The 72,089-nt window shown below is 39.7% G+C and overlaps 1 protein-coding gene across 2 annotated transcripts; it reads right to left on the bottom strand.

The window, feature by feature from the left end:
- Nucleotides 1-22,067: 22,067 nt before the first annotated feature.
- On the bottom strand, nt 22,068-71,960 carry LOC121673263 (potassium channel subfamily K member 13-like). Of its 2 annotated transcripts, XM_042046426.1 has the most exons (3): nt 71,521-71,669; nt 37,950-38,026; nt 22,068-23,594 (listed from the first exon to the last, which is right to left on the bottom strand). In XM_042046426.1, the coding sequence occupies exons 1-3, from the start codon at nt 71,571-71,573 to the stop codon at nt 22,702-22,704; spliced, it is 1,023 nt and encodes a 340-aa protein (XP_041902360.1). In that variant the 5' UTR covers nt 71,574-71,669; the 3' UTR covers nt 22,068-22,701. The 2 variants fall into 2 exon arrangements, with proteins under 2 accessions (XP_041902360.1, XP_041902359.1); XM_042046425.1 differs by lacking the exon at nt 37,950-38,026 and having other exon boundaries at nt 71,521-71,960.
- Nucleotides 71,961-72,089: the final 129 nt, after the last annotated feature.

Genomic DNA, 72,089 nt, shown 5'->3' with positions numbered 1-72,089 from the left:
AGACATGGTTCACCATCAAAATGCAGTAAAAGACACTTGGTATAATTCCATATTTTCACCAGCAAAGAGGTCAGAGTTAATACACTGTGAAGTGTTCTGCACACTATTGATATTACATGCACAGTCCTTGTGCAGTATTAACTTGGCAATCCAAAACCGTACTAGGATACTGTTATGTAATCTCCTCTAATTTAAAGATATTTGAGTAGGTTCCAAACCCCTAAGTTTAGGGAATCCAGTTACATAAAATATTAGCTGTTTTTGAAGCCACAGGGAGAAAAGTTAGGCTAAATTTTTTTTCCATTTTATCAGTAAGCTACTTGTGAGGCTTTGCAATCATTGACCTGACCTAATCATCTAATTGCTGTAATCACTCCTGACATCTGATACACACATTTTCTTGTATTGAAAGAAAAGTATAAAATAATGGTGTTAGAATTATTTCTGAAATGCAAGTCTGTCCTGTTTGAGCAACTGCTACCTTTACTCTCTGCAAGACAGAAAGCCTCATGATGCTCTTTCCAGAGAACTTGGGGTGAGGGAACCACAGCTCAATCCCTCCCAATGCTTCTGGCCTCAGGTCATATCTGCTTCTGCCACACACTCCGCAGAAATATCCTGTGACACCTGTAGCACTCCTCCCAGAGCTTGCCCTACACTGCAGAGCTCCTGATTGTGACTGGCACACAGCAAAGACAGTTTGGGAACCCCTGGTGTAAAATTAAGAAGTCCAGAGTAACAGCCTGTAACACTGATGATGCTCAGTAACACTTCTCACTTATGATTTTGCCTAAACTATGACACACTGCGAACATGGGACTAAGTTTTAATGAACAAGTGCCAAAAACTCCCCCGTCCCACGTGTTAAAACTGGAAAGCTGAAGCGATCAGCAATGACTATACAGTTGCTGGGGCTCAAGGAAACAACATTGAATGTCTTTCCCAAGGACTGTCATAGGAGCTTGAATCCTTCTTGTTTGACTTAACATTAGTCATCTGCTGATTTCATTACCCATGAACAAAACCTGGAACTGTGTGTCTTGTTGGAGTAGTTATATAAGGAGACTTTATAGCACAGAACAAATAATGCTGAACTGCAAGTATTTTTACAAAGAACTTTTTAGACCAAGAGCCAAAACTGAGAAAACTTGCTTGAAACCAGGTACTGATGGCAGACTGACCCAGCACACCAGTGTTGCGAGTGTCTGTGCCTGACACAATTTCCAAAGCTGTGGTACCTTGGAGTGTCTCACACTACAGTGTCAGCCTTTCAGCCCCTAAATTACCCACACAGTGTGTATGTGTGCACACACTTCTGTACTTCTTGACAATGCTCAGAAGCTACCTATTTTGGTTTTTTATTACTCCAGGGTAACACCAAAGACAACAAAATTACCTTAGCTCTTGTTCTGTAGCAGGTTACATACAGGTTGCTCCAGGAGCAATAAATACCTTCACATCCCTCTAAGTGGGTCACCTGCACCCTTTTTCTGTATGTGGAAGAATGTCCTACTGTTACTCAATGTATGGCTGTGCCATACAGCTTTGTGATGAAAATTTTTTTTAAAACTTTCAGGCTGAAGGTTTTGCAGGTTCAAATCCTGTTATCCTCAGATTGCATGTGACCCTCGCTGCTAATCAGTGCACTGTAGGCACTGTTCCCAGCCATAAAGGAGGATCCTTCTTTCTCTTCTCAAATACTGTGGTGGCATTTGTCATCAGGAAACCTGACATGAGGAAGTGTATAAACAACAAAATCAAGTTCCAGCTTTCCTTAGCCACTTGCAAGATTACATCAATAAGTATATTGACGATTGATGTACACATGAATCTAATGGTTTCATGCCCACCAAGCTATTAATTTTAGGCCTAAGCTGGGACAGAATGGGAACATGCAGGAAAGACTGTTTCAAAGCAATAAATCTGTCCTTTGGATGAAGGGTATGCATCTATTACACTATGAGAAGTCAGAAAGCAGTAACTGAAATACACAGTAGTGTCAGATACCTTAAAATGAAACTATTAATATTTGAGTCAGAGTTCATAAAACTTAGGTAGTTTTTTTAAAATGAAGGATGCCTTAGAAGAAGACAATGAAATATCTTTGTTCTTTCACTACTGCTGCTATCAATTATTAAGTAGTATCCATATGCCATTTTGCCTTACTTTGTTACCAGCTTGGGAAAGTGTTTAGCTGAAAGGGATATAGGTGTTTACATAGGTGTAATAGAAAACCATTTATTAGAAATGAAAAATGTCTTTTCCCTGTAAAATTGGAAGAATGAATAAACGGGAAAATCAGTAAGGCTTTCCTAGCTCAGTGAAAACATGATATTATGTGAGTGAAGATGGGTGAAGATGGTTTAGTGCTTAAGGTCTTGGAGAGCTTTGATCAGGAACCTTTTTCACAGAAACATCCCAGCTTTAGGAGCACAGGCCTTATTCTGCACTGTACTTTGTGTAGGTGTTAAAATGTTCCACTCAACCCATGAAACTCTGACACAAGGTTTACACAGAACAAAGTAAGATAGTAACATCCATCTGAACATGAAAATTTGATATTAGATGGGACAATACTCTAAGCAATATATGCTGTACTGTTCCTGGACATAAGAAACATCCTAAGTGAAACACATTAAAGAGATGGCTCCCAGATAAGCAAATTATTTCATAATTATCGATTAATAGAATTCAGTCACTCTTCTCTAAGGCACCTTGCACTGGTTACTGCCAGACACAGATCTGATACACCATTTATCTGTATTCCAGTATTGTATTCTTCTCTCCCCATAAAGATAAAATAAAGTCCTAGCCGTTTATTCTGGAATTTTTTTTAGGGGGGTGAGTATATAAAATGAGACAAGGAGTTGGAGAATTTATGGTTTTGAAGTTTTTGTTTCAAGAACTTCCTACCACCTGTTAACTTCAAATGCCTTACAATTATAATATAAATAGTTTAACTACACTTCAGGGAATTAAAAAAAATTATCACCACATGCAAAAAATTTCCACCATTAAAGGCATTGGAAACTGGATTTTAAGTAGAGCAGAAGAAAATGGTGGTAACATTTTCCTGTGCAAGTCTTGACATTCTTTAAAATACAGAAAGGCATTATTTTAAGAGAGACTGACATGACAACAGATTTTGAAGCCAGACATGCGTCTGTTGGAGCTGGATGGGATCATCATGCCCAGGATGCCTTTATACAGCTTAATTGAGTAACAACAGAAGCAAAGCTATGACAGGCACCAGCACTAACTGCACAAGCCTGCCAGAAAACTTTAATATTAACTCTTGCATCTAGGGCATGCCACAATATTTATACTGAAATTGTCATTCAGTCTCACTTGGCGGAGTGGGAAGGGGGCTGCTACAGTGACCATCGTCACAGAACTGATAGCAGACCTAGGAATCAGTGAACTGCAGCCCTTTAAGCATGATTCCATCATGTCCAGTAGTGAATGAAAGAAAAGACAAAGCACAGACAAAATGTAAATCAGCTTTTTTTCACCTTTCAGTAACTAGCTGAAGAACAATTCACAAAGAAGTGGTGGTTCTAGAAGATCAGGGGCCTGAGATGTCCCATCTGTTGGAGCATCACCTAATTTCCAGAAGCCAGGCTACTCTAGGGTCAACATTTTTCTCCCTTTTTTTATTGCAGCTGTATTAAATCTTAATATTTGTATAGAATATTTGAACAGTCACAGTGCAATAGCCTGGCCTTTTAGGCAACCTAGCAGGTGAAATACCAGGTTTTCATGCCCCATTCATGGGGAAGTAAGTTGTCTGTATATGAAAAATGGGTCATCAGCAATATACTCCCTGAGAGAACAAAGAAATAAATTTGAACACTTGGGGTACAAATGCAATGTGAAGCTAGACCTCTTTCAAGAACCATAAATTGCAACCATAGGAACTATAAACCACTATCAAGGCTAGCAGTAAGAAGTTTGGTATTTTTTATTACTTACTTGTGACCATTTGGTCAACATCTGATTTTTATAACTAAGACAATTTAAATGGTACTTTTTTTTCCTTGTCAGTGTACTGTTCTGTTAAGCTTGCATTATCTGAGAAGATAATTAAGGGAAAAAGTAAGTATCAAGCCCTAGATCACTGCGACACCAGGAGCTGGCTCTGAGCAGGGACAGGATCAGGAAGAGCATTCCCACTCAGAAGGAGGCGTGTGGGCGGAGCACAAACACAGCAGCAGAAGTCCCCAGGTGGGCCATGAAGCTGGTGGGGCTGAAGGCTACGAATGACAAATGCGGGCAGCAGAACACAAATTAGAGGCGGGAATATGACATTTCAGTCTGGCATAGCAGCCTCCTAGTTCATACAGGGAGAGATATAGAAAGCATTGGGACCGTGTTGAGAATAGAGCTGGACTAGAGGGCTGCTGCAGACACGGTCTGTAGTTGGCAAGGCCAGGAAAGGTTTGAAATGTTGGCACAAGTATGGAACAGTTGAAGAAGAGATGGCACACCTTCCGATTGGAACAAACTGGAATTGAAGCAGTCAGCTGCTGCTGTTTGATCACAGCAGAAAAAAGGTGTCTCCAGCTGACATCACAGAAGAAATATTATTGATCAGTAAATGAGACCTTCAAACTTGTAGTTCCAAGTTGCCTGGGTTAACCATAGACAATCTAGCACTCGCCACCATAACTCAGCTGCCTCTATATGAATGCATATTTGAAGATCCAGTTACTTAATGGAATATCCGTAAGGAAGAGAGAAGCAGCAGTTTCCTTCTGAAGTGTTTATCTGAGGAGCGGAGAACACAAATGAGTGACTAAGAGATGAAATTACCACTCTCCCCTTGTGAGTTCCATTTTGTATTTATCAGAGCCAAGCTGCTCTCTGAAGGCTGAAAGTACCCTTGTATGTTTTTCTCTAGACTCGGATAATTTTCCCCATGAAAATACTCAGTTGAGCCACTTGAGATTGATGAGATGTCTGAGTCTTGTCAGGAAGAGATGTAGCTGCTGTAATTGGTGAACAGAAATTGCAGGGTCTTACTTTGATAAGCAAAGACAGTCCAGGCTGTTGGGGAGAAAAATAATTTCTATAGCTCATTGGCTTTGAATTTTCCTTGTTTCACATTCAGAAGAGGTGTCCTGACAAGGCCTAGGGATGTTTCACCAGTCCCTGTCTTTGCCACAACATTTGCACTAGTATAATGATTAGCACAGGGCCACTTGGCTGTTTCAAATTCTGATCCTTGCAGACATGACCTTTAATTTTAGTGTCTTAGAAGCATTTTCCTCTTCTCTCTCCACAACCCTACACCCACAACCTTTTCTAGCATTCCTACCCACATCCCATATTCAGTATGTCTGCTAGAAGTGGAGTTTGATTTAATTTCTCTCAGGTGGATCAGTTTGTTGGCTTGAATGATTCCCTACCAAAGAGGACCACAAGTCACTCCAGAGAAACACCATTATGATGCAAATGCAAAGCACTTAACACACTTTATCCAAGTGTGGATGTAACTCATTACTGCCCATGGTTAAATTCAGTTCCTCACTCCCTGAGAGGAGTGAGGTAAAGTGGTAAAGATCCAATATTCTCAGAATTCTGAGATTCATTTATCAAGATAATACCTAGTGGCAACAAAAGAGAAATGTCTTAAAAGCCCCAGAGAACCAGCTGCACTGTGGTGCTGTTTAAAGCAGGTGCTAGTCTAAACACACTTGCAAGAAGCAGAATACCTGCAAATAAACTTAAAGCTTTGTGACATATTCTCAGAATATTAGAACTATTATAAATCAAAGCTGTTTTTAAAAAATGTGTAGTTGAAGTCATGCTGCATTAGGGATAATTGTGTACAAAAAGTGTGTGATTATACACTTAATGGCCAGATGCCGTTCTTTTAATACTCTTTCGGTATTGGAAACCATATTTGAACTTGCTATTATATTTTTGCTGCAAGTGGAATTGTTCGACTTGTGCTATATTGCTAGAGCTGGAGCAAAGTTACCTCCTATTGCTCGAGCAAAAGGTGAGTGCCAGATGACTGTGACATGCATGGTGATGAGCACAAAGTTCTGGGTGGACACGGATTTGTAAAACAGGTAAGTGACAGTGTCATCACTTTTCCTACTACAGATACTTCTGTTACTTCTATCTTCAGGAGTTGAAATTATAAAGTAATTTTAAGTAGTTTTGCCATCAAACTTGTCTGCTACCAAATCATTAAGAGGTAAAGAATTCTCAAAGTTGGGAAGAGAGATACATAGCAGTAAAACCAGTGGATGAGTGAAAAAAAAGATTATGCACAGTGAACATATTAAAATTTGTTTAGAGCTGATATAAAGTACACATACACATGCAAGAGACATAATCATGCAATTTTCAAATGCAGTTTAGCTGAATATGTCTCTGAGACGTATCTCAATTATTCCTCTTGCACAGTCTGGTGTATGAGCTTATACTGGAGACTTCAGTTCAGCCTCATTTCCTACAATATGAGAAACCTTACATAGTGCTGCTGTTTAATCTATTTAGTATTATTCTCTTAAGATTTGGCTACCATCCCAGGAAAAGCACATAGATAAGGGAAAAATTTGCAAAATAAGGGTGAAGCCTTGGAGGAGTTAGTTCAAATAAGCTAAATGGGATTGTTTTCTGCAGAAATCTTAGAAAATCCAGTTGCATAAATCCAAGGAATTTTAACATATAGAAATTGTTTTTACTGTAGGTATGATAGTACCACTTGTAAATAAATCCACTGCTAGTTGTTAAATTAGCTGTCTGGATAACAATAGCAATGAAAACACAACCCATAAACACATTATCAGATTGCCTGTATATAGGGCAGTTGCATAGACAGAATCCCTAGGCAATTTGTGTTCTGGTTCTTGGCTCACAATAAAACCCAGACTGACAGACCTTTACTCTGATGTTTTCCCTACTGCAGTCATTCCTGAAGCTTCTTACCCAAACATACTCCAGATCTCCTCAGTGTTGTTCCTTTTACAGTGACTTTCATCTGGAGGGCAAGGAAAGAAAATCCATATTTTTGAACTTTGTGCATATAGACTTGAAAAGATGTGCACTCCAAAATGGCACAGACATTAAATGGCAACTCCAAAGAAAAGTGCTAAACTTCTGTCTAAGGCAAAAGACTTGAGGTAAAATCCCGTAACAAAATCCCAACTTTTTCTTGTAGCTGTTCCCAGAGAAGACAGAATGAAGTATTCTGTATTTTCTGCAAATAAAGAATGGAAAGGAGAAACATGTTTCCTTGTTCTTTTTGAGGTCATATGTCCCATCAGAAATTCCATTTAAACAGGCTACAAGAACCCTGGTGTAATAATCAGGGGAAAATGGAACCTTCAATCATCTTCTTTTCAATCAAACATTTTAATTTGGAAGCAGAAGACTGAAGTATAGGAATATATGGAAACTCATTCTGCTCCTGGATATCAGATAACTAATTCATAAGGGTGCCACATCTGCTATATGCAGGGGGAAGAGGGAGTGTCATAAAGGCAGAGGAAATTAAGTAGCAAATTTCCATGAGTGTCCTCAGATTTCTATCAATCTACATATGTAGTCTTCCTCTGAGCACAGCTTCTGACGTTCAGATCAAAAATAATGGTCAAGAAATGTAAATGAGACTACTTGCATTTATTTTCATCAGCAACAAGTGGTTTTAAATTATCATAGTGTCACTGATGTGCTATGAAAACCTCTGAGACAATCAGGAAGTAACAGGAAGTAATCAGTAAAATGTGGGAGTCTAAAAAGTAAAAAAGAGGACAATTTTAGCAGGGAGTGTGTGAAAATTGACATGAAGCACAATTCTCCCCTCAGATGCTCTCAGTATTGGTATAAAAAGTATCTTATCAAAAGTTTGTTTAATCTACTTGACTACCCCTCAGAGTAGGAATAAGGCTTTCAGGCATGATTAGAGTAACCATACCAACTAGAAAACATACAAACCGAACAAAAAAAATCCAAAATCTGCCTCACTATTTCATTTGGACTTTATTAATAAGCACTGAGAGAAATCAGTCACTCAATAAATGTCAGAAGTAACACTTTGAGTAGAAAAAAAAAAAATGGCAGAACTTGGGATTATTGCATTGGAAGACTTAGATTCTTAGAACCCAAAGACTGAAAAAACCCCCAACAAAAGAGGTTGCCGACTAAAGGAATGTAAGTTAGAATGCAAACAAATGAAGAGTACAAAAACCATAGCATAGCTTCTTCTGTTCTCTTCCATTCTCAGTGCACTGGCCTGTCCGCGGATCTAATCTTTTGGACAGACTTTCAATTCTGACCCTTTAGTTGACTGGAATTTATGAAGACCCAGCATCTGGAAGGCTGGATACTAAACTTGAGGTCTGAACATATCAAAAGGAATAAAAAGGCAGAGCATGAATCTTCAAAACCTATAGCTTCCCAGAAGCTCCTCTAGTCTCCTTGGCACTGACATGAAGGAAGGGCGATATCAGGCATTGACAAGCCAGTGTCATGTACTCAAAGCTTTTAACATCAAACGAGCCTGATGCTCAGGGTAAAGCACAACACGTTCCTAGCAGAGCCCTTGGTGGTTCGTATTGATTGCACTGGAAATGAGGAACAGGGAGAGAAAAATGAAAATAAAATATTAAGTTCGAGGGTACTGACAGCCAATGAGTAAAGAACAAGATTCACACTGACACTTTCATGCGTTTGTCCTGTTTCAGCTTGGTAAGTGCTTACCAGGCCTGCTATATTATCAGTCCATCATGCCACAGTGTGCTAGAGTCAGGATTAAAATGGTGCTTTTTTTTTTTTCAGCTAACACAGCAGAGTCCTTCACCACCCCAGCTATTTAGTAAAATAGGTCACATGGAATTTTAGGCCCTTGAACAAACTCTCTTTTGGTTAAAAAAAAGCCCGAAAAAGCACCTGGAAGCATCCTTAACAGACCTTCCCCCCGCCAGTTTGTTTAATTTCCCTTTCAAATAATTTGAATTTTTTGCCACTCACGAATTGGTAAAATTTTCAGGACCATACTATCATTTTTGTAAGATATAACCTAAAGAAAGCAGATCATGACCCTGTGACTGAGACACTAACCTGGGGTGTAGGAGCCTACTCTTTAGAAGAACAAAAACTAGGTCTGATCATTTGTTTCCAACAGGAATTTCAATCTGAATACTTGTCTGTTTACACAAAGCCAATGCCAGCATTTTCCTGCAGGATTTATCTGATACTAAGCAAAGCAGGAGGAGAGTAAATCCAGTTACAAAAAAGCTGTAAAACATAACCCCCAGGGTTATGCTCTGAGAACATTATCATTTACTTCCCATGTGGGACACGAGTTCTCCCCTCACTCACCACTGACAGTGTTTGTCAGGAGCACAAACTCAGACACAAGAATAGCTTCGGAAAAAATAGAACTGAAGACATAAAAATCATCTTACTTACAGCAACGGAGTTTCAGTGAACAGAAGCATCTGCCTTTGGGCAGACAGCACACATGGAGCTTGTGCGTGGGTGCGATGGCTCACATCAGAAGGGATGAGTGTCTCGATCAGCTGTTTGCTGAGACCATGGGAGCACTTAGACCAGCTTCTTACACACCCCAAAAAGGTGTTGGGAAGAAGCCCCAACGTGTTTCCTAAAGTTGGCTGGATTGTAGTGTTAAGCAGGTGGTCAGTTTGGTCAGTGTTACCTGAAAAAAGACTTAATCCACACATGGTAACCTCACTGCCTTTTATTGAACAGAAAAATATCAGTATCTTAATTTTTAAATAACTTACAAACCATCTCTGGGCAAGAAAATAAATGGATTGCCTGCTATTAATATTCTCATAGCTTCGTGTTTGCGGGAGACAAATTTGGTGATGATAATGCTTCTATAGGGTCAGATTTTATACTTATGGCTTTCAGTATGCTGCACCAATCTTTCTAAAAGCTGCTTGAAAACTTAATATTTCTCAATGAGAAGATGTTATCAAAGGAATAGGTAATTCAAGAAATAGTGGAAAAATCACTTTGAAATATTTGTATCTCATAAAATGTGAGTTTTGAGTGATACATTATTGCACTTGCCTATCTTTGTGAAATGTTAGCCTAATCTCTGATACTAAGCTTATGTACCAATTCCCAGTCTCTGCATAAAACAAATAGCTGTTAAAGCAGAGTAAGATGATGGAATACAACATGTAAAATTCAGTCTAAAAGATTCATAGAGCTGCATATATTAGTCATACTGGTATTCATTTCCTCACAGGTCTTTTTAATGTAAATGTTCTTCTGCATTGTTCTCCTCCTACTATTCTAAATTCTGCAAGAATCAGAAATGTGGGCGCTCCAGAAAGCTTTGGAGAGAGCAGGACATTATTTTAATGGGAAAGGGCTGGCCTAATATTTAGGCCCCACAGTGGCAAAGGCCAAATAATTCTTTGGTGTAAATCTGCTAGTTTACCCACACCTCAGAAGTCTGTCTGCTTCACCCTTAAACAGCTCACACCATTTACTAAAGCTGGAAAGGAACGTGGTAGTTTGCATCTGGTTGCAACAAACCTGTTGCTTTTCTGGGCATTCATCAGAAGAGTAGAAAACTTTTAAAGGTATGATATGGTTGTAATGTATAAACATATATTTTGCTTTTACAACAAATATTCTGTTATGGGATCCATATTGCTTTTAGCACAGATACATTGCTAAAGTAAATTTACTTCGCTTGTGTATTTGAGCTTGTATACCTGAGCACTTTAGTAACATGGGAAAAGTGTTTGGGATAACTGTAGAGGCTTACTGGTTTGGTTACGAATCCTTAATGTCAAGGAAAAGCTTCACATGCACTTTTTAGTAAAAATTATGTTTTTCAGGAGAGGCCAATTGTTTTTTAACACTATCTGCCTGGAAGAATGAAATTCAGCAGCATTATTTTATATCAGATAGCACAATTACTCATGTAGACATCAATTTTTAAAAGTCTACTTCATTTTTACATTATTATTGTACTGCTCTAACTAAACACAGTCTTAAAAGTGCATTTTTTTCCTTTTATTTGCCTTTATTTGTCATTCTTTTCCCCACTTCAATCTTTTTTAATGCTTTCAGTGGAGATAAATGGGTTTCAATATTTATCTGTTCTGTTCCTTTTTTTCTACACAAGGTAATTTGGTCATTCTGCTGGACACCGTGGCACTTGAGTGAGACATGTGAGTCTTACTTCTGCTGTACCCGCACGGGAGGGAACAGCTGCCTTCCTGAGCATCCAGTGGAGCTCATGCTGAAGGACTGGCTTTTCTCAGTCGTGCCCTCTGCTCCTTACTTTTCCTCTTCTTTCCAGTCATGGTATAAGCAAGACTCACACTTATTTTCATGTTTCAGATCTGCAAATAGTCCTGACTTTTTATTTTCCTGTGTAATGTGCCTTGGAAGCATTTAGGGATCTCAGATTTGAATTTTTTTAATGGCTTTTCCTTGGACTTTTTTTTTTTTAACCTTTGTAACCAACCTTTTGTCAAACTATTATAATAACAACCAGGATGAGGACATGTATTTGATCTGTACAGCATAATAGCATATCTTTATACAGTCTAACTTGTTTTTTTTTTTTTCACCTGCCTTGCACCTTGTGCAATGTCATCATTCAGCTGCTTTTGGAGATACAGGCAATAGCTTCTTTACTTGCCTCTATAAATATCATTCATCTCATGCAATTTAATGTTTTTCCATTTAAAACAATATACTCAAGTGGTTTGTGGTGTTACCTTTTTAATACCAGTGTTTCTGGAGTGCCTCAGAGTTTTCTCCTGTTCTATGAATGTGAAACCCTTGCAGCCCTCATGGGATGGGCTGGCCATGTCTTGGAACCCTCCAGGTGTGAAAGGGCCCCAGCTCTGTGTGCAGAGAGGGAAGCATGTGGTGGCTGTGTTCCTGTCAAAGGAGGCATTTGGGGTGGCATGGGCACACTCCCCGCTTTCTCTGGAGCTGTGGTGTAAGGGGCTGGTTGAAATGGGCTGGTGTTGGAAACATAGCTGCTGTTTTAGGGTGACCAATGGAACTTGGCTGAAAATAACTCTATTTTCAAGTTCAAGCACCTAAATTATCTTGATATTTTGGAAATTTTGAGCAGAACCTAGTCTGTTTAAGATATTCAAGTCCTTTTCTTCCCTTCAGAAGAATACTCTGTTCCTGTAATAATACCTCAAACACTTTAATTATCATGCATTCTACTGCTGCAGTTTACCATGACAATAGGATTACCATGCATTTGCTTACACATTTCTTAAAACCCAGCCCTAAAAATTCCCACTTCAGCATGCCATCAGAAAGGAGCATGCCATCAGTGCTTCTCTTTTTAAAGTCCCAATGTGCATCCAGTCTTTGACATCCAGTGTCACTTCCCAATGGTAGTAAGAAGATGGGGAGTATGTTTAGTCAAATCTTATCACTTTCCTTTCTGTGGTCCTGTTCTACATTGTCTCTGGTGTTTGCTATTATTATTAACTGATATTTGCTTCCAGAGGCCCCATTTAGCTCTGCTGGAAATTGCTTGCTGCAGTTATTGCTGTTGCCAAACAGTTGTGATACAACTCCTCTCATGAGCCCATTCAAAGTTTATCAAAATCAAGAGATTGATGGCTTTACTGTACTGACCTATTTCATACAAAGCTGATTTTGTATATTTAATGTGTAATTCTCCAGGGTTCAGAGAGGGAGCAGCATAACTTCCTTCCTGCAAGCCTTAGCTCAGGCCAGCTTTCCTGCAAGAAGGATTTGCTTATGATGGGTACCTGATGGGAACGCAAAGTACATTTAACACCTTCTTTTTTCTGTCAGAAAAGGATTTGCTTAGACATAAGCCAAGATGCCTTAAACTGGTGAATAATTAACTCCCTCACATTCAGCACAATCATTATAAATCCACAAGGTTTGTTTTGGGGATTGAAGCAAGGAAGCTTCTATCATCTGCTGGTCACACGGCTCTATTCCTGCTGTCCTTAAGGAGATCAGTGTTTGAAAAAGATAATGAACAGCCTCACACATCAAGGCAAGAATGTTCTTGAAAAACCTTTTTGTCACACACATAAAAATACTTGTTCTGTGTTTCAGTACTTGTAGCCAGTCAGGTTAAATATGTCTAGCATCATTCTGCTTCAAATAGGATTTGATGTATGAACTTAAATTAAAATAATATTTATGGAAAAATATTCCATGCTGATGTTTGACTTTTTCTTTTAATGGATTTTAACCAGTAGAACAGAAATACATGCTGTGTTTTACACATGTGTGTTGGGGGCTAGGATTTTTCCTTTTGTTTCTTTCTCTCATGGAATTTTGTCCCATCTGTTGCTAAGAAACAATAACTAACTACATGTAAGAGAACAAAAGATGTGGCTGGAAGGAGGAGGGGGAAAGGTGCAGCTGGATACTCTCTTACCTTGGGGGGTTTTCTCTTCGGAAGGGCAAAGATACCTCGAGAGTTTGGCCGGGTGGTGAGGGGCTTGGCTCAGCTCCTCTCCCTCTCTTGCTCTTGGCATTGGAGCAGGCACAGCCGGTCTGTGGTCACTGCCTGGAGGATTCGCTGCTGCTACAGAGCTTTTGTCCTCCCATTGCTTCTCCTACTGTGGGTGAGCCTTTGCTCGTTAGCACAGCTGTGGCACTGGGACCTTAGTAACACCTGATCCGACAGGAAGGGACCCTCACCATCTGTTCAGGTGCCTCAGGGGAAAAACTTGGGACCTCAACCCTCTCCCTCTTCCTGGAGGGCGCCTCTGCCTGGCTGCGTGCAGCAGCTGCTACGGAGGAGCCCAGCTACCGCTGCCAAGCCCCGCTGCTTTCTGCCATTGACTCAGGCTTCTTTGCTACACTCTAACCCACAACCCCGGCCTGCCCGGCACCCTGAGCTCCTGCTGCAGCTGCGGAGTTTCTGATACATTTCCTCTGCTACTCTGGGGTCTGCTCGTTCCTGCTCCCGCAGCTGCCGGCTGCAGCCCGTTCCGCCACCCACTCGCCTGCCCCGGCCACCTGAGGGAGACGCAGCCGAACTCGCGCCACAGCGCCTCCTGCAGGCGCGGGGGAATCATCGCCCCCCTGCCCAGCCGGGAGCCAGCAGCGCCCCTGCCGGCCGTGAGCGGAACTGCACCGAGGGGAAAGGGCCCGCGGCCGAGAGGGGCTGGTGCTGGGTTCTGGTTCTGTTTGCTGCTGCTGCCGTTGTTGTTGTTTGTTTGCCTTGTTATACATACTAGTAAAGAACTGTTATTCCTTTTCCTATATCTTTGCCTGAAAGCTCCTTAATTTCAAAGTTATGATAATTCGGAGGGAAGGGCATCATATTTTTTCCATTCCAAGGGAGGTTCCTGCCTTCCTTGGCAGACACCTGTCTTTCAAACCAAGGCAATGTGTAAAAATCAACCCAAGTCCTTCCATGTATTGCCAAAGTACTTTTGTATTTTTCAGACTGAATTCTTCCAGGTGATCTTTCTAATAGTTTCATCTATTTCTGTTGCTCTGGGAACACAACTATTTTATAATACGCAATTGTAAAAGGACAGAGTGGAGTTTTATGTTGGACACTTGACAAATAAAGATTTTCTTTTGTTTATTTTAAATTCTAACCACTTTTCCATCAACTAATCAATTGTGCAAATTCCCTTGGGATCTAAAAGCTAAATCTTTTTTGGCTCATATCTGACAGCCTGGAATAAAAGTATTGCAATTGCAGCTTACTGTCAGTTACACTTGATGAAACTAACACGAAATGAGTGTAAAATTGATTGGGAATCAGCATCCAGACAACAGTATGTACAGACCAATAGTTTAGTTTCAAACAGGAAGAAGGTATCGACTGGGTTTTACAAAGTTTGCCCTGGGCCAGTATTTTTATTACTAACTTGGATGATGGAATACAGAAGATTATTTTAGGTCTGAAGATGATCCCAGGCAGTCAGGTGTGGCAAAGATGCTGAAGGACTAGGATTCAAACCAATAGGGATATGGGAAAGAGATCTGAAAAAAACAGAAGCAATTCAATAACAAACCATGAAAGATGGTACATCGGAATAATCACCTGCATAACTGGAGGCACTTAACAGTTTTGAAAAAAACAATCTGGCATTGATATCATATGAAAAACTGAAGATGAATCAACAGTGTTTTAAAACAGCAAGCACCAGCCCAGAAACAGGAACAGGATAGGTTGGTAAGATGAGGAAAATAATTGTGCTGCGCCATGCTCTATTAACAATATATTTTCTGTGTCACTGTATCTCATTCTGAGCACCTTACTTGAAAGGAACAGAAAAGTGGACCAAGGGATGAAGCACAATCTTGAGCATGGTAGAGCAATGGTAGAAAATGTCACATAAGGAAGGGGACATTTCTAGCCTGAGATAGCAAAGACTAAGATGAGATATTGTAAAAAATACCTTCCTTTCAAAAAGGAAGGGAATATTCTGTTCTCTGTATTCAGCAGGGCTCAAATGCAAAGAATGTGCCTCAGCTGTAGCAAGGGAGAGTTAAATTAAGCATCTGGGAAAATGCTTAAAATTAAGATGCTCTGCAATAGGTTGCCTGGGACAACTGTGAAATCTCTAGTGCTGGAAATTCATTAGACGCACTACAAAGTTCTCCATTTTCTTATCATCATGGGTTTGTGGATTCTAACTCTGGTATTGCACAGACCTATTACATGGTGCCAAACAAGGATGAAATCTTCTGCAAATAGGGTCAAACATTTCTGTAGTTTTGGTTGTTCATACACAGGGCCTTAAAGCCTCAGGCATTCAAAGAAGGTAAAAGAGTGAAGGGCAGGGATAGAGCTGTGAATAAGGAAGTTAAAATCCTGGCAGATTAAAGGGATTGTTTTTTTAGAGATGCTAAAATATCACAACACTTGCTGTTTACCCTTTGGATCTATGCTGCAATCTGAGGAGGTGTAAGCTCTGTTTGACACCTTCTCAGCTGATGGGGCATTCAGAACTCTCCGTGTGCTTCACTTGCTTTTCCTCCTGACTTGCTCTGTGTGGTATATATACCATGGTATATTTGGCTAACAGAAGAATTTGATGAACTAAGAAAAAAATAAATTGAAAGAAAAAAAGAGAGAGAAGGGTCTTACAGGTGTGGACTGAGAGCAGAACGCTGAGGGAAAGAACAAGCTGGCACAAGCAATCAGCACAGAGCAAAATCTACCCTTGCAAAACTGCAGGAAGTTTCATGGAAAATGTGTTAGACTTTTTTCAGCTCAGGAAATGAATGACTACGAAACAATTCTTACCGATAATAATCTGGGTACCTTCAATTTTAAATTGGTCTTCCTTAGAAGTAGATATTATTTTGTAGACCAAAAAATGGTTCCTGGGCAATAACTTAGTGCAGAGCACAGCACTGCATGAATAGAATTAGCATTTGCACAGTTGGTGGTAAAGGCAAAGCAAAAAGCTAGTCACATTTCTATGGATTATTTTGTAAAGTGAAATTAATTCTTGTGGAAAAATGTTAAAGAATCCAGAAGCAAAGTCTCCATTGATTTCAGTAGAGCAGAATCCATTCCTGAGCGAGAACTCAGCCAAATCCAATGTGTAGAGCCAAAGTGCAATGGGTTGCCTGCTGAAAGAGTAATACCCCTGCCTAGGAGCCTAGGGCAGACAGACTGACTGACCTTTTCAGTCCTTGCCATCTCAAATAAGACTGCCAACAATAATGATACCCAGAGATCAAAATACTCATCTGCTTTGTATGAGGGTGAGAAAAGCAGCTGTCTGGATGCTATTTACAAAGAAATGTGTTTAACTTATAGCTAAGTATTTGCCCAAATGCAATAGTTCAGAGGAAGGGCTGTCACTTTCTCTCGGTAGAGGTGTTGAATTCGTTATTTCATGCAAGAACCGCACTGTCATTGTACTGTGAACAGAGAGCTGAAGAACCTTCACCCAGCAAATTACAGATATATTCACTGAGATGGGCCAGAAACTAGTAAGGCCTGATTTGGAATGGCATCCAGAGGCATCTTCCACAGAAAATTATTCTTTGAATCTCTGAACAGCATTCTCTCTGTCTACTTCTGGCCCTGGGCACTAAATGCAGACCACAGGACACCCAGAGGTTAATAGCCAGCAATTGCTGCTACTGCAGGACTAAGGACTCTTCTGGGCACTACTCAGTGTCTCCCTGACCATTGCAGAAACGAGACAATGGTGATTGCAGCCTTTTGAATGCTAACAAACTTAGCACAGCACCCACTTCTCAGACCTCAGCTCATTCTTTATTTGAACTGTGGCTACTCACTAATAAGACCAGACCTCTTTGATGAGCTGGAGAAATTACTCGATGTAAACTTGAGTTAGGATAAAGAGGAGAATTTCAGCAGCTCCAAGCAGTACATGTCAAGGTTATGTAAGGTCATTTTCATTTTTTCTCATATGCATCTTTTTTTTAAAGATATCAAAAAGCAAGGTTAAGTTTTCTCAGATAAGACAATCAGAAAACACTGACAGTGTTCTATGGCCTTAAAAGAGGGAATAGCTTTGAAAAACATTTCAAAAGATAACATGTGAAAACTAAGCCATCTTGTCTCTTTGGGAGCTTCTGCATGTACCTAACAGGAAACCCATTTGAGTCCAGAAACTGCACCCTTGCTTGGAAACAGTTGATTCTGCCTTTCATCAAATTCCCCCTTTATAGAAAGCTAGGCAGCCTGTGGAAAATAATATTTAATTTAAAACTTATCTCATTATTATGCCTCTCAAAATCTTTGCAAATTTATATTTATTCTATTATCACAAATAATTTCAAACAATGAAAACGGAAGGCATATATTAGAGTTAAACTATAGAAAAACAAAATATAACATAGTGTATCTATTCCACAAGGTTGTTCTTAGACTAACTTATGCTCTTAAAAGTCTGCAGTGATGTGGTTTTTGTCTGGTTTGACATAAAACAGGTCTATAAACACAGGCTATATCAAAAAGCTTCTGCCTACTTGGACCTGAAGTGTCATTCTTTGTGTTTACAGTTTCTCTTTAATCTAATAAAAAAATAAAAGACTGTGTTGGTCCACCTTGAGCAATGGCTTTAATTTTCCTGGTGAAACGTGACCTTTTAAGCAATAAGTAGAGTATTTTGTAGAGATTGTTGCCAATAGATGTTTGGAAGATAAGGAGTAGGAAAGGGATTGTATTCTTATTTCCTGGATTAAGCAAAAAACTACTGTGAACATTCTCAAACAGACACATTGTACTTGTGTATTTGGCAGTATTTTCTGCCCAGGGGAAATAAAACACTTGGTGATTCTCCACAGCTTGTACATGAAATTGGATGAAATAACTACTACTTCTTGAAGAATCTAGGAAATGACTGTATTAGCACAGTGTTAGTAACCTAGATCAAAACAACAGAAGATGCCAACTGTATTGCTTGGAAATGCTGACCCTTCTCTCAGCTAAGGCTCTCTGAGCTTCTGTTCCCAGCGTGGGGACATCGGCGGGTCACACAAACAGTTCCACTTCCACAGCTGTTGGAGAGGAGTCATCCAAAAAATTTAATACCCTTCACCTCCAGAGAAACTTTATTCAAATATAATGTTAATCAAGAAGCTCTTTTCCCAAGCTGACCTTTTCCTCTAGATTAATTCAGTCAGAGAAATGGAGCTGGTTTGTCTTTCATGCCTAGTCCAACCTTCCCTTTGTTCTGCAATTTGTAAATGTGTCAAATATAATTAAAACTGACAGAGGCCAAGGTTAAATCAAACAAAATCTAAACATTGTTTGTGTTATTTGGTTGATGCAAAGCTTTTACCATAAAAGGCTTTTAGATAAATGAATTTGGCTATTAGAGTGCTGCAGCACTGAAACTTTGCTCCAACTGTTTGAACTTTTCAGGGACACTGTCAGGTCAGCTTAGATTCAAAACTTAATACATGGCTGGGGTTCTGAAATTGCCTAAGGGAATTGGATACCTGACTTCTATCATAAGTCAGTCTGTGGTGGAAGTTAATTGACTTCCAGCAGGAATTAAATGCCTTTGAAGAACCTGTTCATGTCCTTGCAAAAAGATGCCCACGTCCTTCATGGAGATAAATGAGTGTAACTACTTTCACACCTACATACCAGCAAAGCATCTGACGGACACATTTTACAAAACCTAAACTATCAAGAAAACCCTAGGACCTACCTCTACTTATTTGATTGTATTTTGATTAGCACCAGATATTTTCTTTCAATGTGCAATGATTATACTGTCCAATAATGATATTATTAAGATGTGGCATAACTATAAGACTAAATTTCAGCAGATTACTCCATTAAGGGCTTTCAGTTTCAGCCTACCAGGCTGCAACCTGCAGTTTAACCCACTAATTTTAAAGTGACCTTTTAAAGTGCAGATTCAGAATCTCAATGCATCCAAGGTTTTCCCCCAAGCATTTTTGCCTTAAAAACCCCACCCCCATATCTCAACAGCCACCATAAAAATTCATGGCAGGCAATAGAGAAGCTCAGTACTTTTGAAAAGAGGTTTCTGTCTTGTTGACTGAGATTATAGTGTTAAGCAATATAACATAAAAATTTACACAGCTTTGAAAATAGATCTTTGACTATCTTATTTAATTCTTCATTGCTGCTTAAAAAAGCAATGCAAGAAATGTGATATCATCTGTACTTTTATTGCAACTTACTTTTCACACAGGGTGGGCATTTGTCACTCCTATGTTAAATTCTCCTCTTTTTTTGGTACGTGTAAGTTTGTATCTCCACTTGTTTTGAGAATTTAATAACTTGATACTACATTATGAACAGAGCTTTTGGGGATTTCTCTCTTCAATGCCTTTAGAAAAAACAACTGTAGTAGTACTATGGGACTGTAGTCAGAAATTTCTCTCTGATCTTAAAAGTCTTATTTATTTATCCACAGATATTCTCTAACTATTCTACTGGTCTCCTTGGCAAAGCTACCTCATTCAGTGTTGAGCATGGCTGCCATAAGGGGAACTCAGTGACAAAGTCAGAGGTCTCTTAGGGACAGGATGACATCATGGTACAAGATGGCACAGGGACAGAATATGCCCGTCCTTCATCTCTGGCAATTGACATCTGAATAGAGATGATTAGTGCAGCTATTTCCTCATTATCTTCAGTGGACATGAAATCCAACCACAAGTGCAGAGATCTTGCACCTGGCAGGCTTGGCTCATGAGGAAGGCAGTGCTTGAGCGAGCAGAAGGTCAGGGCCGATCAGTGAAAACAGAGCTAATGTGCACCGAAGATCCCTCACAGCCTTGTCAAGTCTCTTTTAAAAAGACTATTTATTAGTCCCTTGCTTTCATAACCATAGATGTTTTCAGATCTACTGAAAATAGCTGACAAAGATTCCTCCATGGTGATGAGAAACCAAGGCTGGTTACCAGAAAGAATGGAACAGAGCAACACCACTGTATCATGTCTTCAAACCGTCTGAAAACCCTCCTAATGATTGCTGAAGCAATGGGTTAAGTCCTATAGTATTTCTGCTAGTGGGCAGAGGAATGCATGGGTAACAATGAGATCTTAGGGGATCTTAATGAGGTCTTACAGGCAGTGAACTGAGGTGTTTCTGAATGAATTTGGAAAGAAGGCTTCAGAGCAGTACTTTCCTCTTTTTATAGCCAAGTATTTTTATTCAGTGAGATTGAGACAAAGAAGGCCTTGGGATAAAAAAAAAAGAAAAAGAAGTGTAACAATGTAATGGATCTTGGGTATTATAATTTCATCTAAAATAACTCAGTGGCAATTTTTGCTAATACACAACCCCCCCAAAAAACCAAATAAGACCACTTTTCTCTCGGATGCTGGGGTTTGGAAGCTGATTCAGATTTTACATGGATGCAAATATGAAGGGATGCTGTTAAGACTATTCCACTGCTGCACAGCTGAGTTGATGGATATCAAAATTTGGACTAATGACTTCAGCTTGAAGCTTTTCTTGTAACTAAGGACAGCAGGATTTGACTTTAAATCAGGATTTTTACCCCTAATAATGTCAAAAGAGATTGCAATTTTTTCTCTAGTTAAGTACATTTGTTGAATATCTGGGGTTAGCTTATTATATGAAAAGATTCCAAGCTTGTGTTTTCAAATTCAAATATTGATAAAATGAGTATCAAAGTGTTATTCTACAGTATTATAAACCTAGGTAAAAGAATTTTTGGCCAGAATGAAGAAAAAGGCTATGATATTAATTTCTAATACAAATTAAACTGAAGAGGCTATCTGCCTTGTTCTGTATGAGAGAACTACATAATGGTGTTCTAAATTCCTTAAAATTGCAGTATTCTGAAAGGCTTTCCGACTGTGAGAAAACATTTAGTCCTGATGCATACACTATTCTTTTCAGGGGATCAGGTCCTTGGTGACCAATTTTGCTTATTTACACTCTCATATATTGTTTAGCTTTAATGCATTGCATATTTAGAGAAGAATCAGGAATTCAGTCCAGTCTTCCTTAAATTCTTGCTAGACTTTATATTAATTTAATCCTTTATTTCTCCAGCTACCTAATACAAAGGATGATTTCACTGTTATTAAAGAGCACTTCTTTTCCTGTTTTCATATTCTTCTAACTTGTTGTTATTCTTCTCATTGAAATTTCCTTTCTAGTCATAATGAACACTCAGAGCATTTCATTGAGAAAAACGGGCAGTTAAAGCATTCTCTCTTTCCCTAATCAAGACTCTGTCATTATTATCACTGAAAGCCAGAGAAACAAGTGAAGAATGACAGAGTTACATGAAAGAGAAAAAGGACACTGCCAAAGTGATTCGGTGGTCACAGTCATTTACAATGACACTCTGGATGCTGGTATGGCAATCTAATTGCACACTAAAGCCTGTTGTGTAAACTCAGTTACTAGTTGCATTTCACAATGCTGATGCTTCAGTCACAATTGAGGCGAATACGAACAGAAATTTTGAAAGTCTTTGATTGCTATTGTGGAAAAACTCATACCACTCATCAGTATGTCAATTTTCAATTTAATTTGACTTTTTTGAAACAGAAAGACACAGTGATTCAATTCTAGAAGAAGAAGTGTCCTTGAAAAAAATCATGTTTTGCAAATGAAGAAAATAAAACAAAAGTAGGATAAACTTTTATTCTATCACTTTTGACAGTATCCTCTTATAGGAAAGACTAAATAAATTCTAAAGGCAAAATTCTCTCCTCATTCACAATATAATAGCTCCAGAATATACCTACCACCTTTCATACTATTTTCTATCAAATTAGATCTGCAATATCACAAAGGCTGATTCATCTTTTGGACTCAGATAAGTTACTTCCAGGAAACAGGCATGATGAGAGTAAGACAGAAAGCTCCAAACACTCTCTGAATTAAGAATATTTTCAGTAGACACACTTGGTTTCTTCCCATCCCACAGATTTCTTATCCTGACATCTGTATTTCACATAAATGGAGAAGAAAAGAACAGGACATGGAAATTTTATCTGAAGACTAAATTAAAATCCTCCTGCAGTAACTTGCGTGAGGAGCAGAATGATGGGGAAGAAGAAAGGCTGGGACTGGTGCAATGCAAAAGCATTAAGTGACAGCCCCCAAAAAAGTCAAGAGGTCTTCCATCAGGAGGTATGCTCTTCACATGATCCCACCCTCTGGTGGCACTCTCTCCCTAGCTATTTCACTTGAATCATGTTGTTTCAATATGTGTTGAAATGGTTCGTACTGTTTCACTGTTATTACTGTTATTATTTTACCTATCCACACTTGTCTCTGCCAGTCTGTTATTCATAATTGCTAGAGCTCCAACCCCACCAGAGAATCCGTTTTGCTTTGAATTAGAGCTCATTTGCCTTGGATACCCATTAGCAGTTTCTGACAGCTGTTTCTGCATGATGGCCAGTGAGACTTTATTGGAGGCCAGGAAGTCTTTCATGGAGATCATCTCTCCTGACAGACGGCGTCCGTCCGTGTCACTCTCATTGACAACGTCAGTCTCGATGGAGATGTTTCTCCGGCTGCGCACATTTCCTGGCATTACTACATTCCTCCGTGAATGAAATAATCTTCTTTGGCATCTGTGGCAGCACTTGCAGGCCAACTTCTTTAATATCCAGTTTATGGACTGCTTGATGACAATAGAGATCACATTAAATAAGGAATAGATGCAGCATACCCCCATGAGTATGAAGACAAAGTTGCCAAAGCGGTAAAGACCTTGGCTCTCATACCTGATGTTCTGGCTACTGACCAGATCACCAAAACCAATGGTGCTGAAGGCCACAAAGCAGAAGTAAAGTGAGTCAAAGTAACTCCACCCTTCAATCGGTGTGTACATTGCAGAGGCACAGCAGGAAATGATGAGGGATGCTACACATAAAATCAGCATAACATAGTACACGGAGGGCTTCCAGCCCGCCAGGCTGTCCACCTCAGAGGTCCCTGAGCCCCTCCGGCCGTTGTGAGGGAGAACCCCTTTCCTCCTCAGCTGTCTTTCGTGGCAGGACTTCATGACGTAAGCTATGACAGTGATCAAGCGCTCCAGGAACAGGTTAAAGAACAAAATGGTCCCTGCACATCCTATAAGGCCGTAAAATATCAGAAAAATTTTGCCTCCAACGGTGGCGGGGGTGGTCATACCAAACCCTGGAAGACAAAACAGAACAGTTGAAAAAATAAACCTGTAGGTACCATGTTAGGACTTTCATCACATGCAAGACTGATGAACTGGTAGCAAATCCCTGTGGTACAGCTCAAAAACGTGGTTTTTTGAGAAAAAACCATTCTCCCCAGCTGTTACCGACTTGTGCTTGACTATGTCTGAGCTGTAAGGGGAAGGAAAGCAGGCCAGCATTTCCTCCAGAATCAGAATGAAACAAAAAGCAGAATAAAACACACGGGAAGGAAAAGAGTTTAGAGGAGGTCTGAATTTTGGTCTGGTTGCTAGGTTCACACTTTCCCTCTTTGTGCTTTGGATCACTTCCAGGCTTTGGGGTTATCACAGCTGCTTTGTTCTCTCTGATGCTGTTCTGCACCATGGATCTGTCCCAGGGGTGGCTCTTGCCTTCCAGAGATCCATCTGCACCCAGCCTTTGGAACACAAGGTGAAATTTCTCTGAGGCTCACTTGACTCCTGCTGTTAGTGCAGGTTGCATATCACCCAGCACTCACCCCTCACTGTAGCCTGACCATGGAAGCCCAGGCTGGGAGCACACACCAGATGATGTAGCCCCTGACAGGATCAACAGCCCCTCATGAGAGTCCCAGTAGGAGTTAAATATGCCCTGCATCTGACCCTGCTGTCTGTCACCCGCTGTCAACTCCTTTTTAAATCAGCATTGCTGAAGTTTTTCTATTTCTCTCTGTCCCACTCCACAGTTCAAGTCTGCACATGGATCTTATCAAAAGTCCTCTCTGGTCTGATTCCCTGTTATGGGATTTCTCAGGCCAGAGGTGCTTCAGTCTAGTCTCAAATATTTCCCATCCTAAAGCCTGAAAATAGTAATTTTGTTTTGGTTAAAGCTGTTGATAAGACAATCTTGCTTTAATAAGATATTACTAAAGAATAAAAAGATGTCCAGAATATCGTTGAGAAAATTGGAGCAACACTCATGACAAAACTTTGCTGTTGTTTTATTAGGATTATTAAATGATTACATAAATGACCAACTGAGCAAAACCAGGGTTTTTTTGAGGAGACAGAAAAGTCACAAGAAACACTGGGGGTTTTTTTCTTATGCTTTGTAACTATGACATGCCAATTATGAAATAAAAATGTTGGGCTCTGAGAAGTAAAGGAAAATGTAGTCAGTATGATACACTTGTACTTCAAAGACAAGACAAGAGCAGTGTGAAAAGACCATGTTTCCAACAGTGCTGAACTGCACCCCTCTTCCCTTCACTGGCAACCTGCTTCCAGCACAGATTCCTCTCTAGCACTGGTCCTGCCTCACACTGTGAAGTGACAGCCCTCACCCTCACCCTTCCAGCTCGACCCCCACTAACAGCTCCAAGCGTGGGCTCTCCAAGGTCACTGCACTTTTGTCTGCATCCACAATCAGACACCAAGTGGTCCTACAGGAGGCTCCAGCCTCCTCCTTAAATTTCTGTGCTAGAGAGAGCTGGACTGCGGCTCTGTGGTGTGCCAAACAACACAAGTGAAAAACCACACAGACAAAACCTTCTTTGTGACAAGAACTTTTTCCTGCTGTTGCCTTTGGCACACAAATATTTTCTCTCGCTTTCCACCCTCCTTTTCTGGTCCATGACCTGATCCCCCTATAATTCTAGATTTAATGCTTATTTTCTGTGCAGGCTGGCTTATATGCAAGTCATGACCTCCACCCTGTGGACAGACACATAAAAATCAAGGGACAAGAGGAATCTCTCAGCAGCTGGTGAGATCTGCCCAAAGCAGCTGTGGGGAGGGAAGTGAGGGGCTGCTGTGTCTCTGGGCCGCTACGTCCCTTGAAGAAGAGAAGCAGCTGCAGGCTGGGCAGAGATGGAAACGTGGGGAGTCCCTGGCCCAGGGTGAACAGCATTAGGGACTGGCAGGCATCTCCCACAGCATAAAGCAAATTCTATGGGAAGAGAAATGCAGTTAAGGCTCACACTCCCAGGGTGATTTTATGCCTTTGCGTTGCTTCCCACAGATCCCTCTCAGGATCCTACCACTGGCATCATGGCCAGAGCCTGAAGTCCTCAGGCTCGTTTTTTTAGTTGACTGGATTTTGTTGCTAGGTCTGTTCTGTAACCCACTAGCAAAGGCTTTACAAAGGTGCTCAATAGGCATTCCAGGGAATTATGGTGAACCATGAGTAAATGACTTAGCGAGCAATTAGGGCACCAATGTGACTCATAGAGCACAACAGCGACAGAGCAAGAAGTTACACTGCAGACTGGGAAGCAAATACGGAATGAAATGATGAAATCATATAAAAGAGGAAGTAAAAGCAGTGGCTGACACTTGGAGAGTATTTGAGAATACAAAATTGCTTCTTGTGATGAAGAAAAAAAACAGGACACAACTGCAGGAAAAAAAAGGCAGATGATTTTATGGTATGAGAGAATGCTGATTAAGTTTAGTGAAGATTATTTTACAAGTTGGGTGACATTTCTTGAAAGCACTGTTTCAAGTAGCAATTGAGATTATAGTTAATCAGGTGGAAATCAGATCATTCTGAGTTGGGAAAATATAATGTTTTTAAGGTACTAAAAGGTGTTTCAATCAATTTGTTAGACATGTCTGCAGATACAGCATTGGATTATCACCACTGATACAAATGCATGACAAATCCTAGCTTCACCAGCCCAGCAATGAAGGCAGCATTCTTAGTAAAAATTTCAGGATCCTATTTTGAAATCAGTATAATACTGATTTGCCTGTGTCCCATGATCCATTGACTACTATAAACTAGTGTGATCTTTCCTAATATTCAGCTGAACTGGTCAAGAACATTCCTTATAACTTCAATTTTCCTCCAAATATTGTGGGTTTGCTTTTTTTTGGATTAATATTCTTATTAGTTCTGAATTTCTCTGTAGCAGATGTACTTTTTCAGAGGTTGGAGGAAATTTAAACTCCAAGTAGAGTCAATAAAAGTTTTCTACACACTGCACATCTCCTATGGGAAAAAAAAATTTTAGGTTTTGTTTTGGCAGCAAAATTTCTATTATGAAGTCTGTTACTGCAAAGCACTCTAAAATTCACCTGTGTGTTTCGGTTATATTGTGTAGATATTCCAAAAGGATACAGTTATGTAAAAAAACAACTAAAAAGTGAAATCACATTGACAGCATAATATAATCATGCTTCATTTTTTCTTGAAGTAAGTACTGGGTATTAACGGAAAAAAGCAAGCAGCTGCAATTCTTATCAATAGGCAGTTTGATAAGAAGGACTGAGGTCCAACAGGAAGTTCTCCTAAAGCAGAATCATCCAACAGACAGCAAACAGTGAATAACATCAAACAAATATTAATCTCAATCTAACAGTAAAAAGATTATCTTGAAATCTAACAAGAGGAAACAGGCATCAACTGCTTATTCCAGGCCAATATTAGGTAATTTCATCTCTTCTGTTGTGAACTGCTCCAGTGCTACCAACTTCTGTAAGTGTTTCTCCTGGATCATTACCCATACTCATCTCCCTCTGCCTGGTGACACATGGTTTGGCATTTTATGTTTTAATTCTGGATGTCCTGACATTCACAGGTTACATTATTTAAGACTTCAGTTTACATTTCCAGGTGCACCTGGTGCCATGAAAAAGAATGAGAAATAGTTCATCAGTCCTAATGCCTCATGAATGAAGCCTGGGGTGCCCCATATAGCGTGTGTGTAGGGAGACTGGGACAGACATATTGATTTCACAGTTAATTTTAGATTGGGTCTTCCTATTGTTCTGCAAAACATCTCTCTTTTCTGAGAGGTCTCATTTCCTTTTTGAATGTGTGCAGTTCACTCTTCCTGCCCTTCCCACAAAGAGGAAGTAGGTAGAAAGAGGGGGCAACACTATAGCAACAGTGATGAGTCATTGTGATGTTAGAAATATAGATATTAACACAAAACAGCGTTCCAGTTTAGCCTACAGTCAGAGCTCTTTGTGATGTTGTGTCTGTATTCCTAATGTATTTTAGGTTTATTTCTTTTTCTCTGTCAGTTCTGTTTAGACACTCACTGGGGAAATGATGAATTTTCAGTGAAATAGACACTGGATAATAATTGAAGTTCATGATAGGTGTGAATCAAGCTAAATAGGACAAACAATTTCAACCACAATGAAAAAAATCAAGAAAATAGTAATTAGTAAAGAGAAATAGAGGAAGTCTTAGATACCTGCAGAGATGACCCTTCTTTTCTCAAACACATTCTGTACTGAACTATCTACATAAGGATGTTTTGTGCTTCTAAAAGAGACAGAAGAAACAACTCTAACAGAAGCTGTATTTCAAAGACTTCATTGAGAAAATGTCCTGTACTTTGCACTTTTCCAACACTGTGCAGACACCAATAATTTGGCAAAATTCACTTCTGCCCTGATAACCTACTCTGGTGCTCTCTGAGCAGGATAAGTAGTCCTAATAAAACTACTTCTGCTGGAGTAATTCTTACCTGTAGGGACTTTTGTAGGAACAGCTAAAGGACTCTCAAATCTTGTAACATCACTGCAAGCTTGTAAAATTGTCCTGTTCCAGAAAGGAAGGAGGACATTAAGTCCTTCTTTCCAGAAAGAGAAGAAAAAGACTAATTTCTTCCACTGTATGAGAGGAGATGTCCATGGAAGCAGGCATGGGGCTGTCACAGCTACCTGACAGCAACAAACCTGCACTTAGGTCCAATTTCTGATATGAAGAAATAGAAACACACACCCACACACACATGCACGCAGACACCTCTGATTTCCCATCAGTGGAAGAGCAGTATCTGAACTGGCTGGTTAGACATACATCCATGCATGTTGTCTAAAACATTAATTTCAACATCTTGATCTTCTCTCTTATGAGGAAGGGAGAATGAGCTAGCCATGAAACTTTCTTTTAATGAAACAATTATTTGACAGAAGAATATTTCACCGGGACAGCCTGGGGTGTGGCATCATTTATTTAATTGCCAATGCTATTTTCTTGTGTGGATGGCTATGTGGTGGGGAAAGGCTCAGCCTGCCCAGGGAGGCAGAGATACATGGCTATAACAACATTCCTGTGTGCTCTATGCTCTTCTGTTTCCAGATTTGTCTGCCCAAGCAACCTCTGCACCTCCTGCACTCCAGAGCCGTAAAACCTGGAAAAATGTCTCCAGGGCTACTTGAGCTGAGTCATAACTGCAGACAGACTGCTATGATGAGTGCTCAGCTGCTTGGTGACCTGGGACCTGCCCTGAGTGCTACTGCTGTACCTGCTATGTCATGCACAGGCAGGCTGAGAGAGATGTAACCTTCTGCAGACCTCCTGGCAGGGTTCAGTCCCTTCCAAAGGGACAAACACTGATGCTGGAACTCATGGTGTAATATGTCTTGATGAAAAAATATATATATGAGATTTTTTCCTTCTCTAACTTGTTTGTAGACTTGTCACACGTGACAGACAGCCCTCTTGACACTGTTTCAATGAGGCTGAAGAGCTGGTTGGAGATAATACTTTGAGGACTACATGGATGCTGTGCTCTGTCTGTGCCACCATGGGGACAGAAGACTTGTGTAAGAGACTGGGCATAACATTTGTTGCCCTCTGAGAAAAGGCTTCTGTAAATGCAACCCTGTAACACAGATGTAGCTTAGTGTCACACCAAGTGTGTGAATGGGACTTCAAGGTTAGAAATGCCAAAACCTTGGGCTGTCACTGATTTGTTCTGGAAGGCATAAGAAAAACTCGTTTTGTGTTAGTGTGTGAGGCAGCGTCTCTGTTTAATACAAAAAAGTTCAGCTCACTGGGAGCCACTGTTAAACTCTGTCTGGAGAGCTGGATGCGTTTTACTACCCTTCTCTCATTTCACATATAGAAACTGCATGTTCTGCCTTCAGCAGAAACCTACCTTAAGAAAAGCTTCCAATGTTAAGGAATCTAAAAGACATAAGAAGAAGGAATACTAAAGGGACAACAATAAATGAACAATGTCATCAAAAAATCAGTTTTAATAGACACCTTGAGGGGTCTGTTGACACCTCTGTTATCATGTCTATGTAGTCCTTAAAGAATACATGACTGTAATTTTCATTATTGCAAGATTTTCACAAAAGATAATTTATGGAAACCTTGCCATTCTGTTTTATATAATTAAGGTTATATTTTTAATTTAAGGTTCACTCCAGGTCTTCTGTAAGAAATGTACACAGCCTTGTTACAGCTGCTGTGTGATCATAAATTCAATGTATAAATGCTTTATGCCTACCTTCAGGTTTCTGTTTATAATTTTTATGTAGTTTTTGATACTGGAGGTGCTAGGTCTAGTGCCTTTCCATCATCCCTAGATAGATTCGTACCTGTGTACAGCTTTTGTGTTACTATAGGGATAGAACAGGGCTCAGTTCTGAAATACCTTATTACTATTTTCAAACTTTGTAACTTGTTGAACAGTCATTTAAAGGTTTTTATTTAGCCTTAAAACATATAAACATTTATCTAATTTAATAACATGTATTAAATTAATATTTGTATTTAATATTCAATCACATTTTTGTTTTAATATGATGTATGAAAAGGCACTTGTGCCTGTATGTGCCTGGCCCCAAGACAACCTGAAATCCTTGCTCAAATGTACTCAACAGCTTCTGCCTTGGTATGGGTACAGTAATACTGACAAGTGTTAGTTCTGTGGACAAGATTCGCATATATATATGCAAAACGGAAAAATATACAAAATTACATCTGAGTCAGATATATATACATACATAGAAACCGTTTTTTTTGTTGAATATAAACATTTCTTTTCTATTGAATAGTCTGCCTTACTAACAAATAGCAGTAACTTCAAGCCATAATTCACCTTGGCAGGATAATAGTTTATCTGAATCGTGAATGTAATGAACACTGTTTCAAGGGTTTGTTTGCAGTCATTCAGTCTGTGTAAACATGATAACCCCAACTACCATGGAATAGGAGCATAATGCTGTGGGTTCATTAAGCTATGGGTATGCCTACTCTAAAATTTTCCTTTTTAAATCACACAAAGCTGCCCATATTTCAAGAATTTTCAAAGGTTAGTTTAAATTTTCTTACTATTACTTTTATTGTTGGCATGTACAGCTTTTCTCTGGAGTAAATCTTTAGCATGTCTTCTCATTTAGGGGTAAAACTACGGGAAATAAGGCAGGCTTTTTGGCTCCCCTCAGGGGAAAAAACCAAGTGGTGCCTACTTGAATCCTCTTGGTGACCTGAGCTTGGGGACATACTGTTAGTGGAGGCGATTTTGTAAAATTAAAGCTCTTCTCTGGCTTTAAATACCAACAATTTTAAGCAACAATGTCACTTGTGATTCAACTAAAGTAAAAATATTTCAGCTGTGAGTATTAAAAAAGTAAAGAAAATAAAAAAGTCTGCAGTATTACAGGCTGTAAGGAAGCTGGACACAGATAAGAACTTATTTTTGGTAAGCTGAAAAAACAGTGTATGTGCAGGTGTGTTTGTGTGTGATTACATTTTCCTAACCAATTTCAAGCCTTATCTTGATGTCAGAGAGGAAGTTTGGTAGCCACCGCTACCAGAACCACCACGTGCCAAGGACTTCAGCATCGCTACCTCCCAGGAAACAAAAACCTCACCCAGAAAATTAGGTTGGCCTGATGCTTGCATACATCAAACTAAAAGACAGATCAAAGGAGCATAGCATAAAAGACAGTACAGATACTGCTTTAGTTTCTCTGAGACTGACAGAGAGCCCCAAATAACTAAGAATAAAGGAAAAAAAATCATAGTACCCATGCAGGTGCTTCAGGGCCTACAAATATAAAGCAAAGCCCATGAGCTCACACCGTATAGGAAAGGCTGTTGGTATTGTGTGTAGTAAGGATTTTTAAATATTCCATATAAAAGCAGAAGCAGATATTAATATTGTAATTAAAATTTTAAAAACTGGCAGAGGATGACAGACAACATTATCAGAGATTTCAGTGAATATTCATCACTGGAGAGCTGGTGATGGAGAAATGACAAATCTGAGAGTGGTTGCAATGAGCATATGATGATAAACTTCAACTTTGGTTTTATTAACTCTGAATTCCTTATCCATTAATCTGTGTCTCAAAAGCTAGGACTTATGAAGGGGGCAAAGGCTATTTCTCACTTTTTTGACACTTTGAAAGCAAAAAACTTATTCTGGGATGGGGGGTGATAGATGGACACTTGGGGAAAAAATCTGAGTTTGTCAAGTAATCATAGAATTACAGAATGGTCTGGGTTGGAAGGGGCCTTCAAAGATCATCTCATCCAATCTCCCTCTTATGGGCAGGGACATCTTCTGCTAGATCAGGTTGCTCAACCTGAATAATGTCAGGCTTCTCCAAAGACTATACCACCTACAAAAAAAGCATTTTTGGCACCAGGTACAAAAATGTCAAGACAAACTTAAGATAACATAACGAAGAAAAAATCAAAGAAATGTAACAACAGTAGAAAGCACAGTGAATTTTGGCTCAGAGAAAAGAGTAAGTCATTGCTGAAACCTTGTGCTGGCTTCTATCCACACAACAGCAAGGCATGTACCTTCGTTTTTGAAATGTCTGGCATTTTCAAAACATAAAAGCACTTGCTAAGTCCCTGGCTCATGGATGTCCTAAATGTAATGCATATATCCCTTCCTGTGAACCCAGAGACGCTCTTTTAGTGACAGCTCTAGTGGCAAATGTCTGTAAGACAAACATAAATTCAGTGACCAAGTCTACTCACATGATTTTAATGGGTCCAAACATTTATGTAAAACGGGACCTACATGTAAAGTATGACAGGGAGGTTCAACACTGTGCTACTCCAAATCCTCCTAAGCAACTCTGGTTTGCTGTCAAAGTGTTGTGCCATTGCAAATGTAAAAACACCCACAACACAATACCTATTTCAAGGGCTGAATCTCTTCTCACCTATCTGGGTGATGATCAGTCCTGCTCTCTGTGCATCAGACATATTCAAGATCTCAGCATTTCCTTACCCACGCAAACAGTTAAACAAGGACAAGACAGGCATGCAGAGGCAGGGAGAACTGAATGAGATTATAGCAAGATGTTAAGGAGAAGTTAAAAGCTACAGAGCTAGGCATTTTCTGATATAACTGAACAAGTGATGTAGTAAGGGCATTCCAAAATCAGAGAGTGGCTAAGGTTGGAAGGGACCTCTGGAGACTGGCCAGTCCAGCCCCCTTGCTCAGCAGGGCCTCCTTTGCACCTGGTAGGTGCCCAGTTGGATGGGAATTCATCTAGAGGATAAAAGGCATCTCTGGCTTTCCAGTCAGATATTTATAGATTTGTGGAAATAAAATCGTACTTCAGTGATGTCTGGAAACTGAGATGTTCATATATACAAAGATAAAACTGCAGTGAATCCTTTCAGAGGCAAAATTGTGAAACTGTTTCTGAAACACTTACGATTAAAGGTTAAATGGCCCATAGTAGCTTTTGACATCTTTATTTAAAGATCTTTATTAAAATTATTCATTTATTTTAATAAGTCTTTACTTACTTTCTCTCTGCTTTATGAGCTTTTTCTCTGCAAGTGGGTTAACTGAATTAACAGCTTTTGTTTGTGAGCAATTACTGCACTGCTGTTGGAAGTGTCAGCCATTCTAGAGGAGCTCTCCTATCCACCCAGAGGTATCTGCGCTACCTGACCCAAAAAGGGAGATTTCCAACAGAGCTTTTGAGAAGACTTCATCTTCTCTGATGACAATTCCTGAATGGAAATGATAAGGCTGAAAAATACAAGAGTAAAAACTTTGTGGGTGAAATGCCTGGCTGAACTTTGAAGAGGTTACATGAACTCTGGAGGGCAATGTAGCATGCTACTCATTTTCTTGAAGCCTGAAGGTCATGTCCCGGCCTTCATGCTAAGGAACAGGGATTTCAGAAAGGCCCATCTTTTCAAACATTAGTGCTTAGAGAAGGAAACACATTTTAAAAAGCAGAAAGAGAAATTTATCACAAGATTCATCCTAGAGATTTCAGATTATTTTGGAAGATAGCTTTTCCCAGTCTTGTGGAAGCTGTTAAGCCTGGAAGAAGGAAGGTTCAGCAATTGGCAGCTTATGTACAACACTCAGCTTTGCAAATACCTTTTTCACAGATGTGGCATGTTTTACTTGCTACTGTTAATGATGATCAGTTAAATAACTACATTTAATTAAATTTTTTTTTCCTATCTGCTTATGAAAATGGTGAAGCTGAGAAAGCTTCAATAAACTAAATATGTTTATCCAAAACCACAGTAGTATTGTCTATTTAATTCATTAAATATTCTTCCAGAGGAAGAAAAAATGCCCAATTTACTCCAAATACAATCTACTTGTAAATTTCAAAACCCTTGAAAAAATGACAAAGTAAAGTCCTGGGTCTTTCTAGAAGTTTTGAAGATGCCACCTGTACTAGTAATAGGTTTAAGGTTTAAGGGCTTCTAACCTCATCATTCACAGCACTGAACAGCACATTTTGCTTTGGAAAAGACACACATAATTAAATAATAGGATTTCTTAGGACTCTAAGTGTTCAGTGGCTAACTGTGTGAAAAGAAATCTGAAAGTTTTGAGGCCGTTTATCAAGTCCTATGTGCACTAAAAGGACTCTGTGCCATCTTTTGTCTCTCTATAATGGCTTCCTAGAAGCCAAGTCCAAAACAGTTTGCCATATATGAAAAGGCAATAGTGCTTTGATACAGCATACCACGTACATGCTGAAAAATAGGTACAAAATCCTGTGCCACAAAGGACTCTTTTCTAAAATAAAAAGCCTGTTAGTGAAGTACTTGAAGAGACTGAGTCTATCAGACTTGTGAAAGAAAGGTTTTTGAACTACACAGAAAAAAATCACCCAGCCAGGAGCTGAACAAATTAATGCTTTCAAAGTCACAGCAACTTCTTTAACAAGTAGAAAAGTAAGTCACATTCTCCAAAGGAGTTTTAAATGAAGAGGAAAAGATTATGCTTTTACGGAGTGTTTTCAAAAAATTCTCAACACGTATGATAAAGAATGATGTAGACAGAGAAAAATTAACCCGGTTTCAGCAGCATAGGCAGACCACAGCTGCCAAACTCCCACAAGTGCAAAATATAGAAAAAAGCCCTCAAAACAAAAACACACCAGACTGTGCTGTGTGTTGTCAGGAGTATAATATGACTTAAATATATATTAACATTAGAATGTTGAATGACCATATTAGCTGGTCCAGTGCAAAAATATTTTTTGAAATAACAAAAGGACCAAAGAACTGGCTAGTAATTATTCCAAAGAACTCGGCTTCATCAAGGCAATTAGAGCTCATGGGGTGCTGATACTTTAATGAAAACTGTTGTTGACCTGGTGATGCCACATTTTGCTGTGTGCTAAATGTTGCTGCCTTCCAGGATCTTTGGGAACATGTGAAAATCTGTATCACACATACTGGATTTGACAAAACTCACCACTGTCCTTTCCTTTCTGGCCTCCTATAAAATGAAAATTGGCTAAAGTACTTTTTGTTCAGTATATTTATAAGTGTGTGTATATATATGTGTATATATATACATATTTTTAAATACATATTTAAATATGTGATTTTAAAGTTTGACTTTGAATAACGTTTTGCTTTTTAAGTGCCACAATGGATGTTTTCTAGGAAATGGTTAAAGAAAATCTAGCAAAAAAAATAAAACCAGCCACCAGCTGTCTTGCAGTCCCAAGAGTGATGTTTTGCTTACCAACATGACAATAGCATTCTTTACCAGATTATGTCTGGGCTTGCTAAAACATGTTTTTCTATAATCTTGACATGTTTTTGGCTTTATGATTTATCTTTTTCAAAATGCACTGCTAATAGATCTCCTAACAGAAGAACTGGAATGACAAGCTTTAGGTAATTCAAAAGACCACTTCAGAGGTGGGTCTGTGCAAACTTCATGAAGTTCAGCAAGGCCCAGTGCAAGGTCCTGCACACAGGTCAAGGGGATCCCAACCACAAATACAGGCTCGGCAGAGAATGGATCGACATTAGCCTGGGGAGAAAGACCTGGTGGTGTTTGTGGATGAAAAGCTTGACATGGCCTGGCAATGCATGCTTGCAGTCCAGAAAGGCAACCAGATCCTGGGCTGCATCAAAAGATGCGTGACCAGCAGATTGAGGGAGGTGCTTTTGCCTCTCTGCTCTTGTGAGACCCCATATGGAGTGCTGTGTCCAGCATTGTGGCCCCCACACAAGAAAGATGGACCTGATGGAACGAGCCCAGAGGAGAGCCGTTAAGTTGATCACAGGGCTGGAGCACCTCTCCTGGGAAGACAGGCTGAGAATGTTGGGGTGGTTCAGCCTGGAGAAGAGAAGGTTCTGAGGAGACCTTACAATACCTCCCAGTACCTAAAGGGGGCTTACAAGAAAGATGGAAAGAGACTTTTGAAAAGGGAATATAGGGATAGGACATGGGGGAATGGCCTTAAAGTGAAGGAGGGCAGGTGTATATTAGATACTAGGAAGAAATGCTTTACTCTAAGAGTGGTGAGACACTGGACAAGTTGCCCAGAGTTGTGGACTCCCCATTCCTGGAAGTGTTCAGGGCCAGTCTGGATGGAGCTTTGAGCAACCTGGTCTAGTGAAAACTGTCCCTGCCCATGTCTGGGGGGTTGGAACTAGATGATCTTTAAGGTCATTTCCAACACAAACCATTCAGTGATTCTATGAAATGATAAATCCTTCTAGTTAAGAAATAAAGCTTCCAGTGCTGTCCATGCTAAAAAGCATTGAAAGTACCTAGTGCAAAATCAAACATAAAATCTATCCTTATTTCAACATTTAATAAATATTCTGGAAGCGCATGCATGGTTCAGGGAAAGAGGAATGAAGATGTCTTGCTGAGTGAATAGCAAATTAAACCCCATTGATCTCTGTGAATGTGCACTGACAGATGAGCCCAAAGACATTAAGACACCCTGCCACCCCAAAAAGTTTTCTTTTGTGTAAGATCTGTTATTGCCCATGTAACACTGATGTTAAGGCGTCACAAGACAGAAGATCTGAATACTTGAACAACCTTTGGCTACAAACGGCAGCTGTTTCATATGCATGTTTTAGCCAATTCATGTTCTCTTCCTTCTATCCTCTGAACAGCAGTTTTCAATATCAGGACCTTTTCAACATTCATTTACAAGACCCACAACTGACAACATAATGATTAAAGCGGAAGATATCTTAGCAGACGTTCTACTGAAGACATCACTAACAAAAACCCTGACACCTTGCTTCAAGAAGTACCTCAGGAATTGTACTGCCAGTAATTGGTCCAGCTGCTTGACCATCTGTGAGTCATTACCACACACCCCACGCAGTATTTGGCAGTGCAGAAGGCCTAGCAATACCTTCACGTCCTTCCCAAAACCTGGTATGGGTGCAGCCTGTAGATTACCATGTTTGCTTAGATCTTCACTGAGCAGGTGAGCTTATTGAAAGTCATATTAATTTCCATTTCCATGTCTAGTAAACTTGTCTTGAAAAAGATCTGCTGTTGGACAGAGGGTCCACAAGCAGAGAAGATAGCTTCTAACATCCACATCCAATGATTGTGTATGCTGAGGGAGTACAAGGGGAATGGACTGATGACTTTGACCTGGTGTGCATTCCCAAATGGCATCATCTCCTGCTGCTTTTGGAATGACACAGGACTAAGGGGACTATTGATCTGGCTTTGCTGGGAATTTTTCTTGTTTTTATAGGAGCTCTGCTTCCCTGCTTGCTCAGTCAGGATTTGCATGTTATTCCAACTCTGCTGCACATTCTATCCTTCCTGCCTTCCATCTTCTCCTTTCATTTTTGGTTAGATGTTATACTTTTTTTGTGTTTCTTAGCAAAAAATTAATTCAAGCTCAGAAAATCCTTTTAACCCTGCTTCATTACTTAATAAAGCATGTATATTAGAAAATAGCTACTATGAAACATCTTAGAAGCCGCTAATTAATCAGCTTCCAGCATTTCATTGAGATTAAACATGACATACTTACTGACACTATAAAAAACAGAGATGAGGGAGGCTGGGCTAACTGATGTCATGCACATGATTGAATTTTGGATACCTCCTACCAAACAAATTTTGATGTGAGAACCAATGTATTCTCATAAAATCATTAAGGGATATTAGCAAACCAGATTTACTTTACTGGATGTCAATTTAAATTTGAGAACAAGATTCTGTGGCTAAAAATACATAGTTTGAATGGCAAATTACTGTAATGTCTCCATACATTATTAGGGTACATGTTTCCCTTCAACACAGAATAATCATGACTACACGTATTTTAGTTTTTGTTCACAACTCAATTATGAAAACACGCAGTGCTCTGTAGATTACCTCCTACATGTCTTGCCACAGCTGAGGCCTTGGAGCTTGTGGGGAAGAGGATGTGCAGTTCTTCCACTCTTGTCTTTCTACAAAACATTCACAATTTCAGTTGAAGACTTTGCCATTTTTACCTTGGAACAATTGTGTCTGAGGACACCTCTGAAGCTTCAGGCAGACACCATTTGCTTTGCAGCCCATTCCGCACATGGGATGGTTTTTTTCAGGGACATTGCTCACCTCAGATTTACTGAAAACATCAATGCTTATGGAATATTACTTTCAGTACATTTGAAAATGCAACTTCAAAAAACCCCAAACTTCCACCTTTTATATATCACCATAAAAAGCATCCTTTTAAGGAGACTGTACAGTTATGCTTCTTATAGTACAATTTAATATTGCTTTATTTGTTCTACTCGGTTAGTAAATTCTGAGGTTTTATTACAGTATCCTCCAATTAATTTTCTTTTAAATAGGCTGAAGTGACTGTTTTTAAACTCAGCAGTGTGAGGGCAGGCAATTCAGCATAGTTACAACTTAGGGATGCGAGCAGGTGTGAGGAAATGACAGATTTATTCCAGTGCTGTAGGAGTAAGCACATGTCAACATAGTCTGCCCAAGGATCAGGTCTTCCACAACACAGTGATACCAACTGATAGAGCATAGATTTCTTTAAAAATGAAACATGCTTTACTGCTTTGGCTTGTAAAATGCTAACACATAATTTTAAAACTTCTGCATCCCCCATTTTACACAACCTTTTGTTGCAGCAGTGCTCTCTTTGGAGTGAGCCAAAGCATACAGTGCTGCCTGTACTGATCCCCGAGAGCTGGGTCAGGCACACAAACAATTTGACAGGCTGAAAAAATTTAAAACCTTGGCTTGACTGCTTTGAGTAGGAAGGTATCTTCTGAGTAAACTTTTCTACCCACTGCACTGGCTAAGGAAAATCTGGGTTCCCACTACTGTTTCCATAAGCTTCTCTTCCATGATTTAGACACCTGCTGTGTATTTTCCAAGTCTCTCTAAACCCCATGTTCTACATGACCAATAGAAATTCACTTTCAGTTTGAGAAGCTATAATATACTTCTATTTTACCATGTTTATTAGAGATCTGCCAAACACACTTCTTTTCTAATTTGTGTTTGAACTTGAGAACAGCAATAGCTGTAAGAACAGTGATAATATAATTCCCACCTATTAAGATAAATTTAAGGGCAATGAACACCAAATAAGAAAATGAAGGCATTATTACCATTGATGGGGGGCAGGCTTGAGGATTTTGAAGCCTCAATCCCCCGTTTTGAGCTGCACCACTATTGTGAGTAACAACATGCCAACTTCAGCTGTTCTTGATCAGAGACCTCGCCACGTCCAGCCTTGTTAATTGCTGTTGCAGTTCTGCTATTTGGTCAAATGGAATTTGTGTAATCTGGTGGGTCAAAAACTACAGAACTATGGTTTCACAAGAACTGGCATATGCTGGGGATGAAGGAAGAAAAGAAAGAGAATGCAGAAGGAGCTTGGAGTGAGGATAAATGACCTGATGTAGAGTGCAGATCTGAGTCGAAACATCCCAATAGTTGAAAGACACTAGGACTTGAATCTCCAGGAACAGACTTGACAGATGCTGGCTCTGTATCCGCAATGGGCACTTTATATCAAATCCTTTATACTTTCACGTGATAGCAAATTTGAGTGCAGGACTCCAGTGGATCACTGTAAGTGGATCCCACCTACCAAGTTCTGCTTGAGCCTGGTTGCTGCAGTTATGCCAGCATCGCCACATAAATATAGAATTTGTCAGCTACACTGATTGAAAAATGTAGCTTTCTCAATTTACACTGATATTTGATAAGAATTTATCTCAGTGGTAATGGCAGCAGAGGCAGCTCTTGCCCACTTGATCCTGGCACTGTCCTTCTTGTGCCAGTGCAGCTGTCTGTAGCCTCACATTGATCCAAAGGAGAGGTTAAAAATCATAAAATCATAAAATGACTTGGGCTGGAAGGGACCTTAGAGACCATCTCATTCCAATCCCCCTGCCATGGGCAGGGACACCTTTCACTAGACTGGGTTAGTCAGAGCCTCATCCAACCTGGCCTTGAGCACTTCCTGGGATGGGCCATCCACAACGTCTGGGCAACCTGTTCCAGTGCCTCACCATCCTCACAGTAAAGGATTTCTCCCTAATACCTAATCTAAACCTACTCTCTTTCAATTTAAAAATGAACCTTTTGTCAGAGTATTTTTAACCAGTTCAGTCTTGATCCAGCAAATTGCACAATCCCACAAGAAGCAGGCAGGTGTGAGAGAGGAGGTGGTTCTGGGTGTGAAAGGGGTTTGGGAAAATGGGGTGCAGCACTGACTCTAAAGAACATCAGGGATGGGGTTTCCACCAGACCAGCTCCTAGTAGGTAAGTGATTCATCAGATGCTTTTGGTGTTGGATATGCTGCCCTCTCATTCCTGGAAACTGCTGTTTTCTGGAGGTATGTTTCCTTCAGTCCTGCTCACTAGGGGAGGCTCAGAGAGCTGAGCTCTGCCAGTGCTGCTGCTGGCACCAGGGGCCTTTTCAAATGGGTGTTGCTACGGGCAACTGTGTATAGGAGAACATAGGCAGAGGCTGAGAAACCCAGAGGGATGGAGCAGAGAAGAAACAACAGCCCAGCAGGAATGGCTCTCAGAGCAGGTTGTAAATGCTGATAAAACAAAAAACTACAGCCAATGTGTCAACGGTCTAAAAGTTATTTTATTGCTCCCAGAAGTACATGTGAGTTTTCACCCTTCATAAAATGAAGGTGCTGAGGATGGGGAGCAGACAGAGAGGTACAGAAGCACAGCAAAGCAGTCAGCTCTGCACCTTCCTCTGCTGTCTTCTCTCCTCTCGTGAAAGATAAGGAGGAGCTGGCATCTGCAGAGGGAGATTTCTTCATCATGATCAATTTACTACCTTCGTCACATCTAACAGGGCGCCTTTGTTTTTGCTGTTGTTGTTATTTTGTACCCATCAGGGGAATTCACATTTAAGTTCTTTTAGAGAAATTTAGTTTCTCTTGCAGAGCATGTGACAGGAATTTGTACAAGCAAGTTTAACCTGAGCAGTTCAGCTCTCCAGGAAAAGAGCAGGTTACCCTTCTGTGTGACCCTTCATTGAAGAAAAATTTTCATTCTTTCCATTACCACAAAAAGTAGCAGAAATAGCTATTATACATCTGAGTTTAAAAGCTGACTTTTACCTCCCGTTCTTTTGCAACTGTATTGAGAAATGTAAGATGGACAGCTCCATGCATGCCACCAGGCCTCAGCTTTGTAACCTTTCCATGACTATAGCAATGAGCCAGAAAGCACTGTAAAAGTAAGATAACAGGTATGTATGCCAATGCTACTGCTGGCAACCTGTGGCAGTGTTTTTCCTGTGTCCTCCAGTTTGCCTTTTCCTGCTGTCCTGGTCTCTCCTGTGGATACTGATGCAGGGGAACCAGGAAGACAATACTGCTGCTTCCCTCTCAAAGGCCACCTGGTAAATCAAATAATTGATTTTTCTTATTTTAATACTCCATCCCATTGCTGTTTCCTTTCTTTTCCCAGATCCAAGATACCACATTAGCTTGCTTGCCTGTTTTATTTTTCCTTAGGCACTTTGCTGACAGAAGTCCAGGCAGTTCAGGAGGAGGGGGAGGAACTAGGACATTACACAAATAGTCTCCTTTGCAACACACTTGTTCAGATTAGACTCCATCCACCTCTGTTTTATATGACGGCAATTCAGCTAAATCAATCTTTTTTTCAAGTACGGCAAATTACTCACAAATCCAAGTAAGACTAAAGTCTCCTGGGATCTTATTCAGCCAAACATTACTCATGTGCAGCTTTGAGTTTCGTGCTTTATTTATTTATTTCTAAGGCAAGAAATTGACTGCAAAAATAAACAAAAATTTGTCCCAAAATTTGCAAGGAGGGCTTTAATAACTTATCATATCATACCATTTAATTTATTCTTCTATTTGCCGGAGGATAGAAGAAAGCTCTCTGAAGAAGTCATAGTAAACAGTCATTGACAGTTTATATTTCATTTTTTCAGTAAAGGATAACTTTATCCAAGCCAAACTTCAGTAAGTTGAACTAAATCACATCAGAACTGTCACATTTTCAGGTCTCCAAATATTTCCCATCATCTTTAAACAGATACAGTAAAAGTCTACTAGCAGCTCATAGAAACCTGAGATGGCTTCTAAGTAGATGTGATTCTACTTAAAGACAACATTCAGCTCTCCTGCTCCTGGTTTTTCTCTTCTCTCAATACAAATCGAAACCAACTCAAGCATTTATTTTTCTTCATTGTTAATTCAGCTCTCCTCCTCCTGTTTTTTCTCTTCTCTCACTTGATACAGGCATAATTTGCTAGAAAACAACAATCTTACATTCTTCACATTTTAAGATTCTCCCCCCTACTATTTATGTGCAGGTAAACTAACTGGAACATTGCAAGGGAGAATTACAGCTTTGTACACAAAACACAGAAGAGAACAAGATTCCACTTCAAAGCAGATGCACAGCACATGTGCATCCACAGATGGAACACTGTGTTTTAGCACACTGGATAAAATGCAATATTGACACCAAGAATTAAGAAGTAGTTGCTAACATTTCCCACTGTAGAACAAGTGAACAGTTCCATCAATACAAGCTTGGTTTTGCCAATTTAAAGTAACAAGATGCAGGAAATTGCCACATTTACTCTTCACAGAAAGTTAACTGTCTCTTCATGGGTGATGGATACTTTTGAGTTCTTTTCACACACTCTAAAATTTCTCCTTTTCTGACAAAACTTTCTCCTGCCTTCCAGGATGAATCCCACTGAGTGTCAACGAGCAATATTGTACTGCTATGAAGGGATGCTTCGTTTGAGCTTGACAGATAGAAATTAGAGCCTTTCAAGGGAATATGCACAGATGGTGTGTGGCTTATGCCTTGAAAAAAGTGAAGTGAAGACAGGAAACATGAACTTCAACTCTTTTAGAAAGAAATGCAGTTGTTGACGGCATGTGCAGATAAGAAGCGAGTGTGCAATGTGTGCAGTAAGGCTGAGTCTCAAAGACTTCCCCTTGAGCTTCTGACCAAAATGTGAATGACTGAAAATACTGTCACTACTTCCAAAAACTGGCATATTTGCTTAGTTTATCCTATGGTGAGAAATTGTGGGCTTGAAGCTATGACAAATTGCAGTGCATGTCTTTGCTTCGAGAAATGAATAAACGTATGGATGGCCATTCAATCCCACTGATGATTCTTCATTGCACTTTCAATTGCAATGTATGGATCTGAAATTTTCTTTCAGTGATACAGAAGCCTGACCTTCTGTGCTTTTTATTTTTTTAATATATTTTATATTTTTTATATTTTTAATGGTCTAAACTGATCCTGATATAACTGGTTCTCTCAGTCTACAATACAAATCGAAACCAACTCAAGCATTTATTTTTCTTCTTCATTGTTAATTACACAGTCATAGACTACTGAAAGTGAGAAGAACAACAAGAAAGCATTTCATCTGTGGGTCTTCAGAGGGTTTTTTTAGTTAGTTTGCAGTTAGTGAAAACAAGTGAGTTCTGCTTTTACATCTGGGCAGATTCCTGGGCAGCAATATACAATGCCATAATATTTTGGCTGCAAACACTACAGAAAAGTGATGATTTAAAAATATTTCCATTAAATAATCACCATGTCTGCTACAATAATGTGTTTATCAGCATATGGAGTGGTAATAAAAGGCTAGAGTAAAACATTAGACTAACATTCTTTCTATTATTTAGAGTTCTATTTTAGAAGCTGGAGACAAATATCTTCCACAGAGCATCTTCTCATGTAGTTTGATGCCTAGAATGCAGAGAAATATGGAAGGAGTCACTTTTCCCCCTATGTAGCACATGAAGTTCAGAAAACCTGACACATAAAAACAGCAAAAACTGTTCGTGTCTGAAAGGGAGCACATTATGTAAGATAGGAGATTATGTTTAAAGCAACAAAACTGTTTAGATTAAGAAAAGAAATAGTTGTTTACTTGGAATTATATCAATATTCTTACTGTCAATACTTATTGACATGGGAAAGTAATGAAATTCTCAGCAGAAAAAAAAACCCCTTCTTCCTAAATTCTAAAGGAATGAATCTCTGTCAATGCTGATGGACAAATTCTGCCCTAACTCCAACAGCTAAAATGAAAGAAACACTGAAATTCTAAGCCGGTCAAATGATACAAACCCAACTGCTAGACTGGCTGTATCTAAAATCACTTTTCTGTTTCTCATGCAGTCACAAAAGCATCACAGACCCCTCCTTTTTCCTAAATTAGAATGATCTCTAGACTTTTCTTAGAAAAAAAAATCTCATGATACCCTATTATTTTCATGACTTTTTCCTAAAAGCTCTATCTTCTTTCTCTACTCTTTGTATGTAGCTTGAAGCAAGAAAGACAAAGCATAAACTTGACCAAGGGAGAGAAACCTGGTCTTTTTAATATATTTCAGGTGTTCTATTAAAGAAAAAAAAAAGACAAAGTGAAAAAAAACAAGCAATGAAGCAGGATATTAAAGACAGACTGCCAGAACAAATGATTCGGTCCCCCCACATTACTTACTTTCAAACCAGGTGAGGCACTAAATTTACAAAATATTTCCTAATAATTTTAAACCTGTATGGGGTAACTAAAAAAACCCATTCCATTGGGTGAAGTATACAAAATCCCGTGCATTTGGAGTAAAATCTTGGCTTGGCTGAACTCAATGGCAAAGAATCACTCTGAAAACTGCAGAAGCTAATGAAATGATGATTCACAAGGCTTTCACACTGGTATTTGCTTGTACTTTTCATAACTCATAAACTCAAATATTATATTCCATTATCTATTCCATTGGAATGGAAATAGAATGTACATTCTACTGTGATTAAACTGAATCTCGCTGGAGTTGTATTAGATAATTAAGCATTTTGCCTAATTTGGCAGATATTTAAAACCAAGACATAGGAGAAGCAAAGTCTATCAGCTAGTGGCAAATCTTTGACTCCTTTTCTTTTAACAACTTACAGCACTAATTCCTTGGCTAAGCAGACGTACCACGAGTATAAAACAAGTGCTTATCAAGAAAGCATATTAAAGTAGTAAATGCAGCAAAACCACACTGGAACTCACAGCATCTAACAAATTAATCCCATTGGCAAAAGGCATCTGCATGGCTGACCTCTGACTGACTTCCCATGCACAAGTTACTCTACATTTGACTGCACGTACACTTCCACAGCTAAAGCTGCCGTACGCTGTTGCTGCGGGGGCAGAAAGGATGTACTGCAAAAGACCATGAACAGCAATGGCCTTACATTCCTGGCCTTTCCCACATTTCCAGCCTCCCTAACAAGGCAGCATGTTAACCCTGCAGCCTAGTCTGGGTTTGCTGGCTGGTTTCAGTGGCTGCCCCCACTGTTGTGTGCTGTTGCCCATGTTAGCACCACCTAAGTACTTCAGCACTTCTAAGAGAGCCAGGCACTGACAGTCAGACACTGCCTGCTACACAGTACAAGGCAATATGCTCAGCATGGGAGCCCCATGTCACAAGGTGGAAAAGATTGTAAATGGCACGAAATAAAGGCAAAAGCATGCTTTTAGAATTACATTCACTTTACCACTCCTGTGCTACTGTTTGGTTTCCCAGGGAATATAGGTATGGCATTATGGTGTTTGCCTGCCCAACATGGTGTTTCCTACCTCTGAAAATAACCAGGTAACTAGTCTTTGTAAAGGGAAGGACTGCTGCCAACTTCCTACAAGAAAATACGTCTATATCAATTAGACAGGACTTTAGTCCCCAAAGCATAATTATTTACACAGCTTATAAAATAATTAACTCTATTAGTGTATATTCTCATCTGCCATGCACAGATGTTCGCAGAGGAAAATTTTACACTAGCCAAAGGGTTTGGTCTATGTTACATCACTTCTTTCTTATGCCTTTGTAACTCCACTACAAAAAATCTGTTTGGATTTGGGGAAACACAACGATGAGTCAGACACCAAGATAGAAAATTCAGTGACTTATAAATGTGCTGTCAACGACAGATGTAAAACTTTGCACAAATCTAGAAAAATGCACTATCTAGAAAACAGAATAAATACTAATTCATAAGGTTGAAAAAAATTAGGGGAAAACACCAAAATCTCCAAATCATTTCAATAGCTTAGTTGAGTAATAAGCTACATAATACTTCAGCTACATTACTTTTATATTACACAGAAAAAAATATGAAAATATTCTGAAAGCTACATGTTGGACATAGCTTTTCTGTTAAAATAAAGTTACATGGTATTCCTGAATTTTAAGGAGAATTCTTATTATATCAAGATTTCTAATTCACTGAATAATTATTAAATTGGGTAAAATATATCATGCAGTATGATCTGCATAACTCCTAGCAAAATATCACTCATTGACTCATAACATAATCAAAAATCTTTTTCTGTGCAAGAACCACATCTTACCAGAAGAGGTGTTACATAGATCCCTCTTCTGCTTATGACTGAGCATGTCAGTTCCCTCAGCATCTCCAACTGTAGTCCATCTCACACTCTGCTTGACACAATTAAAATCTTGGATGGAAGGAAATAATAAGAAAATATTCACAAAAATTTTAATTGACTTAAAGATAACAGACAATCCATGTAGCTAGAACACTTAACAGTAAGCAATTTGTAGACCACTGCTGATTCAAACCCACAATCTGATAGCTAATGATTATAAAATTTCCATTTTTTCCCCCTGATATTTATCTTACACTTTTTCTTGCTTAATGTTAGCCCCTTACTATTAATCATGGTTTTTTCATGTTAAGTAAATCCACTCCTCCCATAATGTTACATTTTCAAATACCTTCAGATTGTCACCAGTTTCTCCTACAATATCAAATATTTACAGGCTGTTTCATAACTAACTCTTACCATGCAATTAGTATTTGCCTTTTTTTAATCCTCTGGCATTTATTCACACCTCAACCTGCTGGAAATACGTGTAGCTCTTCCTTTAGCTCTCTTTATTTGGTAACAGGTTTTTTTACAATAGAAAAAAAATAGTCAAAAATCTCTGTGTGTTTACCCAGATGAAGTCTTGAGAAAGCACTTCAGGGCCCCAAAAGCCTCCTCTACTTTGGCCAGTTGTGTGAGGGACTGATTGGGACTGGTTGAGGTGGGGAGCTGCCCCAGCTCATTGCCCACCCTCTGGTACCATTTGTCACTCCTCTGCCTGGCTGTGGACAGGGATGGTGGCAGATGATCTGTTTGCTCCACTTCCAAACCCTGTGCAGCCCTCTGGGATCCAAATGAGCTTCTAGGAGGCTTCAAGAAGCATCAGCCTGAGGGTTTTCTAGAGAGGCTCTGTGCTACAGAGGCAGTACAAGAGCTGGCACTACCCTGCCACCTAAATGAGGGAGGCAGAGCTCCCAACTGCAGACGTCTGCAGAGCAAGGACAAGGACAGCTTTCCTCTAGTTCCTTGTCACCTTCGCAAAACTCAGTGAACTGACTAAGCAATAACTGAGTTTTCTGGTTTCTAGAAGTACAGTGGAAATACATAACCTGACTTGCCAAAAACAATTGTATTTTCCTTGCCCCTAAAGCATGTATTGTGAAGACATGCCATTAGAGCTTTTAGTGCTTGTGACTCAGAGGGGGAAGGAAACTGCTGGGTTCCATTCTAAAGAAAATACTTTCTTAGAAAAGTGTGGGTTTATTTTAAAAAGTCTGTAAAAGTCACTTTGATTCCTCAGAGTTCTTTCAAAATTACTGGAATGTGTGATGTATTCATACCTACAACAATCACATGAAGATATTTGTTAGGAAACTCATGCTGTCTGCAGCCTAATAATGTTATTTGCTCTAAAACTCAATTTCCATTGACCTTCATGTTCTGAACAATGATCTATTAGAGTTAACTCAGGGCAGCTCTAATGAGGACTTAGGAGAAAAGTCTGTATGTAGGTCCCTGTTAAAGCTTGTGGTGACTCTCCAAAATCCAGAGTTTCAGTGGTAAACAGTTAACAGTAATTTTATCCCTCCAAGTAGCCTGTGTCATAGATTAAATTGATTTTTTTCAGGGTTTTTTTTCTGATGAAGACAGACTGAATTAAAACTTTATTTCTAAGCATCGATTTCAAACCACCATTCATATTTACGTGCTATGATGACTATCAAGGGCTACTTAGACTGTAGCCTTTCTGATTTCATTATATATTCTGGCCATGGGCAAAATTAAAAGGCATACCAAGTGCTAAAATGGCAATAATACAAAGTATAGAGAGGCTGAGTTAATTTTATCACTAGCAATTTTGCTGTTACTATGGCAAGTGTGAAAGTATTCCCATTATTTAAGGCAGGATTTTGCAGTGCTACAAGTCCTCATCTCAGAGATACTTAAACCCTTTTTTCATATACAAATTACTTCTACTAAACATCCTTGACTTTTCCCTTGTGAAAAAATGTTGTCAGCCCATGGTCTCACACATCAGTTGCAGCTTTCAAGACAGTTTCAACACAGCATTTGGATCTGATTCTGTCTAAAACTGCATAAATAAACTGGCTCTCCTCCTGATTTTATCCTCGGCCAGGGAGACCACAATTGGACCTTGAATTTTGCCAAGGGAATAGTTCAGTAAAGTCTCCCTAAGAAACAAAAATCATCAGACTGTGGGGAAAAAAAGGAAAATAAATACAGAAGAAGCAGCATAAACTATAATAAAAAACTACTTTAATGCATTAGTGTATGTATGTCTCTTAACTAGTGAATGATTTCTTCATCAAACCATGCCCAGCTGTTCCCTGAGAATTTAAGTCAAACTCCATGCTTCATCTTCCAGGAGAACAATTACAAAATACTTTCTCCCTAATTTTCTGCTGTGCCTCTAAACTTCTGCCTGCTCATTTTCAATGGATAACTTCACACTCTTTTTGTCTTTCTATTGCCTTTAGTTTCCAAGTGAATAAGTGGTTAATCCGTACAAAGCAAGCAGCAAAGCCGTCACAACAGGTAAGGAGCAAACCTCCAAATGCTCCAAATTGTCTTCCTACCTGTTGTTTAAGGGCATACTTGAAACAAAATGGTTCATCCTTGCATGGGAAGATGTGGGACGACAACCTCATGAGGGCTAGCACTTTTCTCCTGATTTCTTTTTACCTTGGCAGAATATCACAAATGATTTCTATTTGGTTAGAGAGCTTCTTAGGAAAGCAGGGAAAGGTAACACCAGCAGACCATTAATCCTACCACGGTAAAGGCCGGGGGCCCAAATCAACAGCGTTTATGCATGTTGCAAAACATGAAGAATGTGTGTATAACACCTACGTGTTCACCCCTCACAAATACATCATAAACACTGTATACACAGACATATGTATACTATCTCATGTATCTCTCATATACTATTCCTTAAAATCATACAAGCATTTTACTCCTGGTACATTTCTATAAGGCCAGAAGGCAGTAAGTGTTTCTCCTCATGCTGAGACATTAAGCCAGTGTTTCTTCCATTCATGCATGGTTGTGGTGGAGGTGGGATGTAAAGATCCCACAGCATTTAAAAGGTGTGGGGAAGTCCTGCAGTCCTACCCATATCCCCACCTTCCTGTCTGCCAAGGCACTCATCGCTTTCACTCTGAGAAGGGCCCCAGATAGTGCTGTAGCATGAGATCAAATTTGGAAATACAGGAAGATCTGCAGGAAAACATCACTTCAGAGATAACTGAACACTAATTTTCAGTAGCTGGCAAATCATCCCTGACTTATATAAATGGGAATTCTAAGGTGACTGAAACTCAGATGATAGCATAGTCCACTTAAATTTTCATGTTCAAAACCATCTGCAACAAATTGACAGCAACATCTTGGCTGGCTTAAGTGTGAGAATTAATTTTAGGGTCTAGTCTCTTGCACTAAGATAATCAAGTCCATATAGTCCAAAAGAGCAATTTTATTCTGATTTTCTACTTAAAATACCTTGTTAAGGGAGGCATCTTTGCAAGATGACACTGTTTGCAGTATCGTAAAGACCTCAATCAAGTCACACCTTTGAGCAATATCTGGCTAGTGTAGCTTGCTGATTTCTTGGCATACTTCCCATTCCAAAGCACTGAGCCAATCTTAAAGATATTTCAAGACTAAATACAAATCACCACAACTAACATAACTGGATGCATCAGCATGAAAATATTAAATTACCCATTCCTTAAATACATTCCTTACCTTCCAGATACATGTTTATTTTTAAGAACAAAGCATCACTTCTCAAGGAATATATCCAGTAATACAGAGTTTGGAATAAAGAAAAAATTCATAATCCAAACTCATGTAGGCAAGAAACTGAGATATTTCCTTTTTTCCTTCCCTATTATAAACTGACTACCAAGAAATAAGTGTTGCTGAGTTCTCAAATTCAGGACTTTCTAGGTTTAGGTAATTACCATCAGGCTCTAATCTAAGAAAATAGACTTGTGACTCGAAAGACACTCAGTTGCCAGCAGCAATCACTGGCCCTGCCCCTATAACAGAGGAACTAAAATCACCATTAACAGCAAATTTCATATCCCAATGTGCTAAGCAAAAACATTACCATTGTAAAAGGTGAAATCACCATTTTTTCCCTAATGGCAGAGCAACTAATTTCATTGCAATATGGCTCCTGAAATGGACAGAAGTCTTAGGATGATTTGCATTTCAACATGGAAACAAGAACCCGAGAGCTGCAAACTCAGCTTCCTTCATACACTCATATTATTAGCACTGCATTAGCAGTGATCTTTTCCTAGCAACTGACAAAATTACAAGGACAGCAGGCCTTTTTGCCTGTGCCTGTGACACTGTTCTTTCTAGCTGATATTTTTTGTTGGTTCTAAATGGTGGTTCCATATGGTGAATCGGTGTACTTTTTTCATTCTTTACATTTCAGGGTTTATTATTTGTCCTGGATTTTTCCTACTAGGTACTGAAAGCTCTGATAATTTATGAGCCCCAGGTTTATACTGGGGGATGGAAGAGTGAAAAATCTCCCCCACAGAATTTCCTTTAACTGACTCAAAGGCTGCTTTCTCCGGTAACTTTTTTCTTACAACTGCTGAGGAAGTTCCATTGTGCTCTTGATTTTCATTATATGTGATCATGAGCAATGTGTAAGAGTGAAAGATGATTCCATGACAGATTTTATGGGGGAGAGAAACACAGCTGTTCCATTTTTACACAGCAAGTTTTTTCATAGTCCCATAACAATGAGGAGAAATGGATTATTTCAGCAGAAAAAACAATGAAGGTAACAAGGATGCCATATACTAGTTTCTAAAAATAAAAGAAAAGTTTCATCTCAATCATTTTCATGAAAGATTTCAGTTTTATCTTATCCACTTTCATTTCCAGCTCAGAAGTTGCACAAGTTTTAATCTAAATATGTGTGAATACCCAGTCTATATCCTTGCTTCTTATCCTTCATATTCTAGTGTATTTAGATGAATATTATTTACAAAGCAAAAACATTTTTAGACAAAGATCATGGTTTCCCTGCCTAATTCTGTCATGAGAAGTCCTCTACAATTCTGTTGAACCTAGGTGTGTATATTTACATACAACATGTGAATGCAAAACTATTCTTTTCATGCCTAGCTTGGTATTAGCACGAAGTAATTACACCCACAAATATGTTGTGAAGCTCAAAGCTTTCAGAAATCTAAAGAAAAGTTTGGCATAGCAAAATCCAGTACTGATGGCATTAAAAAAAAAAAAAAAAAAAAGGCATATCTGTAGTATTAATTGAGCTTTACAATAAAATGGAGCTTAGATGCCCACTTGCCCCCATCTCTCTGATTATCTGTCAGTCATACTCTGCTTCAGTAATTTTAGGAGTTGTTGATCAGTCTCTGTCAAATCTGAAAAGGGGCTAGAAATCTCCAAGATAATTATGCTCCTACACATTTTCTGACAATATGAGTTTGGGTGACAGACAGAGATGCTAATTCATGTCATTCTAAAACAAGAGCAGTCTGATTAAACTTCTATATATTATGTTTGACAGAGATCAGCATATTCACATTGCCCAGCATTTAGCAATGTAAGTTCATAAGACACAGTATGTGCTGACTTTTGTGAAATGTACGGTATCAGAAGATACTTAACAGTTTCTGTAGAGGGGGTTGGCTGAAGAAATGAAAGGAATAAATTAAAGGAAACCCAGTTCAAGTAAAAATTAAATGTAAAACGAAATCTGATCAAATGGATACAATCTTAATCAAGTTTCAGTAGATCCTCACAAACAACAGGACGTTTGGGACGTTAACACATTTGCAGTCCAGTTGAAACCTAAGTTATAACCCTGCTTTCTTGAGGTTATTACCAGATATGTGAGTGCATCAGGTACAGATAGGACCAAAATCACCCCTAAATTCTATTCCTCTACATGGACTTGACAGTCATCACTAGTCTCCCTGTGACTTTGATCAAGTACACACCTTTTGATGTTCAATACAGAGGTATTACTCCTGCATTTCGATTGCCTAACAAACACAGAAGTCAGCTACATGACAGATACAGTTTCTACATGAAAACATCCTATCTGAAACCAGGAAAACCCCATATAAAATACTGATAAATTTGAGGGGAATTTTGCAGGTTTGGTTCATTTTTATGTTCATTTCACTTTTTTGTGTAGGTCTGTAAATGAATACAGGTTTTCTACAGCATGGCATGTGTCAAATACACATTCACAGCGAGGTGTCATAAGAGCCTGGGCAGCCCCTCTCTGTAACTTCAGCAAGGAAGCTATCTGTGAGATTAGAAATCTTCATTTCTAAATGCTGATGCACTGAAAAAAGTGCTTTCTGCCCAAGACTAAGCCAATATCACAGCCCTGCACCTGCAGAGAGGCACAGTCTGCAGGCATGGTGGCTCTGTCACTTTGGCTCCTGGTGACATGTCCAGGCCACCCTTGGCAGTGTGGCACCTTGTGACATAAGGGCAGAAAGGCCCCCAGTTTAGGCTTCACACTTCAGGCACAGAGTTTGACTCATGACCATGAAACTGATATTGCCATGATTCATTATGTTGTGTCAAAGGGGACAATGATGGTTTTTTCAACAAAATGCTCTTAATTTAATGAAACTAAACTGGTATCAGTTGCAGTACCGAAAGGTTCAAAGGAGATAATAATCTCTACAATGCTGCAGGGTTGTTGTTTTAATTGCTAATTTGTGCATGTTCTGACAGTAATCACAGAACCTTGTGATGGTCCCAGAGGTTCCCATGGTGCTGCTATGAGAAGGTTTGGCAGATTCTGCAGTCCTCAGATCAACAGTAGGAGGATTTACTCAAGAGCACATATTGGGTTTATTCCTTTCAGAACTTCAAGCCTATATATTTTTGTCACAATACTTTGAAAATTTTATATGTAAAATTGAATGGACACTAAAGACTTGAAATCTAATAAATCTAAATAGTAGCTACTTTTTTCTCCTGAGATTGAGGTTTTACAGAGCACTTCACTTTGTCTTTTGCTTCACCTCACTGTAAGAAATGCCAGGATGAAGAAAACAAACTATACTTCATTGTCCTGTGAAGAAATTAATGAAGAAAAAGGGCAAAAAAGAAATTTTGACTACATTTACATTTTGTGTGTAATTTCAGAAGGAAAAATTACAACTAATTTCTGCAGAGACCTGTTTATATGTTTTACTTGCCCCAAGGAAGAAAACAAGTAGTTCTGATACTTCAGGGTTATTAGGTTCTCCACATGAATCTGCTTCTGGAAAAACCACTCCTGTCAGCCCCCTAGCTTGTCCCACAAGACAGCTGGCTCAGGTAAAAGCCTGAAGGAGATTCTCCAGACCTCTGTCCTAGAAAAGCACTCTTCAGAGAAGCCAAGATCCAGTCCAACACAGCCTGAAACCCTCAGTCATGCCTGCATTGTCATCAGCGGCAAGGTAATGGTCACGAAAAAATGAACAAGTAAATAATGAGGGACAAAAAAGGAAGATTGGGTACAAAGTCTGTGGTTGTTGAAAGCAATTTTATATAAAGTAGAAAAACCATTCATAGCAGTGTCTGTTGAACTTCTCCTGACTTGAGACCCCACAGCTTCACTGAGTCCTGAAACAAAAAACAAGACCCAGGAAGGCTCTGAGAGGGATATGTTTCTTTGACCAAACTAATGGCAAACATGACATTCTCCATTTTAGAAACAAACTTCTGAAATTAAAAACCCTACTGTTATTGCTTCTATTTGACACAGAACTGAATTAATGATTTTAGAAAACAAAACCTAACCAGTTCATGTTATTTCTTAGCCTGATCCAGGGTTTGATTATGCATCTACTCTGCTGAGTATCTTTTTGTTCTACATTGCTTAGTTTTGTGGTATCTTGCACAGATTTACCTTTTTGGATTTCCTCTGAAAGGGCAAGTGCTAAAGACAGTACATGGATATAAAATCAGTAGTCATATGCTTCAAAAGTATTTGTCATTCTTTTGATAAGACTGTTATTCCAAGTACTTAAAAGTTGTCTTTGATGCAATTGAGGCTTTTGCTTTTCTCTATCTATAGGCCTTTTGATCACCTCCTAATTAATGAAGTAATGACAACCAATTACATTTACATCTAACACAAAGCATATTGTTAAAGTTTATCATTGCCACTTTCCTTTCTTGCATGCTAACACCATGTTGTAACCTTAAAATTTTCTGCCTCACTGCTGCTGGGAGCATTAATCAGTAAAGTTATTTATTCCATTTTAACATTTTTATTAACTGGCAATTATATATGAAGAGATGGAACGTCTGCATAACTTATGACTCTCAAGATGCTTCTTTCAAGACAAGTTTACAAAATACTTAAAATGCATTGGGATCCTATTGTTTTGCTCTGGACAAAGCTTCATTAAAGCCATAAAAGGGAGCTACACACCTCTCTGCAGGTCTACATCCATGTTTTATCACTGGTTTGAATTATCTAGTCTCTGAGTTAGAGCTCTGCAAGAGCACAAGCCTCAGAAACTGTGGTGAAAGCTGACTTCACTTTCTTATATTTATGTTGATCAGCACTGTTGGGTTTTTTGCCAAGGAGAATTTGAATTTGGTTCTGTATTTAAGGCATAGGTTTCTGACATCCTTCATGGAACAAAAAAGTTTGTTTTCTTTCTCTGGATTTAAGTAGGATTCTGTTGGCCACCATAGATGAACTTCACCAGGCAGAATAAACTGACTTCTTACCAAGTCCCATAATAGTCACTTGATGTGAAGAAAATACCGTGTTGCCAGTGGCTTGATTCATTTCTAATTTTAAAAATAGAGCATCTTTGAAAGATGAAAAACAGTAAGGGAACAAAGAAAGAAAATTACTTATATGCTAATTGTTTCTGTGTAGTAGAATTAACTAGGAATTTCTAACAAAACATTTTTTCATGGGATATAACAAAGTATCAAACCCAAGCAATTCAAAGAAACATTTTGGTTTTGACATATTTTTCCCAAAACAGAAACAGGATTCTGACAACTGAGCAGCCATCGTCCTTAGTGGTCTGCTAAAGAGCTCTGGTTTCCTTGTGTGTGGCTCAGGGACAGCCCCCTCTGTGGCTTGTGCACTCACAAGTAACTCATTACCCCAACACGAGTTTGTCACAGAGCCAAAGGTTCATGACAGCCCAGCTGTGCTGGCAGTTCTCAGACACACAGCACTTCTCAGGCTCCTTTGGCATGGGGAGAAACTATCCTTATTCCAGTAAAAGGTCCCCAACTGTCCCAATACCAGAAAGATTCTAGAAACCACTCTCTTTTTTAGATTCAGCAAGTGGAGTCCTTGGAGCACTTGGCAGTGTGCAGAACCCCTGGCATTACATATCTCCCTGCTCCATGCTGCTCTGAGAAATGAGAAGAAAACAAATATTCCTGCAGGTAACTTTTTGTGTGTGATCTGTAGAGACTTTTGGAGTCTCTGTGTAAATGGTATCTTGAGTCTGAACTAGCTCCATGAGGTCACCTGCTTCCCGTAACTCCTTTGATGACAGCGCTATTGCAAACTCTCCTCTTGCACTCTGAGCACCAAAACTGTGCCCTGGAACAGTTGCAGAGTTGAGGGCTTTACTGGGCTGGTTACCAACTACCAGCCAGCTTCTTCCTCAGAAAACTCAGTGTCTGCTTTGTAAACAGCTCTGCTAAGAAACACACCTCCATTTGATACCTTGGTCTGTATTATGCAGTAGCACTTCAGAAATGAAGACACAGATATTCTGCAGCCTAATTTACCACTAAAGGATAAACAAAATTATGACAAAATGTTTGGATTTACAAGAGAGAAATTTTTTCTCTCTTTATTCCAGGTCAGAACATTAAATTCAGCTGGTGTCAGGAGGAAATTACCCCATAACACCCACATCTTTGTAACTGGTTACCTGCATCCGTGATTTTTGCATTATAGTGGAATACAGGGCCAGGGCCCACTAGGCATTACATGGAAAATAACACTTGCAAAACAGAACTGAAGAATGAGGAAGAAAATATTTTTGCCAAAACCAAGTCCTTCTTCAGCTACAGGAGGCATAATCCCGAGGCAGTGGGGGAATAGGGGGCTGGATACTGAGAGCCAGTAAGACAGATTCCATATCCCCGGTTACAGAAGACTCTTACAGAGACAGTATTAGATAAATGCTTGTACATACTGCTTTGCTGAGAGCAGCTTCCCTCTCACAAATCCCAGGCATCAATCAAGGCACATGGGTCCAGTTTTTCCAGCTATACAGTTTGTGCACAGCTCCAGTCAGTAGATAGGACAAAACAGCAGAGGGTGAGGAGAGAGAAAGGTGACTGTATTTGCAATCAAGATGCTATTTAACATGAAAGGTAAATAAATGATGTGATTTTAATACTTCAGACCAATCAGAGAAGACCAATCCCTGCTGTGGATACTCATTGTTTTCCTGTAAATTCATAGCCCTTTACATTTATTCCTTTCTTCCACAGCTATTTTAACTTACAGCTTTGTCACTCAACCTTTCTAATATCATAGCCAGGCAAAATCTGGCTTCTGACTCCCAGAGCCTCCTCACTGCAGAGAGCTGCACCTCAGACCAGTGGCCTGCACTTGGAGCACGTCCCGAGAAGTGCTTATGGAAGTCAGAGCAGCACTTCTGCTCACCCGTATTTCTTGCTTTCATTTATCTTTTTGCTGATAAGGTGCTAATTCTCTGTCAACTTAAAAATATCTCAAACTAATACTTAAATGTGTTTCACACTTTTTTTTTTATTATTACTCATTATGTCAGGAGTTTACATGATTTTGTCAGGATTGCAAACACTTGCCAATGCTCCCCTTTTAATCTGCTGGGGAGGTAATTCTAGGTATGAGACTGTTGTAGCTCACAGCTCTAGAAGCAAATAAACACATAGAAAAATGAGCTGGTGTTTTTGTATGTTTTTAAGATGGTCATTTTCATGCTAGATTTGGACTGCTCCCTATTACTTTGTCCTTGTGAAATATGTTCTGTGATGGAAAAAATTATCTGTTTGCAAGTGAAAGTGCTGCTGATATAGCTCCAGGAAAAGAAAAAAAAATATGAAAAAACCACTACCTGAAGTCACATATTCTAACCAGCACTTTACTTACCCTAGTATGGACAGTTACACCTCAGATGGTCAGAGAGATTGCTCTACTGCAAGGGAATTTTCTCCTGAGCAGCTGAGTGGCGTGTGGGTATGTGTGTGTATGGGTGTGTGTGGGCGTGTGTCAATGACAGCAGGATCACCCCAGGCACCCCACTGAATCAGAGCAGTTTTGAAATCCAGCTAGGACTGCACAAGAGACTGACAAAGGATGCCCCAAAAGTATGCAGAATCAGTGACAGTTAACACACTTGTGCCCTTTCTTCATCAGCTTTGGTGACTGCTTAAATACCAATCTGGCTGTCTCGGAGCAAAGTGACTCCTTAGCCTGGAAGAGAATTTTCTGCCATCCAGATACGTCCTGTCAATGGCACTCATGGTGTAGCTGTAGCAATGTGAGCTGAATCTCTGCAAACAGGATTGTGCAGAAATCTGCATAATTTTCTACATCCTTAGGAAGGTTCCCAGCATGTTTAGGACAGCACAGGAGATGCCAGGCTGAAGCTGAGACAAGAGGGAAGCTATATATATAGAGAGATTATTTTTATCCCAAATACGTTCCTGGATCGCATTAGTTCCTTGTTCAAGAAATTCTTACAACAGCTATAGGATGGGTCCCTCCCCTATCCATACACATAGGTGAAGTTTTAAATTCAGAACTCTTGTTTATGATGAGATTATGCCAATTTTAAGCCTTTGCCACAGTCAAAGAAAACACGAACTGCACCCACTCCAAGTGATGATATTTTCTGCAAACGCTCTAAGGGATTAAAACACTTCCCACTGAAATGGTGAGAAGAAAAACAGGCCTTTTCTGTGTAAAATAAATGGACAGACATCATTAATGAATGGATCCCTTCATTATGTTAAAGGTGTTTTCCTCTTTAGGAAGTTATCAACAAAGCTTCAAGCTTAAAGTCATTAATAAAGAAATTAAATGTTGTAGGAGCAAGCACCTGTGTGATGCCCTAATTGTCATGTAAAAAGGACAAAATCTTAGGACGGATTATAGACTCACAGAATCATTTTGGTTGGAAAAGACCTTTAAGATCATTGAGACTAATTGTTAATCAAACACTGCCAAGTGCACCACTAAACCATTAAAGCAAGTAGTCCAGGAATACACAAGGCAAAATGTTTTGGAGCATAGCTTCTTTGTCGAAAGGCAAATGCCTACATTGAACATGCTCTTCATCCAGGCCTATGCCTTCAAAGCACCTATGAATGAGGCACAAAGACATTTAGCCTGGATAATATCAGTGACACTAAAAGAGAGCTAGATTGCTTTAGTTTGAGCAAGGGGTAGTGAGTACCTGTGCTGTTGCTGTAGTTCAGCAGGTGACTCTAAGCTTGTGATCCTCATCCTTAACACCCACCTGCCCATTACAGGGAGGTCCTTTTTGTCTGCAGTTGCCTTGATCACTTCTACTGGCCCTTCCCTCCTCACTTCTGCCAGCTTGCTGCCCAGGCATCTGCTTAAAAAGAGTGGTGATATTCAGGTGAATGAAGCTCTGCCTTTAACACAGACAGAAGATTCGAAGTAGGATTTACATATTCTTTTTCGATGGGGTATTTAGGTTGATGAGCCTCAGCAATAGCAGGAAAGAACTTTAGGAAGAGCAAATACACAAACTGATACTAATGGATGATATTGGATGTTTTTTATTTAATGGGAACAAAATTAAAAGTTCAAGTTTGTTATAAAACATGACTGTAAAATCACCTAGTAAACAAAGCAGATCTGTGTGTATTTTGAGTCATACTAATGCTTTCTTTAGGGTGAGAAGGCTCTGCAGACAGGTTGTATGAAACACTTTATTTATCCCTTTGAATGCTGGTAAGATTTTTTTTAAGTCTTAAAATTATATGCAATAACTTTAGTGCAACAGTGTTCCAAGATAAGACATAGACTTGAAGACTAAATAAAACCATACTTCCAAACTCAGTATTTTGTCCTTGAGTTGAATAGTGAAAATCTTTACAATCTGTATAGAAGTACAGTGCAAAAGATGGCTTTTAAAGTGATTGAAAATTCACTCACCTTGTTATTCACATGCTCAATTTTAAATACATCAGGAAAACAGTTCAAAAGTTTCTACAATAAAACCTCATCCAGTTAATTTCTTTTTCCAGTACTCTCCTGAATCAGTTCTTGAGGTAGGAGATAACTCATTGTAGAGGAGCAAGTGCAGTAGCAACATTTCTCCTTATAAAAGGACAATTTGCAAAGCTTTTTCTAATGCAGCTTTAGCTGTATAAATTACAAAATATGTAGTACTTTGACAAGCCTGTTACCTGCTACCTTCTATTGCTTTGCTCTTTTGGATTCCAGACAAAGAAATTAGAAGGAAAAAATGTAGGAATGTTGAAACTGTCACTGATGGTCCTCAAGAAAGTTATAACTAAGGACATCTGTGAGTATTTTATTATTTATTTACGTTTTATCTCTTTTTGCAATACTTCAATACTATAACTTCTGAAACTTATATCCCTGTGGGGTGTCAGAGAACAGCCAGAATATAGTGTCCAACTGAAAACATGGTGAAAATTCCTTTTATGTACCTTTACCAGGAGCATCAAAATTAAAATATGGGCAAGGCTGAAGTTTTACAGAGGGTGCCAGGACCATTCTAATGCTGCAGGGTTTTGGTTTACAGCTTGTCTGAAAGGCAGCATCTCCTTCAGCAGAGGATGTTTAGATTTGTGGCAAAAGAGGAAGGAATGGCCAGAACTGCTCCCTGGAGAACGCAGACAGTCTTAAGAACTTTCTCATTAAACCACAGTCCAAACATGGACCTGCTGACTTGATGAACTATGAATACTGCAGCATGAGAGGGACAAGGCAGACTCTAGCTCTTTGAGCAGATGAGAATTACTATTTAAAGCATTATACATGAAAAATGAAAGGAAGAAGAGCAGCCTGTATAACAAAATTAACTCCTACTTAGAAAAATAATAGAAATTGGCCATTACAAAATATTTTTCTTAGAACAAACAGCAAAACACTGCCAGTGCATAGCATACAGGGAATGGAAAAGAGATGTGATGTAAGAAGACTACAAAAGGAAGATCTATTATGAAAAGGAATTATTCTGCAATATGAAAGAAAAGTTACATATATAGAGAAGATTTTACTCTAACAGCACTATCCTATTTATATCTTTATGGAAATAACTTCAGAAAAATATTTCTGCCTCTAACTGGACTATATTTCCTTATTTTCCATGCCATTCATGGAACATGCTGGTTTTGCTCTAACTAAGTTTTTCAAGATTTTTGAGCTTGACGATATAAATAACTTCATGTGTGCGCATAAGAACACGGAACTCAGTATCATGCCTATTTGGTAAGCATTATCCTCTACCAGAGAGAATCAACAAAACTCAGCTGTCCCTACAGGCAGCTATGAATGAGAGAATCACTAGCACAGATGTACATGAGGAACAGTCTATTTTAGCAAGAAGGCTGGACAGCTGTTGCTGTAAGCTCTGACTAATTACCGCAAAGAGTCTTGTGGAAAAGTACAAAATGGATGCAAATACATGCTTAAAAGAGGAAACTGGTTTTTTTTAGTCTGCACCTACCTTTAGTACTTTTAAATTCAATGTTATGCTTCTTGGTTTGGGGTTTTTTTACAATGTTACATATTTACACTGAAGGAATATATACTTTCCACTTCTTTAGTTTTCCAGTAACTGAAACTATCAGATTTTCAGCAGAACTGCTTTCTATTAAAACCAGTTACACTTAAAATAGGCATGATTAGTTCTGTGTGCATAAAATCACATTTAGAGTCTTATTAATATTCTCACTGTGAGAACATAACCACCTCAAACTCAAAACTGGTTAAGGTTGCAAAAAGCCTGGGCTATATTTGCAATCAACATCACCTACTGATATATTGAATTTTCACTTGTCAAGAAGTCTGAAACACTTCCATGAGCCATATTCTGCCTTCAGGGATGGCAGTGTGAAATCAATGGAACACTGAAGACTCATGAATGCTATAAAATTTTCCATGTTACAGTACTAAGTATTTTTCCAGGCAATTTAAATTACAGAATAATATTTCACTATTTAGCTAAAAAAGTTCTTTTTTTTCATTTTTAATATTGAAACAATTCTGGTTTTAAGTATTTTTAATGTGCTGAAAAAACTTTAATATATTAACTGTTGGTAAAACAGTCATCTGAAACTAACAGCAGAAATAATTCCACAGGACAAACAGTACTATCCATGAGTAAACATAAATAGTAACAAAGCCTTTCAGTATTTTATATCTTGACCAAACTATTCTAAAACTCATTTAAGACAGTCAGCTAATACTGGGATTTAAGTTTGCAAGCGTTCCCCCAGCATTTATGATATAATTAAGAAAAAATTTTTCCCTCTCTATATGTGGGTTAATCCAAGTCAAAATAATTATTTTATATTAATAACTATAATATACATCATTATTTAAACTGACTAGTTATTAATCACTTAAATCAATACAGTCTCTTTTTTCTCTTTAACAGCCTCACCATTCAGCATACCCAGACCCTCTTTATCCTAGAATTCATCCATGGGACAAATTAAGGCTGCTCCTGTAACCAGCAAGTAATTTGTTTAAATAAGTGTTTTTCTTTTCTCCATCCAACTTATCCCACTTCATGGCATGTCTAATCTTCTCAGCCCTGATTAGGCTTCTGCTTTCAATTTAAAAAATAATTTTTCCTCTAGGAAATAGGAAAAAAAGGAATTTTTCCTCCAGGAAATAGGAAAACTTGTGTCACCCCTCTAGTCCAAAAACAGAAAACGTGGTGAGTGCTACAGTCCATAGAACTGATCTCCTGTTCAGCCTGCAGCAGGCTCCTCAGGAAATTTCTGGCTTGGAAAATTAGAGACGCTTTAGAAGTAAGTATTAGGCAGAAGTATCGGGATAATAGCAGGGCTATCAGTTCACGAGGTGAGTAGGCTGGACTCGCCTGGGGAATGGATGCATCCTCCAGCTGGCCCATCCGGAGGAAGGCAATACCTCCTGGAGCTTTCCTTGGCCCCGTGTTTGTATGCCCAGTCTCCCAAGGAGCTGCAAAGGCCCTGATCTCCTCACAGTTCTGCAAAGGGCTGCAGTGCAATAGCCTGGGAATGGAGGCTCCTTCCCATGTCCACCCAGAGAACCGGCAACATTTCATTCAGACACACAGGGCTCCTACGTGGTCCCTTCTGCATGTCACCTGAAGGACCACATTCCATTTTCAGCAGTGTTTTGTGCAAAACATGGACAGTAACAGTACTTTCCTCGTGCTCTTTGTCTCCAAGTCATACCAGAATGTCAAACACAAGCAGAAGGAGGTACAGCTGCCAAAACAGAGACTTCCAGCAAAGTACTTAACTCCATGCAGGACCAAGATCTTCAAAAGAATGTTCTGTTTATTTTTAGCTGGTTTTCTTGATGACTATTTTTCCATCCAGCTTTGTTTTTTTCATTCCAGCAGCAAAGATATTGTTATATCTGATTTCACTGCTTTAATTAAGTAAGTGCTTCTCAGTCCATGATCAGTTCTATTTTGGGCTGGTTTAAAGTTTATTTAATTTGAGATGTATACCAAGCAGGGTAGCATAATTGCACATCTCAAAGCCTGCTTAATCTTAATATTAAAATGTTGGTTTTTTCCTGAAGGTTTAAAAAAAAAATCTAAGAAGTTTGGCATAAATTTGTCAAAAAATTCTTTTTATTTGCACCCTAAAAATACAAGTTAAAAATTACCAAAGAACAAGATTCTATATGCAGCATGATTAACACCTTGCCTTTTTTTTTTTTTTTTTTTCCAGGATAACAGGAATAATAAATACATACTATCACAGAATCTGGGAAAAAAAGCCCTGGCAGAGGCAGAAAAAGGTCATCTCATCCATTTACTGCAAAATGAGGGAATTAAGGATTCTGACATAATTCTTGTGGGGTATCTGGATAACTTCAGTGTAAAGGACTCTGGTGATGAAGTCTCAATGTCATTCCTAGGGAGACTGCACATTTTTTTTCTAATTTCATTTAGAAAACTTTTCCTCATATAGAACCTGAAACTTCTTTGTTGCAATTTAAACACATTCTTTTTTAATTTCTTCCTGTCATCACTCCTTTTTTAAAGACTGGCAAAATGTTTGTCATTTTAAGTTGCCTGGAATTTCAAATCCTTCTATGAGTTGCCAGAGTGCTCCTTATTGCTTTAGCAATTTCTTTGAATATTCTAGAATGCAGCTGAGTTAGCTTAAATTATTTAAAAATATCTGACAGATTTAGGGATTCTAGCCCATTCTTTTACTTTCCCCTTTCTTACAAGTGTTAATTGCACCACACATCAGTTCAGAGTTGACCTTTTCAGAAGACTGATACAGAAAAAGCCATTACACATTTCAGCCTTCTTGGAATCAATTTTTGAGAGCTCTTCCTCTTTTCTATACAGCAGACCAATGTTTTTCTTAGTCTTTCTCATCAGTATTGTGCTGATGAAGCACTTCATATCACCCTTGACACTCCTTGCTAATAGCATAGTTTTGTATCTGATCCCATATTTCCATTTTATTCCTTTTATTTGTCTTCATGGATCTAATTTTCTATCCATTTTCTATATGCGTCCTTCTTGTAACAGACATTAACTTAAAATTTAACTTTACAGTTCCTGTCCTCCTTCCACACTTCACATTTGGATCCCTTGAGCCAGGATCATTCATATCTTCTGTCCAGGAAACTGATAGCCTGCCTTAAATAATTTTTCTTTAGTTTTAGTTCCTCTGAGATTCCAAACTGCACATCTGTATTTAAAGTTCTGCTCTCAAAATCCCCTGATTTTCTGTACTTCTTCCTTTCCCTCTAAAGAATAATGAACTCTGCCACTCTGGGGTCATAGAAGTTGCCTTCTACACTTATTAGGTTAAAATCAAATCCAGAAAGGTTTTTTCTCACATTGCTTATACATTTCAAAAACTTACTAGGGAACTCGTGCTCAGGTCCCAGCATATTCACCTGCAAATGAAGAAATCCCCATAATATGATAAAGTCATGCCCTGGAAAATGCCAACTCCTCACACAAAACCTAATCCCAATCTTCTTGAGAGAGTGTAACCGATAACGTGATTTCCTTTACAGAGTTCAGAACACTTTTAACTACTTACTGGTCTCATTTAAGAGAGAGAGAGAGAACTTGTGGCAGAGAAGTTACAGTCAGTATTGCCAACAGCGGTGTGCTGATCTGGTTCAGCCACTGCCTGGGTGTCCATCTGTAGATTGCTAGAGTGGGATTTTATTTCACCAAAATTTCAACATTAATAGTAGAAGTATCAACCTTTGCACTTGGCACATCAGCTATTTTATTCCAGTCAGAGAACAGGCACATTAGGACATATTAATTCATGCAATTTATTTTAGATATCTTCTGTAAAATTGGATGACTGGCACTAACAGAAGGAAGAAAATTTACTTGTGAGAATGAACTTGGCCTTTCCCCTAACCTCGTGGGTTATAACTATGTGGCTTAACTTTTATTTTAACCAGTGTCCAAGAGAGAAGATGCTAGGCTATCACACCGGTACCTTTTTTAGACCTTGCTTATAAAAGTAAGATTTCCAGGTTGATTTAATTTTATACTTCCCTTCTATTACATGGTTTGCTTTAAGATTTCTACATTGTTCTGCATATAGCAGAGACTGGTGACAATCCTATCATTATAACCAATGTTCTCCTTTTCACATTTTTCCTATGTCTTTGCTTTATACAGATCTATCATATATTATAGAAAGCTTTTGGTACAGTTAGAGTAACCGTTCACTTGAGCGTGTCTTTCAAAGGTGGGCAATGTTCTAGTTTATTAACAGATGCAGTCCAAGGCTGGTGGCAATTACAACTTCAGTGAGTTGACAACTACATGCCTCTGTAAGGCAAGTAATTGGCCTCAGTTAGCCTGCAACTTCCCTAAAAAGCCTTTTGTTCTAGAGATGCCTTTCCTGCTCTGCTTATGGCTCAATGGCTAAAGCAGGTTATTTTGAATTGTTAGAGCTGTTTGCAGCTTGTGTGCAGTTTTGCGCACCACAATATTAAAAAGACATTAAACTGTTAGAGAGCATCTAAAGGAGGACCATGAATATCATCAAGGGCCTCGAGGGGAACTATGTGAGGAGCAGCTGAGGTCACTTGGTCTATTCAGCCTGAAGGAGACTGAGAGGAGACCACACTGAAGTCTACAACTTCCTCGATAAGGGAAGGGGAGGGTCAGAATGAAGAGGATCTCTTCACTCTCATGACCAGTGGCAGGACCCAAGGGAATGGCCTGAAGTTGTGTCAGGGGAGATTTAGGCTGGATATTAGAAAAGGGTTCTTCACCCAGAGCATGGCTGGGCCTGGAACAAGCTCCCCAGGGAGGTCATCACAGCCCCAAGCCTGCCAGAGTTCAAGAAGTGTTTGGACAATGCTCTCAGGGACATGGTGTGACTCTTGGGGTGTCCTGTGCAGCGTCACGAGTTGGACTCAATGATCCTTGTGGATCCCTTTCAACTCAGGACATTCCACAATTCTATGATTCTAAATACTTCAGACATGGTACTGTTAGGTAATGGCAGATCATTTGGTCTCTGTGACACCATGGCCAAGCTTGGCATGGTCCCAGGTGGAGAATTTGCTGCAGCTGCCACTCTTTGCTCAGTCTGTATACAGGAAAGAGAGGGTGGTCTCAAGGCTATGAACAGCTCTCTGGGTTTAACGACCTTTGTGGTTTGCTGGGCATTATCACACACTTTTCTTTTGCACACCTGTAACTCCAATTAGCAGGAACTGCACTGACAGGTGAAAATGAGGAAACAGGCACTTTCTGACACTTTCCAGAACTCCTTCCTTCACTCCGTGACATGGCTGCAATATGAGCAGTGCAGTTGTTTCACCCCATGCAGACTTTCCCATTAGCAAACACCACTTCCATGAGGAACCCTTTCTAAGAGGCTGCTTAAAGAAGATGCTGTGACTCCTTCTATCCCTTCCGTACAATACACCATGTGGTTGCTCATCACTCTCTATGGTAAAAATCTCAGGCTTCACTCCAGGCAATATTACCTTTTGGGCCTCAGGTAATGCATCAGTTAACATATCTCTTTTCTCACCTTGTACCAAGACTTTACACTTCCAGCTCAATTTGCTGCCGCTTTTTGCAGACAGGAAGGATGCAAATTTTGACAATTTCTCCAGAAAATGTATCTCATTTTGTGAAGATGATATAATTTCCTCCTTTCCCTCACTGCTCACACAGTTCACACAGAGAAGACAAGAAGCAACAGGTGCAAATTGAAATACAGGAAATTCCATTTGAATGGGAGAAAAAGACACTCTTTTAACGTAAGGTTGGTCAAACACTGGCACAGGTTGTCCTGAGAGACTGTGGAGTCTCCACCAACAGAGATACCCAAACTCCAACAGGATGCAGCCCTGAGCAGCTGGCTGTCACTGATCCTGCTTGGAGTGTGGGGGTTGGACCAGACAATCTCCAGAGATCCCCTCCAACTTCCAGCAGCCTGTGAAAAGGGCAGGAATGTCGTAAGTCAGGTTGAGAAGTTGCTTCAGGTTATGCCTTTTTAACAAGATACATTTTATTCCACTTAAGTTAAAATGAACAGGTTCTAACCAAGATCATAATATGGGCTGGGCTGGACACAGGTGTTTTGTGGTGTTTGTTTGGGTTTTTTTGTTGCTTTAGTTAGTTTGTTTGTTTGTTTTCTTTTAATAAAAAGGAAATAAAGTTCTTTCAGTTTTCTAAAGTTATGGAAAGAAAAACAGCTGTACATGAGATGAGGGTGTCTTGATGCACTGATAAATTCCTCACTTGATGCAATTGAAGTCAATACCAGTTTATATCCAATGGTTTCAAGGAACAGAGGAGGAACTAGTTGCTGCAAATACCCCAGTGCGCCAGGTCTCTGTATTACTCAGGGATAGTAATGTCCACCTATTTCTATTGGAATTCCAGTGGAACTGAGGATGCCCAGGTGTCTGTCACAAAAGATAAGCATGAAGATTCAATGCATAGATGTTCAAACACCTGGGCAGTAGCTCCCTACTTCTTGGAGGCACTACTGTGCCAGAGGTCCTTAGACATCAGAGCATCTGATGATGATTGTGACCCTACAGTCTAATGCTGCTGAACACCCAGAGCCTACTTAATGCTGTATGTCTCTGTATAAAACACATAAACATTCACTGAAGTGCAAATTGGGACTTAGATCTTCTTTTATTTTCTGGTCTGCAGGTATTTTATTAGGCTATGCAAAGCGGAACAATTTCAACAGAAAATACTGAGAGTCCCAATTTAAAATTATTCCCCAGGCCAGTGGGCAGGGCACTTGGATGAGACACAGGAATTGCTTGAAGTCCTGATTTAGAGAGAAGTTGCTTTGATCTCTCACATCCTGAGACATTACTACTACTACTTGATTTCTAGGCAAAAGGGACACTACATTATGTGACAAAGGGCTGATCGAAAGCAAAGTGGGCTTTTGGAGGAGGCCACTGCCCATGTATGGATTAGTTAGGCACCTGCCTTGAGAGGCTTTGACACCAGCTAATTCCTTGAGATCACTTCCTGGATAGTCTAGGTAGCCTCCTATTTGGGCAGGTATTTGTGGTTATGTTCTTTCATTCCTAATGTTTCCACTTACTGCAAAGGAAAGCTCAGTACTGGGTCACACTGGACACATCACTGTGCAAAAGGCATAAACACTTTTATGGAACAAACTCTTAAATTACTAAAGTGAGAACTTAATTATTTTTTACTAGTTCAGCTCTGTTTAGCTTTGTATTTTCTTGACAAATGAAAATAGGCTGTTTATATTTAACTTTGACCTCTTGACTTGATGCACTGATACAATGTTCCAAAATCCATGTGACAAACATTTTATGCAAATCTTAATTTAAAAGACAGGATTATTCCCTTAGTTACCGCAAAACTCTCTACTTTCCTCTGAAAAATGTGATGGTATTTCTTTCTAGCTAAAGTACAGGAAGCAGTTGATGCTACAAGTAATGTTTGAGTGATGCTTTAGCAGTATATCAAAATGGCTAGGTTCACCTTATTTACTGAGGAAGAAATAAATTTATTCTGATGGAGTAGCAAAATAATTCCTGTTATGTAAAAGAGAAAAAAAAACATATAAAGTTTACAAAACCCAGCAACTTACCTGCTAAATATAAAGCTTCTACACCAGCACATAGTACTGAGTGTAGAAGGTGAGCTGATATTAAAAATATGTCATAAGCACCTATTCCTAAAAAACCACTTTTAACTGAAGGCACCAAATTTTGTTTAGCTGTAGGAATGTATACAACCACCAGAAGTATAGATGGAAAAACACATGAAAGAAGCCTTCTACTTTGCTCAGAACTAGCAAGGCTGCAGCTAGAGTAATACATTAATTTTGGGGCACTGTACGGGGGCATGAAAGAAGATATGGACCATTTGGAAAGGGCTGAGAAGAGAGACAAAATATTCATTTTAGATGCGTAAAACAAAATCCATTGTTAGGATGCCAATATGGTTGATACAAATGAGCGTGTGGTTGCAGAGCCTGCAGGAGAACACTTGTGAGTAGCACATCTCAGGAGACCTGGCTGAAGCACAGTCCTGAGAATGCCCGGAGGGTCCAGCCTGAAGCACAAGCTAAGTTAAAGCACTGAAATGCACAGTCAGTCCCACAAAGCAGAAATTCTACCGAGAAGATTAAAAAAGAGATATGCCATTGATATGATTAAAGAGTGCAATGCCACTGACTAGATAAAGAAAGAAGGATGCAATTCATAAAACACACTGAGAAAGTGCCATCATTCATAAGACTGAGAAAAGCAATGTCAGGTCAAAAGAAGGGACAGGATGTAAACTGCCAAAGTCTACAGACCATACACAGTCTGAAGGAAAAGGGAGTCTTGAGGATATTTCTGCAGAAACATTGAGGGAGCTGTAAAATGTGGGGAATGGAAATCAGCAAGTTACAGAAATTACCAAAAAGTGTGAGTGGATAAGTGGGTATTTGTGTTTGTGAGCATCTACAGTTCACAGGATGACAGATACGCTTCTCTCCTTAACAATTTTATTTATATAAGATGTATGTTAATGTAGAACTACTGGCATCAGTAATACCTGTGAGAAGTAACTGTATCACTGCAAAAAGGGTTACAACACGGTGGTTTTTGAGAGAAGACTGAAGGGACACATTGCCAATGGTCTTTGAGTACCTAAGAGGCCATTCTCTGAGTACAAAGGATGGCAAGACAAAAATAATGCAAGTCACTGAACTGCAGTAAGGCAGACACCAGGAAAACCTCAGGGTAATAATTCACAAGGCTGGATTCCTTGTGGAAGCTGCGGAATCTCCAACAGGGCAGATTTGAAATGGCAGCCTGGGCAAACATTTATCATGAAAAGAAGTCACATATAACTGACCTCCTCTAGGAATAAAGGCAAAGCAGCTGGACTTTTGAGATCTGGTGTGGTCTGGTCTGATATTTTTACTACAATTTCATGGCTGTAGCAAATGTTAGCATAAACAGTGTTTATTTATTTTGATCATACAAGAAGGACACTTCAAGGGAGATGTTACAATGGCAAACAAACTACAGCAATCCACAAAAATGGGCTTAACAATGTTATAAATTACTTCAAATTACCAGTTCAGAAGAACACTGAAGCACAGTTCTTGGCTCTTACAGACTTTAGGTCTAAGGACACAAACCACCCAAATCTTGAAGCCCTGAGGAAATACAAAACCAGCCCAATGACACCTTTAACAACAGAATAACCACAGACCTAAAAAACCTCAGTAGTAGGGAAGGGGTGTGCTGCAGGACAGGGCAAACTCTTATACATCCCACATAAACCAAGGCATCTCTAATCTCCTCTTCAGGAAAAAACTGTTAATGGAGATTTCCTGAAAAATTAACAATCATACATCAATGTACATTTCATTTGTGAAGGCAGACTGATGTGAATTGGATATACCATTACTAAGATTTAGTGATCCCATTTGTCACAGTGATAATTGCACACAGATTGCCTGTCTTTAACTAAAGCAAGCTCCCTTCCCCCGAGGCTTTTAGCTGTCTGCAGATGCCTGAATGAAGACTTTCTGCTGACACCCATGGGCTCCCTCGGGTGCTTATGTCAGTTCCTGGTGCTATCCCTTTTCATCTTAATGTACATCTGTCAGACTGCTCGGAATTTCTATTCAGTATCACCTTCCCCGAAGGCTCCCTCAGCCGGAATAAACTTAGGTTTATTCAGAAGTGAAATAAGCTGCGCCCACCGACTTGACGGTTCTGCCTTGAAAAGCCTGAAGAGCAAAAAGCCGAGTGGTTTGAAACCCAGTCTTTCCAAGTTGTACACTTTGCAGCTGGCCACCACAAAATCTATTAAATGGTTCTTGTTAAGACCAGACGATCCTCAGAAAAGAGCCCTTCTGAGCGTATAGCCTATGAAACCTCCAGATCCAAGATTTGCTATAAGATTTCCCAGAACTTAAAGACGCACAGCGACTGTTTAAAGCTTTTGGCTTTGGATGAGACTGGTCTCTCACAAAGTCTGCCACCGTATACTGAGGACAATGACACCCGCGAAGAGCATCCTTGTATCCGCTGCCCTGCCCGCCCGGAGCTCGGCCCGGCTGCCCGGTGCTTCTGGGGCGCTCCCAGAGCTGAGCGCTTCCCGCGAGTGGTGCGCCCGCGGCAGCGCCTCTTTGGCAGAAAGAAGGGAAAAAAAGGAGCAGCGAAGAGACAGGACCATGCCCGGCACCGGCACAAGCCCGCTATGAGCCCGGGAGCCAGCGAGGAGAGGAACAGCGCATCCCCGACCCCCCAGCAGCCCTGGCCCCGCCGCCGCCCCGGGCCCCGCCCGTCCCGCCGCTCACCGATAGTAGAAACGACGGTGCCCACGAAGTAGAAAGCGCCGGTGAAATCCCATCGGGGCCGGATGTCATCGACGCGGATGCCGGCTACGCTCGCCTCCTCGTATTCCCGAAGGAAGTGCCGGAGCTCGGCACGGCTGAGGTTGTGGCGCCGGGTGAAGTTCTCGAGCCGTTCCTCCCAGCGCTCCTTAGCCTCCCGCTCCGTGGGCAGCTCGATGGCCGAGAAGACGGCGGCGCCGCACAGCATATACAGCACGATCAGCACCGCCAGCAGGAGGAACCGCGCGTTGTCCGCGTTCAGGCGACCCGCGCTGGAGCAGCAGCAGCCGCCGCGACACGCCATCCTCCGCCCGCGGGACCGGGCTGCCGCGCCGCCACGCTACGTCGGGGCCCTGCTGCCGCCGCCGGGCATCACGGCGCCTCCCGCCAGCCGTACGCGGGGCCGCGGGGCTCAGGGCGCCGCGGAGCCCGGCGGCGGCGAGCGGCGCTCCCGGGAGCCGGCCGGCACCTTCGCCCCGGGGGCAGGGCGCAGCCCGGCCGGGCCCTGCACGGCCCCGCAGCGGACGCGCTTC

This window comes from Corvus kubaryi, unplaced genomic scaffold (assembly GCF_017639235.1).
Source record: "Corvus kubaryi isolate FWS band 111438036 unplaced genomic scaffold, C.kubaryi_AGA036_p1.0 65301, whole genome shotgun sequence".
Lineage (NCBI taxonomy): Eukaryota > Metazoa > Chordata > Aves > Passeriformes > Corvidae > Corvus > Corvus kubaryi.
The sequence above is the reverse complement of the archived record's forward strand: the minus strand, read 5'-3'. Positions and strand labels throughout refer to the sequence as shown.

Coding starts and splice junctions, on each gene's coding strand:
- LOC121673263 (XM_042046425.1), bottom strand. CDS start 71,860: ATGGCGTGTCGCGGCGGCTGCTGCTGCTCCAGCGCGGGTCGCCTGAAC. Junction 23,595..71,520: donor CACCGTCGTTTCTACTATCG/GTGAGCGGCGGG, acceptor TTTGTCTTCCAG/GGTTTGGTATGACCACCCCC.